General features: G+C 41.9%; 1 pseudogene; it reads right to left on the bottom strand.

Annotated features, from left to right (window-relative positions):
- Window positions 1-24,349: 24,349 nt before the first annotated feature.
- LOC144763289 (deaminated glutathione amidase pseudogene) lies at window positions 24,350-50,346 on the bottom strand (annotated as a pseudogene).
- Between the last annotated feature and the right edge of the window lie 21,743 nt (window positions 50,347-72,089).

Genomic DNA, 72,089 nt, shown 5'->3' with positions numbered 1-72,089 from the left:
CCTGAATGAAACTCCCAAAGTGGGAGTTCGTTTCTATAAAACTAAACAATAATGACTCCCACACCCCAGAGTTTTATCCTTGGCCACGGGGTCTATATTGGGTTTTTGTTTGTCCCTCACCACGAATTGCTTACTGGGAGTGATGGGCAAAAAAAAGGACATTACACCATCCACCCAATATAGGGCAGATGGTGTAGTGCCCCTACTCCATTGGGCTACTGGAGGAATATTTCTGACTTTGGAGCCAATGGGGGCTCCATCGTCCGAAAACGTATGGTCTGCATTTCTCTAAATGAGGCACGTGGGCCTAGGGTTTGGCGGACAAGGAAACTCCATTGCATCTTCAACAAAGTACCTTGTCTGTCATATTCTCGAATCAGGGCCCATGTTTCTTTCCTTGAAGAGGTAATGAACTGGTGGAGAGGTAATACAACATGTTAGTCTTCTCCACACAGGCAGCTCAGAAGAAAGCATCTAGTGGGCCATTGTCCTTTCTACCACGTCTTCCCAGCAATGTCCTGGACCAATGAGCAATCATGTCTCTGCTGAATTGGAGAGGTGCATGTTGTTTCACTCTCAGCAGGGCCTCTGTGGCATTCTTCCCAAGCAGTGTCATAGGAAAAGGTGCCATAAACCCTAATGCTATCAAAGACAATATCCTATCATCCTCCTAGCCTCCCCTTTAAAAAATAAGCCAAAGGATCTGTGACAAATGGGAATCTTTCATTTGTATTAGTTTTCTAAGGAATGTGAACGCTCACACATATTGGGCCCAATTCATGAAGGTAAACTTACTCTGTTGTATAAGTTTACTCTTTTTAGAAATTCACAAGCAAATGATTTAATAGTAAGTTTATGACTTTGGAGACTCCACATTCGGGGCGGAGAACTCCGCACATAAAAATATAGGCCTGACCAATCTTTTTATGCTCCACGTTCTCCTCCTCAACTGCTGAGTCAATTGGTAGTCAGAAGAGAGAGTTTGCCATTTAAAAAATCTTTACAGACACCTTTCTTTTAGGACAATAGGACTCGGATGAAATCGATACACTTTGACGACAGCAAGAAACTTTCAATCGCCTGCGAGAGCAATTGCTTATGCAAGGGTATCTGAAAAGATTCATTAGCCGGTCTACCAAAATTGCTAAATATTATTGCAGAGTGTCCCTTTATCCCCCACCAGAATCTTCTGAATGTGCCTTTACTCTAAAATGTGTGTATCAAGAGCTGAATGGAGGAAGTGGCCCTTAATATTTTTGATAAATTGACTAGTTGTTCCTGAAGCTTTACAACCTGCCCAGACAGAAACGGGGCTGCCAGAAAGATACAACTTAACAGCAGTGCCCAAAAGCATCAGAAGATAAAAACTGCATCGGGATAATACAATCTTCAGATTTCTAGGATTTTTCGAACATCTTGTCAGAACTTTCAGACTTCTACAATCTGGACTGGAGTAGCAGTCTACTCAATTTATCTTCAGGCATGCAAATTCTTGATCGATGAAGCACAGTAGAAGCTTAAACTTCAGGCTTAGAAATGCTACAGTGAAATGACAGAATCAAAGCTAGAAGGTCTAGAGTCACTCAGAATTAACTACTATGAACCAGAACCTGAAGAAGAAACCTAAGCAAAGAGCAAGATGTCCAGGGGGAGCAAGTGGAAGAGTTTAAACACAAGTAACCATAACTTCTAAAATAATTATATAGGTGTTTGGAAGGAACCTCGTGCCAGGAAGAGGCAAGCCAAAATGAATTGCATTTGTCTCATGCAGAAAATGGACAATTTTGCAAGAATAGCAGCAAAACAGGTTCTGGGACAAGAAATGATGCTCCAGAAACCAGGGATGTCCAAATTAGATCCGAAAGTGAAAGATAGGTGTCACATAGGGGGAATATATACAGAGGATACATGACAAATAGCAAATCGAAATTGAACTAATTTATAAAGATAGTAGTTATCATTAATGGTATGGCTCCAACCCTCCAGAATCTATCTTGGTGAGTCCTGCCATCAACAATCACCATTCTGAATACCCACATATGCCCAAAGGTCCCAGCAGGAGACTTGAGCAGGAATGCCTTTAAGATACCACTGACCGGGGAAGTGACTGAGAGATCCAAGGTGGAGGATGCATTCGAGCCAGCTCCTTTAGTCCAACTATAATAATCCTTCAAAATCCTCACCTTATAATACACCAAATTCTCCCAAACTGCTGGCGGGCTATACCATTGCGCCTCCACTGAGGGAGCGGCTCCCGCTAGGGGTCGGAGGGCAGTTGTCTCTTAGTTGTGGAAGCGGCTGGGCTAGGTCCTGGTGTGGCTTGTGGTGGGGAGACACTCCCTCCTTCCAACACCTACTGCTACCCTCCATATCACCATTGGCACACAACAAGAAGAACAGGGCAGTGGGACTTCTAGGAAGAGTGGTGAAACCTCATTGCAGGCCAGCAGAGGCCATCTGCCACCATAATGACAAAAGATAAACTCCCGTCCTCTGCATGCCAGAGCACTATTGATTGATATACTGGCACAGGTAGGGAAGCCCGAGGTCCCACTGATGGAGCGAGATTTGGAAATAATTTTATTTCAACTCGTGAAGTCATACTTCCATAATGGAAAATAACTTTATTAACGTTTAGTGCTGTGTTTGTATTAATTCAACCTAGATTAAAATTACATTACACGCGGGAAATTAACATGTGTGCTCATATACATGCATTTTTGTTGCATCTTTTGTTCGTGCAAATTAATAAATTAATTTTGTCCTCTTGTCATGTTATAACTAATTGCAGCTGTTTTTGAACATATGCATGTGCTTGTTTTGCTTCCCTTGTCTATGTGGCGTCACTCTATTTTCTATAGGTGCATAAAGAATTTCAATGGATTTAAAGAAGACTGGCAGATATAACGCTGCTTTAATTGTTTGCTTTGGCTAGGTAATTTAGACTAATGGGTTAATCATTAGTAAATGCTGGGTGGCAACAGAACAAATAATATTTCTTACATTAATTATTCTTTTGTGTTTGTTTATACAATAGTGGACGTTAAATTGACAGCTTTGGGCCTAGTTTACTCGAGTTTGCAAATAATTTCTGCACGGAGCAAGAGAGAGTCCTTTCAAGGAAAGATTTCCTTTCGGTGGCAACATTTGGAAAGCGTGGTGTGTTTCTAGCAGTCTCCTACTCGGACAAGGCCAAGGCCAGGAACCGGCAGGAGGAACATTTGATAACTTTGCATCCGAGGAAGTGAAATGACGTGATGTAAAATTTTATGCAAGAAAATGTTGCAATCTGAGGAAGCCTCGGAGCTCGAATGCTAGAGACAATGGACTCTAAGAAAGTCACGGAACTGATGTTTTGAAAATGAGGTGACATGTCACTTGTCACTTTTGAACCAATTGGACTCCGACTTTTGCAGAAAAGAATTACTTTTACTTAGATTAGTTAGCGTAGTAAGGTATAAAAACCCATTCCCCGTGGAAGGGTTATGCTTGCTGCTGCTTTTGCTGACCTTTAGATGAGGATGTCGTGCTGACGGACTTTACTTGGAGCACGTAAGAGCCCTCAAAAACTTTACTTTATTTTCATTTATTTAGCATAGTTAGGGACTTAGCTTTTGAAAAAAATGCCAAATTAATAAATACCTTTGCAATAATATAATTTTGAAACTTATAATGTTTTTACATTGCAATGATTCTAATAAAAATGCTTTATTAAAAATTACATTTACGAAATTATAATAAATAGCTAATAAAATCTTACTTTTGAAAACAAGCTGGTCTTGACTTTTCATGGGTTCAGGTTACCATTAGCTAGATTCTATCGCCATAAGTGGCTTAATAAATAGTTAGGTTTATTGAAATGATGATATCCATTTACCGCGGTTGTATATAAATGTATATAAATTGTGAATAGGTTAATTATGCCACTTGGTTCAGTTGGTCATAATATGTCATGTTTGATTAATGGGCCTTTGTGTTTAATTAGTGATTATTAGTATAAGTTGTAGAGTTGGGTAGCGTAATTTATGACATATTTTCTATAGGCCGCTGGATCAATTACCTTGGTAGCAGAATTTAATGGTTGCTATGGTAACCAACATATATGGTAATTACATACGATCGATGTCTAAAATATGTTGAGTCCATTTTCGTGCTATATGTAAGGGTTTTTCCAGCAGCGTGAAAATTCCTTGTTGTACCGGTACAAATTAGTGTGATGAGAAGGTAGTCACACAGCACATTTGATCTGTTTCAGAGTAGTGGTATCGCCGTGTATCACAAGTGTTGTCGCCTTGCAACACAAGTTAGGGCTAGGTGTGAGTGTTGTATAGTGAGGATTATCTAAGAAATTTGAACAGCATGAGTATAGGGACAATGAGCCCGCTCTAAAACTCACTGTGATAAGAGTAATAGTATATATTCGAGCTTGAGTGAAGGGTAAGTTAACGCCGGTGTATGATTATCTATAAACAGGTGAGAGTCCTGTACGGATATCATACTTAATATCTATAAACAGGTGAGAGTCCTGTACGGATTTCATGTGTGTTTGATTAGGGACATTTTTCCGTTTGAAAGTGCGTAATTGTTTTGTAAGAGTGTTCAAGTTGAACTTTGAATTGTCACTTGGATGTGCATTCTGAGGGAAATGAGTTCATTATTACTTGTTTGAAGGGTAGAGTAAAGGATTACTTTATCGGCAAATGTATATTCTGTGAGAATAGCGTCGTCTATTCCACGTATAGAATTCTTATATGATTGAAATTCTATCACTTTATTAGAGAAACAGACAGATGAGTCTTTCTTGTGGTTGTTAAATTAATTTTTCATTAAAAAAGCGTTCTTAAAATGGCGCTGTGAAAAGTTTTTGTAAAGGAGGGGTGAGCGCTAAGAGTGAGACACAAGAAACCGCAGCAGCTGTGTACGTCACACGGTTCGCGCAGTGATTGGATAGCATACGTCACAAGCTGTGTTCTGATTGGCTCTCGTAACTCTGACGTGCTGTAAGCTGATTGGTTCTTTAAAAAAGAACAATTTCTATTCGTTGAGCAAGATAGTGACGTAGCTCAACTCTGATTGGCTTGTTGGTGTGTTTCGCGCACGGATTGGCTAGTGTTACGGAACATTCAGGAAATATTTTACGATCATTTCCTTCAATTTGATTTGATTCGAAAAATGAGTTATTATTTTAAACATGTTGAGAAAAAGCCTTCAATGCTTCAAAGGTTTAAAATTTTTATTTCACCTGACAAGAAAATAAAAACGCGAGGTGGTAAATTGCTTCATAAATACAAAACACCTGCAGCGTATATGGAAGGTGAATATGGATATCATACTGTCTTGTGGTTTGATGTCTGGAAGCATTACACAAAAGATGACGGTGTTTTGACTTGGCCAGAAGATGGTTCATTTAATATAAAAATTTTAAGAAATTTGAGAGAAAAGATGAATGCTCTTATACCGAAACCGAGACCTACACAATTTGAAGCTTTAGTTGAGTGGGAAGATGAAATGTTTCAACTTCAAAGAGAAGCGAGTGGTATTAAAAGACCTCCGAAAATACCAAGCTATAGACGAGAGACACATGAAGATAGAATGCAAATGTGGAGACAGGGAGACATGTGTGATGGTCTCTATTTAATTAGAGAAATGGTTTTAGGATCTCCTGGTGAAAAGAGATCTGAAAAGAAAAATAATGTAGTTATAGAAAGTGAATCTGAAGATGCAGTTTTAGAAGAAATTTTTACTTCTAATAAAAGAAATGAACCTTTGAGATCTCTTCGATCATGGTCTACTCCAATAGTTTCTACTGAAACCACACCAAGTGCACCTCCTATTAATGAATCTCCAAAATTGTACCCTAATAATTCAGAATCTTTTGAATCTCCAGAAAATTCAGAAACTGGGAAAGATGCTGATGTTTACATTGGGGGTAAACATTTTTCGTTAATTCCAAAAGAAAGGGAAGCCCCTAATATTTTAATGAGAGAAATAAGAGATGAAGAAATTGTAAATACTTCAGAATATTTACGATCAAAAGAAGAATTAATTCGACAAATAACTAAAGGCATGGAAGCTGTAACTGTTCCAGTAACTATTGGTCCTGTTCAGCCTGTTTTTGAACAAAGAGAAAATAAAAAGACAAGTTTAACGATTCCTTTAAATGCAGAAGTTCAAAGGATTGCTGAAAAACTTTATTCAGATTTATCTGAAATTAATCATGAGAAAACAAAAATGCCTGATTTAACTTTCAATGAAGGTTCTTTTAATAACTCACCAATGGGTGCAGAATCTGATGCTGAGTCTTCTGAAAGAAGAGGGTCAAATTCAAAACTTGATGTTCCAAAATTGAAAGCAAATTGAGAAGAATTAATAATTGGCACAATTGGTTCTGACAGTCTAAAAGTTTGTCGTGATGATGAACTACTGTTCATCTGCAAAAGTATTCAATGGAAAACGAAGAATAAATATGATCAGTTAGAAGAATTAGCAGCTGAACTTGAGATTGATTTAAGTAGACAAAAGAATTTTGGAAAACATTATAGATTAGATTTTACAGAAAAGGACATTGAGAATTTAAATTCAATTGGAAGAATAATGCACATAAAAGACATGATTGTTTATATCAAAAAGCTTAGTGAATTGAGCAAATGGAGAGTGAAGTGGACTAGAAAGAAGGAGGATGAAAAATTAGAGAAATTATCAAAACAATTTCCAATGAGAGAAATTGCTGGTGGAGGTTATGTTCATGTTCCTTGGTCTAGACAGGATATTTTACTTTTCACTAACGATTTTCCAAGACTGAGAGAAAAGCCTGTTGAATGGTATCGACAAGTAGACAGGTTTATAAAAGTTTCAAAAGTTCTGTGGATTGATCTGGACGGATTTTTTGACATAGTTGTTCCATCAGATCTTTGGACAGAATGTAAAATTGCTATAAGTTGGCCAAAAGAGGAACCGGAGCGAATTAAAGAAACAGGTGCTCCAGCTCCAATAGTAATGGATTTTTACGGAAAGGTGATTTATTGGTTAAAACAAAAGATTGCTCCAAAGGAAGTAGACTGGGTTAAAATAGATCGAACTAATCAGGAACCTAAAGAATCAGTTCATTCATTTTATGAAAGGTTATTACTGGTTTTCAAACAATACAGTGGTTATGAAAAATTAGACGAAAAGGATATGAGCCATTTTATTTATAGATTTGTTTATGGTCTTAGACCTGAAGTTGGAGAAATGATTAGAAATAGTATTGTCGGATGGCAATCACTCTCAGTTGACGACATTTTGAGAAAAGCAAAATACTGTAGTGATGAGTTAGAAGTCAAACAAAAGAAGTTAAAGGAGAAAGCAATGTGGGCACAGGTGAAAGTGGCTGAACAACAAATTGCCAGTCTTGAAAATAAAAATGGAAATTTTATTCAAAATCAGAACATGAATCGGGGTCAAGGAAAATTTAAATTTAATAATAATAAAAGATATAATGCAAAAATGGATGATTTAAAACAGAAATTGCCTTGTTTTAATTGCGGCAAAATTGGACACTGGATGAGTGAGTGTAAAAACCCACCCAGAAGTTTTAAAAATCCATTGTTAAACCCGCAGATGCAGAACGATGTTGATCTGCAGCAACAGCTACGTTTGCAACGTAAACTGAATGACCTGAGTCTTCAGCGACAGCTACAAAATCAATTGGTTCAACAGCAGAATCAAATTCCACAACCTCCCTTTCCTAATTCTGGGGGAAGTCAAAAATATAATCCAGGTGTGGGATTTGAAGGAGGTGATCAGGTAATAGGAACTCAAAGACAAATTGTACAAAATGCTTCAGGACAGTTTTTGTTAACAGAGAATCAAGGAAGTGATTCTGATGATTACTTCTGACGGTGCCCGAGAGAGGGGGAAGAGTATGTAATTGGAGCCACTCTTGAGGTTGACCAGTCTGGTCCATTTGTAAATGGGAAAGTTAATGATGTAGATATCACTTTTCTAGTGGACACTGGTGCTACCCGTTCTACTGTTAGATCAGTGGAAATCGAAAACCTACCTCTTTCTGGGGAAACCATCCAAGTAGTCGGAGTTAGTAATCAACAGATTAGAACTGATTTAACTGATCCAGTGCAAGTTGAAATTGGAAATTTTAAAGACAAACATAGATTTGTGGTTTGTAATAGCAGTCCAGTGAATTTACTAGGGAGAGATATATTGTGCAAAATGAATTGCAGAATATATTGTTCTCCTGATGGAGTAGAGTTACAAACAATGGAGGAAGATGGTTTGTATAGAATGACAATGATGTTGGTAGAAACAGAAGGATCAAAATTGTTTCCTGCTTTTGAAAAGGAAAACCTTCCTGTAGAACTAAAAGAGACAGTCAAAAATGAGATTTGGGATTTTACTGGAAATGAAATGGGTTTGATGAAACATATCGATCCAGTCAAAATTGCATTGAAGCAAGGAATAGAATTTCCAAACATTCCTCAGTATAAAATGAAAGCAGAAACTATGGAGGGTGTTATTCCAGTGATTGAAAAATTCATTAAACAAGGTGTTTTAAAGGAAATTGAGAGTAGCCCTTGTAATTCACCGATTATGGGAATTAAAAAATCAAATGGAACATATAGAATCGTTCAAGATTTAAGAAAGATTAATCAAATTGTAATTTCATGTTGTCCTGTTGTTCCAAATCCAGCAGTCATTTTATATCAGATTCCACATGATGCTGAGTGGTATACTGTCATTGATCTTTGCAATGCATTCTTTACTGTCCCTTTACATCCAGAGAGTCAGGAAATTTTTGCTTTCGGTTCCAAAATAGGACCCCCGCATGGTGCAGAATTCCTCAAGGGTATACAGAGAGTCCTTCTATCTTTAAGGAGTTGTTGAAGAGATCTTTAGAAGATCTAAATCTACCTGGCAGATCGACATTAGTGCAATATATTGACGATCTACTAATCGCAGGAAAATCGAGAGAAAATTGTGTGACAGACACAATTGTACTTTTAAATCATCTAGCAGATGAGGGACATAAAGTGTCTCCTGAAAAGTTGCAGTTTTGTAAACAAGAAGTGAAATATCTTGGACATAGAATTGCAAAAGGAATAAGACAGGTGACAATTGAAAGAATTAAAATGATTCAAGCAATGCAACCTCCAAGAACTCAAAGACAGGTTAGAATGTTTCTAGGAATGGTTGGTTACTGTCGACAATGGATAAGTGGATTTTCAGTAATTGCGAAACCACTACAGAAATTGACTAAATCAGATGTAAAAGATCCGATTGTTCTTAATGAATTTGAATTGGAAGCTTTTGAGAATCTAAAAAGAAGCCTATGTGAAGCTCCAGCTCTAGGCATGCCAAATTATGAAAAGGATTTTGAACTATATTGCAGTGAAAGAGAAGGATGTGCATTGTCTGTACTAATTCAAAGACATGGGAATCTGAGAAAACCCATTGCATACTTTTCAGCAGTTCTTGATCCTGTCGCAAAAGCCTTACCAGGTTGCTTAAAAGCAGTTGCAGCAACTAGTGTCAGTTTGGAACAAAGTGAAGGGATCATTATGGGGTTTCCTGTAAAAGTCTATGTTCCCCATTCGGTTGAGATACTCCTGACAAGGAGTAAGACACAACATCTAACTAGTAACAGATTGACAAAATATGAAAAAGTTATTTTAGGAGCAGATAATGTTTCTATTGCAAGATGTGTGAATTTGAATCCTTCTACTTTATTGCCTGATTCTGAAATAGTTGATGAAATTGATGTGGAGCATGAATGCTTGGATGTTATGGAATACTGTACCAAGCCAAGGCAAGATATTAAAGATGAACCTTTGCCTGAATCAGATTTTGTCTACTTTGTAGATGGCTCCTGTTTAAGATCAGAGGGAGGTGTTTTAAAGGCAGCATATTCAGTCTGTACAGTTGCAGATGTTGAAGAAGCATCATGTCTTGAAGGAATTCGTTCAGCACAGGTGGCTGAATTGATTGCTTTAATTCGTGCTTGTGAAATATCAAAAGATTTGAGAGTTACCATAATAACTGACAGCCAGTATGGATACGGAGTTGTGCATGATTATGGACAGCTCTGGTCTCAGAGAGGCTATTTAACTTTAGCAGGATCTCCAATCAAAAATGCCGTATTCATTAGGAGATTAATAGATGGCATTCAATTACCAAAAGAAATTGCTGTTGTAAAATGCGCAGCTCACAAAAAGGGTGAGGATTTTATCACCAAAGGTAATGCTTATGCAGATGAGACTGCTAAGTATTGTGCAAGAAATGGTTGTGCATATAATCGGGAAAGGAGTAAAGAGAGTGATTCGAATTCATTGATGCTAACAACAGTAGTTGAGACATGGCAGGAAATTAGAGATTTACAAAATGAAGCTGATGATGATGAGAAAAACACATGGTTGAAGGCAGAATGTAGACCACGAGATGAAGATGGAGTTTGGACTTACAAAGATGGTAGAGTAGTTTTACCTAATTGTATGATTGCTGACATGGCCAGATTATATCATGGCCCTGGTCATATAGGAAGGGATTCTATGATCAGACTTTTTAAAGAGACATGGTTTAATACCAAGTTCAGAACAATTGCTGAATCTCTTTGTCAGAGGTGTTTAACTTGCCAACAAATGAACCCAAACAGAAAATCAATTGTAGGTACAGGAATCATAGGTCGGGAGGGTGGTCCTTTTACCAGATTACAAATGGATTTTATTGAAATGCCTTTACACAATTGTTTAAAATATGTTTTAGTGATTGTGTGTTTGTTTTCAAGATGGGTGGAAGCATTCCCAACACGTCATTGTGATTCGATTACAGTGGCAAAATTGCTTCTTCGAGAAATTATCCCAAGATACGGTTTCCCTGTCACTATTGAGAGTGATGGAGGAGGACATTTTGATAATAAACTTTTGAAACTGATTTGTGAAGCTTTGCATATTGAGCAGAAAATACACTGTGCATACAGACCAGAGGCATCTGGGGTAGTTGAGCAGATTAATGCCATCGCTGAGAGCAAAGTCACCTACTACTGCTCCACCATAGTCAATGCTGCAAATAGTCCCAAAAGCATCTTCCAGATTCTCAACAACCTTATTCACCCCGACTGTGCCAAAAAACCCATCCTTCCTACACAGATACTCTGCGATAACCTCGCACTGTCTTTTAAGGACAAAATTGAGACCATCATTAACAAACTAAATATCACTTCTTCGCAAGATAATCTCCACGCCCCCGGGTGTCCGTTGAGCCCAGGACACGTACCCAGGGAATGTCTGCAAGTTTTCCCTCTTATCTTGGAAGCAGACTTCGAGAGATTGGCACACGGAATCACCTCGACCCGCTGCCCCCAAAAACATGGAAAATGTGCGGAACTGAACTCCTCGGCACCCTCCGCAGGATTTGCAACCAATCTTTGCGTTGCGGATTTGTTCCAACCCCCTGGAAGCAAGCACTTATCACCCCACTGCTAAAGAAGCCCTCACTGAACCCTGAGTGCCTGTCCAACTTTCGGCCTATATCGCTCCTACCCTTCCCGGTGAAAGTTGTGGAACGATGGGTTAGCTCCTGTCTATCAACTCATCTGGAGCACAATCACATTCTGGACGACTTCCAGTTTGGATTCCACCCAGCCCATGGCACCGAAACAGCGGTACTTACAGCCATGGAAGAACTTCGTATGCGTGCAGACAGGGGCCATGCAGTGGCCTTGATCTTATTGGACCTGTCTGCCGCATTCGATACGGTCAACCATGCGATCCTGCTAAGAAGACTCAAAGAGGCAGGGGTCGTTGGCACTGCCTTGCTTTGGTTCCACTCAAACCTGCGAGATAGGAAACAGGCTGTGTCCCTCCCCCCTTTTCAATCTGCCTTTTCCCCAGTACCTCACGGGGTGCCCCAGGGCTCGTCCATCAGCCCAATCCTTTTTAATGTTTATCTGAAACCATTAGTGGCTTTGATTAAATCCCACAGACTGAAAACTATAAACTATGCGGACGACACCCAGCTTATTCTTTCCTGGGAGGGGGAAGAATCAATTCCCATGGAATCATTCCACGACTGCCTGAGAGACACAGCTGGCTGGCTGCACAAAAACTCTCTGCAATTTAATTCCTCTAAAACAGAGGTATTGTTCTGTGATGGAAGCCGGATTCCTCGCCTATTTCCCACGGAATTCTGGCCCCTGGAAACTCTGGAAAAACCACAGCCGGTCACTAGTGTCCGCAATCTGGGTGTCATGCTAAACAACAAGCTCAGCATGGAAACGCAGGTAATCAAAACAGTCTCCACCTGCTCAGCCCTACTGCGCTCTTTACGCAAAATTATGCCACTACTTCCCGCACAGGCACGAGCATTAATAGTCAGGTGCACTATCCTTAGTCGCCTTGACTATTGCAATGCACTTTTGCTCGAGTCCCCAGCTGTTCTACTAGACAGACTCCAAAGAGTCCAGTCGGCCGCAGCCAAACTTGCCCTTGGATGGACCAGGAGATCCTCGGCCACAGCAGCTTTAGCCGAGCTCCACTGGCTCCACCTGAATGTAAATGTAAATGTAAATGTATAGGAATTTATATAGCGCAAATCACCAAGCGGTTTCTAAGCGCTTGCTTAGGGAACCCGTCCTGGTATTCCCCTGTGAGATAACCCCGGCAGCGTATCCACAAGGTGAAAGCCAGGCATCCCGCCGCGAGGGGCCGTTGTGGAGATTAAGCAAGCTATTGCCCAGAGTCGCAGAGTGTGAACCCGTGAATCAAGTAGGCACCGGAGCGAGAATTGTCGAGTCCATGGACATTTTAGGACTCAAGACCCCGCCAAGCCGGGAATTGAACCCTGGTCCAGGGCTGACCTCTGCTTCCAGGTCTGCCTCCTCTAACTAGTGAGCTACACTTCTCCACAGCGAATAGCTTTTAAAGCACTCTGCCTGGTTTTTAAAGCACTACACGGAACGGGCCCTAGACCCCTACAACAAATGTTTTCCTGGTACACCCCCACCAGAACTCTCCGATCCGCCTCAGCCTGCCTTGTCAGGGTACCCAGATTCAATAAGGTAAGGACGGGAGGAAGATCCTTCAGAGTGGCCGCTGCTAAACTCTGGAACAGTTTGCCGGTCGATATCCGCCAAATCTCACAACTCCTTCCTTTTAGAAAGCGGATTAAAACTTGGCTCTTCCCCAAATCTCTCACGGTTACCCGTCCCTAGTCTCCCGCTCTTCTTTTAATCTTAGGAGTATTCTCTCAGCGCCAGGATACCTGCCAGGTGACAGACGCGCTATACAAATGTTTTAAATAAATTAAATAAATAAATAAATAATGGAACGATCAAAAACAGAGTTGGAAAAATGTGTCTTGATACAGGTATGAAGTGGACAGATGCTCTTCCACTTGTTTTAATGTCACTAAGAAGCATACCTGATAAAAAGACAGGTCTGAGTCCTCATGAAATTCTTATGGGCAGAGTCATGAGACAAGCTTTTGTACCAGTAGGGAAATTGTTGAGCATTAATGACAGTGCTATTTTGGAATATTGCAAGAGACTATCTGACGTAGTTACTTCTGTGTCTAATCAGGTGGGAACTGAAGTACAATCAGATGAAAAAGTACAGACACATGATCTGAGACCTGGAGATTGGGTTAGAACTAAAGTACATCGAAGAAGAAATTGTCTAGTTCCAAGGTGGCAAAAAGCTAGACAAATAATTCTAGTAACTACGAATGCAGTGAAATGTAAAGGATTGAAGAGGTGGATACATCCAAGCCATACGATTCCAATTCCTACTCCTGCAAACTCTGATGAAGAGAGTGATTCTACAGATGATTCTGATTCTGAAGTAGAAGGTGAAAGAAATCCAGATTCTGAAGATCGACAGAGAGGTCGACATCTGGAAAATCTGCAAGTGAATAAAGACTTGAACAGAAAAGATTTGGAAATCATTGAGATAGACTCTGAAAGTGATGAAGAACTGTTGAAAAGAAATACAGCAGAAGAGTCTGTCAAGAAAGTGAATGGAGTAGAGACTATTGAAAATTTTGAAGACAGAGAAGCTGAATCAATTGAAATTTCTGACCAGGAGAGTATCGAAAAGCAGAAAATAAGCTCTGGAAGGTGGAACAAGAAACCAGAAACTGGGAAGCTGAAGGTAATTGAAGAGGAGGAGGAAGTCGAATTACCGAGTACCAGTGATGGAAGACAGAGTATAGTTCCTAACAGAGTGAGACTGCCGATTAGAAAAGTTCCTGAGTCAAGAATAGAAATTTCTGGTAGTGATTCTGTTGAAAGTGATGTTGATGATCAAGAAGGAAAAGTGAGAAAAAGATCTTGGAAGACTGAAACAAATATAACAGAACCGAAAAGAAATATCTTGAGAAAAGGAGAATCATGACCAAGTGAAAATGGAGGATTGAGAGTCAGGTTAATTAAAAAGTCTAAGGAGCAGGTGAATGAAATCACTAGTCAAAAAGAACCTGAAAAGAAAGTTGAAAAAGGGAGGAAAATAGAAGTAGTGACTAGAAAAACAAAGAGAATTTTGAGACCTAATCAGAAATATAAATCTCCTGAGTGGACTTATCTGATTATTCCTCCTGTTATTGAAATTAACAGCAGTAGTCAGGAAGAAATTGAAGAAATTAGTGACAATGATTGAAGTACTAATATAAATACATTTTGGGTTTTGTTTTGGCAAAAGGCTGAAGAAATTGTGTTAGGTGACACAAGGTCGAAGAAAAGCGTTTAGTTGGAAATTAACTTGTGACATTAGGTCGAAGAAAAGTTGTTAGAGGATTATAAAAAAAAAAAAAGATTTTAAAAAGGGGGTATATATTTAGTCTGAATTTTAGATAATTTCTGAATTTTAGATAATTTTAAAATTTTGTTTTCTTTTTATTACCTTTTTGAGATAAGATTTTTCAAAGATGCCTTATGTTATGGAGAGGAGTACTTCAAGGTGTTCCATTTTCAAGAAATGTTGCAAGATGACTCTGGTGTGTGTGCTCATTTTAATTCTGCTCTGGTTAGTATTGACTGTTGTCATTCCTTTTGAAATTAGTAAAGATTTATATAAAGCTAACATGACAAGCAAAGCTTCAGTTAGTCAAAACAAACATAGTGCAACGGATATAGCTAACAAAGTAATTGATCACAAACCTGAAATTCATCAGGATAAATCTGTTAGTGATTTTTCAAGCAATTCATTCTCAAGGCTTTTAGGAGAATATGTTAAGGTAATGAATGTTAAAGATTGTTACGTCTGTGTAAAATTACCTGCTTCTGTTTCTGAGGGAGTAACATACAATATGCTTCCTCTCACATATGGGATAACTTGTAGTGTGTTAGCTAGCTTATTTTATCAAACTGGTCGCCTAGAATATTATTATTCAAACTTTGATGAGATTTTTGCGAATTTAAAAATTGAGAGTGCTTTGAATAAACATAAAAGAGCTTAACAGATGAGGGAATTCTTTTTAGTCACTAACGACCTTAATTATGAGTATGCTTACAAGAATAATTTAACCTGCAAATTAAGAGCTGAAGAAAAGTCTTTCCTGAATCCTGTCGAGGAGAGGAGAGCAATTTATAAGAGAAATGAAATAGTCAAACAGACTAAATCAAAATTCTGGCAAAAAGAGGATGAGAAGCTTAATGGCAAGACTTTTGATAATGTAGCAATACACATAGACAAACCAATTAGTGGTAAGCTTTGCATTAGAAGGGATAATACACTTTTTGATAATTATTTTGTAGGTGCTAGTAATTGTGAGGACACTTATCAAATCATGGGAGGTTGGGGATTTAAAGGTGGCAAAGATCCCATTTTTCCAGGGATTTACTTTATTTGTGGTGATAAGGCTTATTATAACCTTCCAGATCATTGGTATGGGACATGTTTTGTTGGGCTTGTTTTTCCAAAGATATTTCATGTTGATAGAAATGAAGAAGGAGCGTTTAAAATTAATAATCATATAAATAGATATAAAAGAGAAAGTTTTACAGAAATTTTGGGAGATATTTTTGAAGCAGTAATACCTTTAGTAGGTATAACCTTGAATGCAGGAAGGATCAGAAAATTATCCACAATTGTTGACAGATTGTCAACTGACACAGCAGATGGTTTCCAATTGGTAAATGTTGAGGTCATTGCAATTAGATCTATGGTGATGCAAGATCGCCTTGCCTTAGACATACTCCTCGCAAAAGAGGGAGGAGTCTGTGGTATTTTACATGTTTAGCACTTCTGTACTTATATCCCTGATGAAAGTAAGAATATTGAGATGTATATCCAAAATATTACAGAAATGCATTTAGAAATAGTTCCTTTAGAAGAAGATGATTTTTCAGAGCGACTTACAAAGAGATTCCAGGCTATTAAAACTTGGTTTCAAGATATTGGTGGTTCAGTTCTTGGCAAGATTTTAACACCTATGTTTGTAATATTATTTATAGTAGTTTTGACAAAAATTAGTTGCATGTTACACAAGAGAAAGAAACACATGAAAGAAAAGAAACTAATTTATAAGATCAAAAAGGAACAAGAGAAGGAAATTGAGTTACAAGAGTTACGTAGGGCTCAATATGATAGTTGCAAAGATTTTGCAGAGACAAATTTTTAGAAAATACTAATACAAATGAATTCGAACCATTTTCGGCTAGTTAAAATTTTACTAAATTTTGGGTGTGGTGTGGTGATTTGTTAATCACCAGATGAGGGAGTTGATGGAGCGAGATTTGGAAATAATTGTATTTCAACTCGTGAAGTCATACTTCCATAATGGAAAATAACTTTATTAACGTTTAGTGCTGTGTTTGTATTAATTCAACCTAGATTAAAATTACATTACACGCAGGAAATTAACATGTGTGCTCATATACGTGCATTTTTGTTGTATCTTTTGTTCGTGCAAATTAATAAATTAATTTTGTCCTCTTGTCATGTTATAACTAATTGCAGCTGTTTTTGAACATATGCATGTGCTTGTTTTGCTTCCCTTGTCTATGTGGCGTCACTCTATTTTCTATAGGTGCATAAAGAATTTCAATGGATTTAAAGAAGACTGGTAGATATAACGCTGCTTTAATTGTTTGCTTTGGCTAGGTAATTTAGACTAATGGGTTAATCATTAGCAAATGCTGGGTGGCAACAGAACAAATAATATTTCTTACATTAATTATTCTTTTGTGTTTGTTTATATAATAGTGGACGTTAAATTGACAGCTTTGGGCCTAGTTTACTCGAGTTTGCAAATAATTTCTGCACGGAGCAAGAGAGAGTCCTTTCAAGGAAAGATTTCCTTTCGGTGGCAACATTTGGAAAGCGTGGTGTGTTTCTAGCAGTCTCCTACTCGGACAAGGCCAAGGCCAGGAACCGGCAGGAGGAACATTTGATAACTTTGCATCCGAGGAAGTGAAATGACGTGATGTAAAATTTTATGCAAGAAAATGTTGCAATCTGAGGAAGCCTCGGAGCTCAAATGCTAGAGACAATGGACTCTAAGAAAGTCACGGAACTGATGTTTTGAAAATGAGGTGACATGTCACTTGTCACTTTTGAACCAATGGGACTCCGACTTTCGCAGAAAAGAATTACTTTTACTTAGATTAGTTAGCGTAGTAAGGTATAAAAACCCATTCCCCGTGGAAGGGTTATGCTTGCTGCTGCTTTTGCTGACCTTTAGATGAGGATGTCGTGCTGACGGACTTTACTTGGAGCACGTAAGAGCCCTCAAAAACTTTACTTTATTTTCATTTATTTAGCATAGTTAGGGACTTAACTTTTGAAAAAAATGCCAAATTAATAAATACCTTTGCAATAATATAATTTTGAAACTTATAACGTTTTTACATTGCAATGATTCTAATAAAAATGCTTTAATAAAAATTACATTTACGAAATTATAATAAATAGCTAATAAAATCTTACTTTTGAAAACAAGCTGATCTTGACTTTTCATGGGTTCAGGTTACCATTAGCTAGATTCTATCGCCATAAGTGGCTTAATAAATAGTTAGGTTTATTGAAATGATGATATCCATTTACCGCGGTTGTATATAAATGTATATAAATTGTGAATAGGTTAATTATGCCACTTGGTTCAGTTGGTCATAATATGTCATGTTTGATTAATGGGCCTTTGTGTTTAATTAGTGATTATTAGTATAAGTTGTAGAGTTGGGTAGCGTAATTTATGACATATTTTCTATAGGCTGCTGGATCACCACTTGGCAATGCCGCCATCCTCGCTTCGATCACCCAATCTAGAGCAGTGCTGGGAGCCCAAATTGGCGCTGTGTGGGCTTATGTGACACTCCTACGAAAAGACCTCCGAGGTGTGGTTGAACGACTAACAAAGGCTGAAGCCACCTCGCCTCCGTGACCTTAAGATCACATACACACTGCAATTTCCAGCTCAACTGCTGGTGTTGTACAATTCTTGCACAATCTTCTTTGATACACCAGAAGAAGTCTTTCAGTGGACAGATGAACTGCGACATCTTAAACCACACATACCCCCATGCCAGTCCCAGAATCATCCTCAGGAGAACAATGAAGTGATCAAAAATCACCTAAAGGAAAAAGACAACATGTCTCTTGCTCGACATGGCGCTCCAAAGTCACTGAACCTAACCGGGAGGGGACATCCAATGACCTTCCAGACCAATCGCCCTAAATGAGTCTGGACACTGACCGGTAACACATTGGGGACTCTCCCATTTCTACATAAAGACAATGGTGCACAGGTGTTTCACACTGGGCTAAATCATATACTGCTTGGTATTCTTTAACATGAAACAGTTAGGGTGTTCGGGAATTCATTGGATGGACGCAGAGCTGAACCCCCGTTGGAGGCTGAATTACGAACCATCCTCGACAGATGCTTCATTTGTTATGCGGTATGGGGGGGAGGGGGAAGGGAAGGTCTACCCAGTTTAAATTGTATTGTTATATTAACCCAGTGCCATACATTCACCAACCCTATGAGTAGCTACTGTAGGAATCCCCGACAAAAAAACATACACTTCAACATGTAAATGGCAGAATGCACAGGTGAAGCACAGATCGGCCAATTGCAGATTGTAAGATGGAATGTGTGTGGTATCCTAGATAAGTTCAAGAGAGGTGCAGTCCTACTGCAAGCCAATCAGCTGAAAGTAGACATTCTGCTTCTACAGGAGACGTATCTAATGGGTACCAGTGCTCCCTGTCTAGCTAGGTTTGGCTATGCACAAATATCTCACCCAGGCTTCACTTTAGGATCCCGGGGGGTGGAAATCTTAAAACACCAGAGGATACCCTTCATACACTCCCGCACATGAGTTTAACCACATGGGTGATATATCTTCATTCATGGGACCATCTCTAGAGAGAAAGTAGTCATTGGTAGTATATGTGCACCCCCATCCCTTATACACAGTTTCATTACCAAATTACTAGACCTATGGAAAGCGCTACCTGAGGGCCTAGCGGTCATGGAAGGTGACTGGAATGATATTATGGGTTCCTCTAACGACCAGAAACGATTCTCTGGGATCTCTGACTACCCAAAGAAATCCAAATTAAACATTTTCTCTACAACGGTGGGATGGATCGATACTTGGAGAGTCCACCACCCATATGATACAGGGCACACATACTACGCCGCAACATTCCCTCTCTAGACTAGATTATATTTTTATTCCTCACAAATACATACAGAGATTAACAGTTGCAACGATTATTCCGTGAGTACTATCAGATCATTCCCCGATTGCGATCCAGCTCTCCATGGATCCCCTCCAGCGTCTTTTCCGAAAGCTACTTTCCCCCTGGCATCTACAAAAACTCAGATTAGAGAGCACACATACACACTGTGTTAACAGAATTCTTTAACATAAACACTGATACTGCCATATCAACAGAGAATTTGGGGTAAGCCATGAAATCAATGTTCCGTGGGGTAGATATTAGCTATTGCGCAACAGAACAGAAGCGTCGGAGGCATAACCTTGCGCAGCTGGAAGACTGTCTCACAGCGCTCGAGAGGCAAGGTCAGGATACCTGAGCATATGATGAGGCACGTCGACAATTATGTCTCACTCAACTACAATACCAGAGTGAGCTAATAGAAGAGGCGCATTGTCATGGCTGCCATCCAAAAGCAGAATCTACTAGTGGGGGGATACGTCAGAGAAACTCATATATCACTTGTGTCAGCAGACTAGAACTGTCACCCTGCCCCCAGCTATCTACAACATTGCAGGGATGTCCTTATGGATCCCGCCTAGATCGCACAAAGTTTTGCAACCTTTTATCAAACACTATATTCCCCTCAAGAAGCTATCAGCCCATACTTAATTGAGAAGTTCCTCAATGATATTCCCCTCAAAACCTGAGAGTTTAGATGCACCCATAACATTAGAAGAATTAATAAAAGCCGTCACGGAGCTACGCACCAGCGAAGCAGCAGGTTCTAATGTCTATGCCAGCGAATTCTTTAAATCTTATTTAACACAACTGGGGCCTCATCTCCTGAATACCATTCTAGATGCAGCTGAAGCCGGCCGCCTACCAGCAGATTGGAGCCATGCTGAGATAGTGGTTTTCCCTAAACCCGGTAGACCCCAGAACTGCACGCCTCTTATATATCTCTCTTGTAAATACGGAGGCAAAGCTACTCGCCACAAGTCTTGCAGATAGACTACTACCACACATATCAGACCTGGTCCACATATTTATGTTTTTATTTTTATTTATTTAAAGAGTTTTATATAGGGCTGGCTAGACCCATAGGTATCAGAACTCTTTACATTAAGATCGTTGAGTTACAAGTTATAAATTTCGTCTGTTACCAGAGCATAGTAAAACACATGCAAAAAAACAATGTTTTGGAATTTGTCTGAGGAAGGGGGAGGAAGGAGACACAGCGGGTGACAGGGAGAACTGTGCCCAGTGTCCGGCTGGGTAGGTGACGGCAGAGGGGGTGAACCAGGACCGATCTCCTCGGTAGCTGTCTAGCAGCTCCACCCGGCATAAGCCATGATGTTCAGGTCTCAACAGTCAATAACAAGATTAACAGATTTTTCATGGTTACATTAGTTACAGTTGCATAGTCAAACACAGAAGAACAAGTCCTTAAAAGAGGAATAGAGGGAATGGGGGAGGGGAGTGTAAACAGGGGGCTGGGAAGCAGATCAGTTCTGGAAGACCAGGAGTGGGAGAAAAGTACCTCGTGGTGGCCCAAACAGTTAGAGTAAGCGGGTCCATAACCCAGATGATGTCACATAGTCACTAAGTCCAGCGCCAAATTCAATCACAGTGTTAGGTTATCTCGGCAATGTGGGGGGACCACAAGGAGAGGGTGAAAGAAAAAGGAGACTCATCACTCATCCCACCACAACTATTGAAGGCAGCCCAAACAAGGCCGCAGCCATTCCGGAGTTTGCTCCCCGGGCTCTACACTGGGAAACACCAGGAAGGGTGCAGCAGCCATGGGTTGGAAGGGTAGGGGACGGAGAAGAGAACCCTGCACCCACCAGGAGATTCACAAAGGAGACAAGGCTATGTCCACTAGCGACAGTTAGTCCAGATAAGGCGGTGAGTGCAGTGACGGTCTAAGAAAATCCTCTCGGGTGTGGAGTATTTCCTGGCCAGCTGTCCACGGGTCCCAGGAGGAGTAGGGGTCGGAAAGATGGGTAAATTCCCAGGATTTAGGTCTAAAGGAATTCCCTAGCCAAGAAGCTCCCGGACGGAGCTCCTACCCAGCAGCCATCTTCGTTCTACAATGTAGAAATGCCTGACGCTTCGCCGCGGAGGTTGCACGAGTGTTCGGGAGGGGGCTCTGCTCCTCGAATCTTCTTCCATGGCATAATGCCTCTCTCGGTGTCACTTCCCTGGTTTTGCAGGACCTTGGGCCTACTGCAGATCAAGGCTGCAGGCCCACCAGTTGGGGATTGCTAGCTGCCGCTGTTTGCTCAGCTACCGCCTATGGGGTGTACCTGATCCGTCTCCTCGAGGCTCCCCAGGCGGCCTTGTTTACTCCGCTGGTCAGCCCCTGCAACTGCGCGGGTTTCTGTATAGTGTAAGGGAGGCGTCCACTCACCGCCTCTTGGTCTTATCCCCACTGCGGGCATTAAGAAGCCACTTCTTGTCTTTCACTCCGTTTTCCAGCAGGGTCGTCAGTTGTATGCGCCTCCGTTCTTCCTTGTCTTCTTTCAGCGGCCCGGCATGGGATCTCCTCAGCTCAAAACTGCGGCGTCCGACGAGTTTTCCAGATGGCGAGGCGCTTAGTGTTTTCACACCGCAATCCTTTGCTGTAGAGCTGTCTCATTAAGTGTAAAGGGGTAACCCTGTAACCCTCAGAACCTGGGCGGGTAATTAAACAAACAATAAAGGTTCTGTCGGGAAAAACATTTCAATTGCACATATTAATCAATACATTGATGTACTTATATATCCCATGAAGGATACATACAAAATAAACAAATAAACACTGACCCCAATGAAGAGAAAGTAAATCTTTAGTATTCAACTTTCTCATGGATCTTAATTCTACAGAACATTAGGTATGCTGTCCATTATACAAAAAAACACATACACTGTGAATACACAAGGGGTATAGATCGTGACTTGTGACTGGGTGTTACAACATATATACATAAAAATGAAACTTTTTCAAAATATCCACTGTAAATTACATTGGTCGCAGGGGATTAAATTGTTTCTTTTGTTCGTTGCGACTTTGTGCAGACGGATATATAGCAAAGTACGTCGATGTTTCGACCCTAGTGGTGATGCGCTGATTTATGTGCATCTAGAGCGGGTCTTCATCAGGATTGGAAAAAGGGTTGGACAGCCTTATTTTTGATTCTTCTACACCAGCCAGTGGGAAGATTTATGGGTCTGGGCCGCCTTGGCGATTGCTTGGGCGTATCGGCAAGAATGTCTGTCTCCGTCGGGTCCTCGCGGTGAATGCATTCGCCAAGGCGGCCCAGACCCATAAATCTTCCCACCGGCTGGTGTAGAAGAATTAACATGAAGTAAAAGAACCAGTGATCCAACAGCACCACCAGTGTTTGTTGGCTGACAAGCACCATCAGCAGTAGAGGACCAGACGAATCATAAAGCTAACAATAAGGCTGTCCAACCCTTTTTCCAGTGGATATTTTGAAAAAGTTTCATTGTTATGTGTATATGTTGTATCACCTGTAACACCCAGTCACAAGTCACGATCTATACCCCTTGTGTATTCAGTGTATGTGTTTTTTTGTATATTGGACAGCATACCTAATGCTCTGTAGAATTAAGATCCATGAGAAAGTTGTATGTATCCTTCATGGGATATATAAGTACATCGATGTATAAAGTACTATGTTCAATTGAAATGTTTTTCCCGACAGAACCATTATTGTTTCTAGAGCTGTCCCGCTCACCTATTTGGCTCAGTTCGCATTCCTGAGTCAGATGCAGCTCTTTACGAGGGTAGATGGAGTGGGTATATGGTAATTTTCCGGATAAATGAGGGTAAGAATGTGGAGCATTAGGAGCTCGCGTTCACCATGTTAGCTGGATAGCCACGCCATACAGTAACTGTTGTGTGTTTGCTAGACAGTCTTGGAAAGCTGCAGGCTGTGCTTGTTCAGTGCTTTTGAGGGAATATTGTACCGCTGTTGCTACTGATGGCTTTTCTCTGCCTGCCAGGGGAGCTTGCAAAGCTTGCACTGCCGCTGTTGCCTGTGCCAAACGTATTAAGTGTCTAGGGTTGCTTGTACTGCTGATGCCAGTCTTGTACTTGTCTGAGGAAAGATGGCACTCCTGCTGCCTGTGCATACCCAGGCTGAGCTCATGGTACCTCATAGTGGAAACAAAGCTGGATTTGCTCCTAAAGTAGGCACTTCCATTTAAAATGATGTACAAATACTCCCAATGGCCATTAGTACGAAGCGGAGAACAGTATGATGGTCAGAATATTAGGTCAGAAGCTTATTTAATTTCAAGTACACACAGCACCACACTATCCAGGGACCAACATTATTGTTACTTTTCCGAAAAAGGGTACACAACAAGCTTAGCATTGGAGTTTAGCATGCATCAGTCTTTGTCTATGTGGATATTACAGCTGGAATGTTTTGTCACTGGATTTAAGAAGGACAGTGAGGAGTGCTGAACAAATCAATCATTTACCAACAGGTTTTGCTGTGCGAAAAGTACTTATGATGCTGGCAGAAGCACTTCTCTTGTTGCAATGGTTTCCTTCTGTTCAATCTATTTTCTGAAATCAGTGACTCAAAAATTGCAAGATAGCACTACTGGTCATATAGGTTGATTTATGTAGTACAAGGGCAGCAGGACACACAGGGAGATTGCTAAGGCACTGTAATCTCCTATACTTTGGTGACTTTACCATATAAGTCAGGTCTCTGATGGCTGCATGCAGGCATTTCTTGGTGGATGCGGTTGAGTTAGTCAAGATTTATCTCGGCGCAGCAAAGGCCAGTCCCTTTTTGGCACTGTGTGATGATACTGCCCCATGGATCCACTATCATGGCATGGCCATATGAGGCAAGGAGGTCATTGAATGAGCCAGTCTGCGCAGTGGCCACCACGTACTACTAAGTCTCTATGCCACAAGCTCGCAGAAGTACCTCCCAGTGTGCCAGCCCAGTAGTGAACATAAAGGCTGATGGGAATGTCAGAAGCTCTGCTTCTTCCTGGGTCGGAGTTGAGGACATTTCTGGGAAACGCAGGTCATAATAAACTGCTGGTCAATCTTCCCAACAGGTGAACTCACAGGAGGTAGAATTTCAGAGTCAGGTATGATGAATTTGCTCTCTCTCAGTGAAACTCTTCCAGATATCTGAACATCAAAGAGGTGTGCCTTGTGGTGTACAGACACAATCGATCCCTTGTTGTCCATAATCACGTGAGTTGTGTATTCTCTGACGCTTCTCCCAGTCAATCTTTTTTTCATGTAAACCTACAAATGATAACCACATTCCAGACTCCCTGGCTAGGTTGGAGTATCTCTGCATGAGGTCACCTTCTGAGGTTTCAGCCTGGTTCAGGGTCTCTTCAGTGCTTCTTCCAATGTAATCAAAGTTCTTTGGCAGAAAAACCATACTGGCACTTCAACGAGCAGCTTCGAGGATCAGCTGTGAGCAGGTAGCAAAATTCTACTCCTTGTCAGAGGTGGATGTCATGTGACACACAGCTATGATGGGTTTGGCTGGACTGGCTGTGCTGGACATGCTGCTGATCCTGTAGGGAGGTATGTCAAAGACAAAGTTTGTCAATGGTCCTCGTGTGGCATGCAGAACAATCTTGTACAAAATCTGAGATGGCTTCTGTATAAATAATCCTGTGATTTGATTTATGGTGCAGTGAGAAGGTTCGAAAGTCAGTAGAAGCTTCTAGTGCCCATTGCTGTGAGGTTAAAGCCCTACCTCAGGAAAGATGGGCATTGAACTCTTATAATCAGATTTCGCAAGTGGGTCTCCTGCCCGACCTCTCCACCCACCATAACATCAGAAGGGCCCACAATACTATAGCGGCGGAGGATTGGCTTGATAGAACAGCCGCACTTTGATTGGCTGGTATGGACAAGGCCTTTGACGCAGCCAGTTGAACTAACCTATTCTCATTACTTAAGGAACATAAATTTGGTCTGCGCTTCATCTCCTTTATCTGCCTCCTATATACAGATCTGACCGCTACGGTTCAGATTGTGGACTGTACATCAGCCCCTTTCCTATCCAACACGGCACAAGGCAGGGATGCCCCCCTTTCCCCCTTACTATTTGCGCTTGTGATTCAACCTCTAGCGATATGGGTCCAGAAAGATGCACTGATCTGTGATTTTGAATGGACGCCTGACATCTCAGATCATATTGCGTTATACGCGGATTGACATCCTATTTTTCCTCATAGATCGGAACCCAGAATCTTACAGAAAATATGGGTGTTTGGGGAATTGCCTGGCTTAATTATGAATGTAAATAAATCAAGCATATGGCCCCTACGTGGTACAATTGGGAAGGGCACCTGGCCCACAAACCTGACATCTACCTCAACAGGGCTGCAGTACCTCAGTGTCTATCTTACAGAGGACCCTAAATTATCATGGGATTGCAACATCGGTGTCGCAACCGATAAAGTGTGATCAGATATTAGAGCGTGGTCCGGGCTACTTCTGTCACTATATGGGTGGTCAGCGATCTTTAAAATGATCTCGCTCCCACGGCTCCTATAATATATACAAAATCACCCCTTTCCTGTCCCCCCATCCTGGTTTCGTCAAATCAACACTCTGCTCGGACAGTCCTTATGGGGTGGAGGCGCCTCCCTAGTTGCACTCTGTACTGAGGTTCTTTAATTTTGACTCCATCTAACATTTGTCATCAATTTGCGTTGCCTTTACACAGGCTGCTCTATTCATGAAGTGTCTCTGCCCTTTGGACTGCAACGTGTAGAAAACCCCCCTCTGTCCTTGCTTTGAAATCAATCTCAGACACCAGCTGGCCTAACTGCATCCAGACATGTTCTGCCATTACTGCCATTACTGATTGACCTATAAGTGCTGTAATTGATTGACTTATGGGTTGGGCAGAAATATGACGTAAGGGGGACATTCTGGTTACATGATGTTTTTCTATTGGCTAATATTTTGCAGATCTTGTATGTCCATATTAGGTATTTTGTATGCTTGAGAAGCTAGGACTGCCCCTTTCTTTTATGCTGAGTTTGTAATCCTAAGTATATAAAAGACCTCTGTTTTCTGTATTCTTTAGACTGCCTCATTCAGTTGCTAAAGGCTTCTGTGTGACGTAGTCTCACTTAATTACGTTTAATAAAGATGTCTGTTCATATTTCAGCTTCTTTGCCAGGTTCTTTTGTATTAGTGAGACCCCTGAGAATGAAGATCACAGTTCTTCAGATGGTGCGGCCAACGCGGGCTTCATCAAAGAAGTGACTTTCTGTGGGAGTGATCTTGTCAGAAGACTGAAATCTACTGAGGAGGACAGAACAGAATTCTACTAAGAAGGTACTCTGTGCACAGGGATTCTGGAGATTCTTCGTCTCTGCAGCCCAGTATATTTCTGCTCTTCCTGATTTTGATCCTCCACATGATGTCACTCCTGACTGAGAACCTTTTTGGCGTGAGTATTAAAAAAAAAAAACAAAGAGACCGTTAGGTCATTTAGAACTTGACAGTTAGAATTTGGATAACCTTTTGATTGGTAAGAGTAAGGTAGTTTAGTAACGCTTACTGTAGCCTTGAGAACTTTGGAATTTGTGTTGGCCAACTTTGGATTTGTATAGGTTTGTATATGCGAATTGCAATTTGTGTAGAACAGGTAATGAGGAGATTTTTCTCTATTTGGTTTAGTTGAACGGTGCATGTACGAAAAGTACATTAAGCACTACTTTGATTATAATATTGTGTATTTTGCAATATTTTTGGCTTGCCTGTTTCAAAGCTCACATAAGAAGAATGTGTTGCTTTATTTGAAAGGTACCATGTTGTGATGTGAAATTAATTAGCCGGCTCTCCTAGAAGGAATACCTAAATAGGTAGGTATACAAATATATATCTTCCTTGGTGATTCTGTGATCCCCAGGGAATTAAAATATGACAAAATACAAACAAGGATCCTTTGTTCTGTGCATTTTTTTATTTTTTATATGTAGAGCGATTTTTGGTGTTCTGCGAGTCAAAGCTAGTGAATTGAGTGTATTTTCGCTTCTTGGACATACATCAGTCTGTTGTGCTGTTTTCGCAGTCTTTTGGAACACAATTGAGAAGCGTTTCTTGTAAATATTACTTACAAATAGTATTTACAAATGGTTTGGTTTAAGTACAGTCTGTGGGCTGTCATTTGATTCTGTTCTGAGTATTGGTTTGTGGGTTAAATGTGTGTTTAAATGTTTATGTGGTTTTCCCATTAGTGCAATTTCTGTAAGTGAATAGCGTTGGCGCTATTTATGAAATGCATGGCTAAAGCACGCCGTATTGTGCGTCCTGAGTGTTTGACCCCTTTCTGTTTATGTCTGAAATGAGCTCAAATGTGTGTTTGTGTTTCTTTTTGATGTTTTCAGTCTATTAAGCAAAAATGTCTAAATGCTTAAAAACTAAAATGTAAATTCACATTCACTAGGAATAAAAAAGGCCCCAGAAACGAAATTGGGTGTCTTGCAAAAAATAACTAAACTTACAGCATTTTTCTTAAATATATTGTATTAGATATTAACAGGCAAACACATTATCTGAATACATTGGACCTTGCTGTATTGCACACGCATTTTGAAACTTGAAATTTCTTAGTTTTAGTTTTAAATAGACAGCCACCGTGCTCATGTTACAAACACTTAGAGACAAGCTAAATAAACAGGAATATTTATTCAGCGAGGACTTTGCCCTCAGTTGCACGGGTGAAACTTTGCATTTCAGAATGTTGTTTTAAAAAGGTTTCAAAACTAAGGTTCAATATTTAGTATTATAGGAAGACATTTTAATTAAGGGTTTTCCTCTCTTTAAGCATTCCTGTAAGTATATTCTTGGCTCAGTTGCTAAATAATAATTAACCCATGTAATGAATAAACATTTAACAAGAAAGAAACAGAAACAGATGCTAAAACAAGATAAGGCAAGTCCAAGGAAACTAAAAAGTTAACAATGTCTCGAACATTGATTGGCAATCTCAGATAAAGATCAATCAGGGAAATTGGTTTTGCGAGGTCAGTTTCGGGTGAAGAAGTTAGTTTCTTACAGTTTAAAACTGGTTAATGTGTACATGACCTGGGGAGGCCAGGCCACTTTGTTCGTCGGCCTACGTGGCACAGAGCAAAAAAAAAGAAAAAAAAGAAAATGAAGTCAAATTCGAGGAATTACAGAGCCTTAATATGTGGAATTATCAAAAATGATTGGGTTATAAAAATAAGTGCTACAAAATTCGTTTTTTACTATTCATGAAGCCTAATACTTATACTGTGACCTCCTAGCATTATAATTTAATTTAAGTTATGTTATACTGCATAATGAGGACATTAGCATATAGAATTTCACTTGACGCAGGCGTGAAAAACTCATTTTTCTCAGGATTTGCATGAGATATGTCTAATGTCCAATCTCTGCAATTTGTAAAAAACATTCTGAGGATGATTAATAAGTAATGCAATTGTAGGATCTTTATTTTTAAGTGCCCCAAATATCAAAGTCGAATTTGGGTAAAATTTGGGCATTTGTGCCATTTACAATAGCTTTAAAGTGCTTTGGGCTTCAGTAAATGCATGCATTTAGGTATAATACAAATTTGCAGGTTGTTCCCATTTGGGTTTGCTTTTAAATGGCTCAGTGAGCCAATGTGCCTGGTGCAGAGGTTTGAGTTTAATAACAGGGTGGAAGGTTTTAACTTTTGCTGGACCTTACTGAGACCTTCATCCATTTAAGGTTGATGAAATGAGTACCATTGCAAACAAGCATTTGTTCTAAAAACTGGTATGTGTGTTGTTATGTTTTGCGAATTAGTCACAGTAACTGTTTTAATAATCTAAGTATAGAAATAAATTGTAGCCCCTAACAGAAGTAATATCTATATCATGTGTTTTTAAATAGGGTTGGTTATTGCAGGTTAGAAAGAATTGGGAAGGTTTTTTGTCTTTTTTCAGCCATAAGAGTGAGGAAGAGATAGAGGGCTGAGGAGCCCGCAAGGCAGATTTTGACCTTAAGGTCAGTGAGGTAGGATAGGAGTAAGTGTAACAGATGGAGAAATGATTGCTTGGAAAAGCAGGGCCTCAAAGGGTGTTGGCGCACGGGACACGCAGAGTGTCTGTGAAAGAGTTTTTGGGACGTCGAAATTGGGGTGGTTTAGCATGTTTTCAAAAGATGGTTGGTAACAGTTGATATTTTGTGTATGTGCAGTGTTTTTCATATTTTTGTAATTTATCCTTTTATGAATTGTTCCTGCTGGTCCTGTGTGTCAGCAGCGACACAGTTAGTTGTATTTGACAGCCACGTCTCCACTAACTGGTGATCTGCTGTCAAAAGGAGGGTGAGGATTTTAAGCCTGACAAATTAAGCAGGCCTGAATATTCTGTTTTGGGTTGTGGCTCTTGCTAAAGGTGACTTAAACTTTTCATTTTTTTCCCCTGAAAAAGGAATTGGAACATTAGCTGAGATTACCGTATATGGTGTAGCGGCCAGCGGTAGAGTTTAAATTTGTGTACTATTTTGACTTTTTGTGTATCACCCATACTCTTGGTATTGTGTCACAAACTTGACTATCACCTGAGTAATTTCTTGTTCTTCCTATAGATTTTTCTTTTGCCATTTCTCCCCTGATTGATGTCACATTGTGCCTAGTTATTGGGGATTGTAGCTGTGTCCTAGTTCCATTTCCCTTTTCCATATTCCTTTCACCAGTTAGCCCATTTTTTTATTGTTGGTGTATTATTCAGGTTCACACTTCCAGATTGCAGTAATGTACCATGGACCCCCATATTATGTATAATTCCCTTTTGTATAACCAGACTTTTTTTAAAAGAATTTTCCTTCGGCCTACTTTGATGTTTTCCAGTCTGACTGTCAGGGTAGTGATGGACTGGTTAACTGACTTGATACTATAGTAAGACAAGTTTTCCACCTCAATAGGAGACACCTTACGTTTTTTTGAATATGACAAATTCAATGCCTATTCTAAATTGGTTTTTAGTTCCTTTTTTCTGCTGCTTTAATTTTTGATGGACCAGATGTGTTTTAATAATGGAAATACCAGGACTCTCTAGTTCTTGTCTTTTGTTTCCACATTTGATCATTAGCCTTTGTATTGTATAGTGCACCTGATGCACAGTTATTAAAAAGGAGGTATTTACATGTCTTTGATAATATGTATTATGCGATTTCTCTTTTGAGGTGTTGTAGATAAAGAATTAGAGAACACCTATATGTAATCATTGAGAGAAAAAAATGTGTTTGCCCCTTTAGACAATGCCACCATATGTGAGGATATCCATTCAGATAGAATTCCCATGTCGCTATAGATGGTAGAGGATATGCTCTCACACGGAAACCCAATTGAAGAGGCTAGAGACACTGTTTTTTCTTCTGCCTTTGTCTTTGTATTACCTTTGAGAATGACAGTGTGTTCTAGACCAGAATTGTCCCATGGCGTATGGCCACTCCCTCGCAGATTGCAGGCCACCTGCTTGCAATCCCCTTGTTAAAACACTGAACTGTTTTTGTACTTAATTGAAGGAAACTGTTTCACATTTCCTACGTCACTAGGTTCTTCCAGGATTAAGTCATAATAACCTGCGGAACTCATCCACAATCTCATCAGTGACTGCTAACAGATGAAAAGTCCCAGCACCCAGACAGCGATCGCCAGCGTGTCATCAGTGGTATCTCCAACGTATTGTACTTGCTTCATCAGAAGGCGTGGAACATCAGAAAAGAAGGAGGAGCTGCTTTTGCCACAGAACCAGAGTTTCAGTGCAAAAGAGCGACCTGTCATGTGCTGGTAACCTCTGACAGTAGGCAGTCCATTGAGCCCCTTGGCCTGAGTTTTGGCCACACACACCCTTTTCTTTGCTCCAACAGAAAGGCAGTGCACCGGACGATCCAGGATTGGAAAAAGGCACTACATTGTGGTACCTATGATTAAGTGAAAGAGCAGCTTGTGCGTTCTCTGACACTGAATAGAGAGTGACAGTCTGTTGCTCTTTCCCGATTAATAGTACTTGGGTCTGCATGAGATGATCTGTGCCCATGATCAATGAAGAGCACACTATCTGTAGTTCCTGCAGCACAGGAAATATTGGTGCACTGCATTGAGACATTGAGACTTTCAAGTGAGCTGTGAGTGTTTGCCAAGAAGGCACTCCAATGGATACTGGGAAACATCATTTTCATGAAAGGCCTGAATGAAGAGGCCCATGCGGAAGAAAACAACAGAAACAGATTTTGATGGACAATAGAAGTCTGCCAGAGAGGCTTAGACGGACTCTGTGTATTTCCCATGCGATTGCATAGAATGGGTGTTTGGAGACTGATTCTTATTGTTTTATTGGCATTGTCAATAGTTACTGAAATACATAATGTTTGCAAAATAATTTTAGGATTTGCCTGTGTAATGGCAAAAGGAGGGACTGAAGTAATTTAATTTTGACTCCATCTTACATTTGTCATCATATTGCGTTGCCTTTACACAGGCTGCTCTATTCATGAAGTGTCTCTGCCCTTTGGACTGCAACGTGTAGAAAACCCCCCTCTGTCCTTGCTTTGAAATCAATCTCAGACACCAGCTGGCCTAACTGCATCCAGACATGTTCTGCCATTACTGATTGACCTATAAGTGCTGTAATTGATTGACTTATGGGTTGGGCAGAAATATGACGTAAGGGGGACATTCTGGTTACATGATGTTTTTCTATTGGCTAATATTTTGCAGATCTTGTATGTCCATATTAGGTATTTTGTATGCTTGCAGAAGCTAGGACTGCCCCTTTCTTTTATGCTGAGTTTGTAATCCTAAGCATATAAAAGACCTCTGTGTTCTGTATTCTTTAGACTGCCTCATTCAGTTGCTAAAGGCTTCTGTGTGACGTAGTCTCACTTAATTACGTTTAATAAAGATGTCTGTTCATATTTCAGCTTCTGTGCCAGGTTCTTTTGTATTAGTGAGACCCCTGAGAATGACGATTACAGTTCTTCAGTACCTGCTTCCAGTCAACATACTGCGGCAGAATAGCTGCCGCTGATATGCAGGCCTATCATGCAGCATCACATCTGCAGGTAGTTAATGATTGGTGGTATGGGCCAAGAGACGACCCGGCTTATGCTGTAGAGAGATGGCTCCTTGATGACCCTACACTTTTGTCACATTTATACAGCTGACTGGATGTCCAGACCCTACCACCTGCTACCAGAGTGGTAATACTCACATGGCGACAAGCTCTTAGGTGGATGGGTTGGTGGGGCCACCTTACATGGGTAACACCCATATGGGGCAATCAACTGTTATCCACTTAGATGATCTGCAGGCCTTTCGGGGCTGGGACCAGATTGGATTCTCCACCATAGGAGATGTAATGCACAGCCTAAATCTTAAATCATTCCAAGAACTTAGCCGCGAATACTCTATGTCAAACACCCAGGTCTACAAATACCTGCAATTCCAACATGCTAACACAACACATCTCCCGAACTTCAACCCACTAGAGGGTAAACTCCAAACTTGAGATCTAGGTGACCACAAAATCCCTAAAATATATCAATCTCTTATCACAAATAGAATCACTACTTTAGAAAAATTGAAAACCTCCTGGAAGATAGATATCGGTCCCCTAGATACCCATGAGGAGCTGCCATCTCCACGAGATTGCGATGAATTCAATTCAGGATCCTTCACAGAGCCTATTATACTCGCTATAGACTGTGGCAGGCTGGCCTGATAGAATCATCTATATGGTTGAGATGTCGGAAAAATAAAGGCACATTAATACACACAATATGGTCATGTCCACTGCTTGAGAAATTTTGTCTGGCGTTATAGCATGCTTGTCTGATATTTTGGGGTAGATGCTTCCCAAATCTCCAAGGCTTACCCTGCTCCGAATGTATGATGTTACAACGCATACATTTACAATGCATGCCCTTACAACGCAGTTTTTACATCGCAACGTCCACTACAACACATTCCATTACATCACATGACATTACATCGCAAATTAAAAAATGTACTTTACACCGCATTCCATCACATCGCATACTACCTTTACAACGCAAACCATTACATTGCATTTAAGGTAAGTATTGGATAGTATAGGGGTACAAATTACTATTCTAACTTCAGGGGGTGCAACAGTAGGGTAAGTGTTGAATAGTGTAGGGGTAAAAATGACTAGTCTATCTCCAGGGGGTGCAACAGTAGGGTAAGTGTTGGATAGTGTAGGGGTTAAAATTACTATTCTGACTCCAGGGGGTGCAACAGTAGGGTAAGTGTTGGATAGTGTAGGGGTACTATGCGTTGTAATGGTATGGGTAGTAATGCCTGCATTGTAGTGATGTGTTTTAAGGGACGTTGCGATTTAATGACTGCGCTGTAAGTGTAGTGCGATGTAATGACTGCGTTGTAAAGGTTGTTTCTCCCTTGCTCCACATAACAGATGCGGTAGGGGCAATAGATACAAATGTCACTTACTGTGGGTGGGTCTCATTCTAGGCAAAAGGGACATTGCAAGATTATGGAAATCAGATAAACCCCCGGGAATCAGGGCATGGAAAAAAGGTATGGACTTCTATATGGGGTTAGAACTACTGTTATTTCGAGCCTGGGGATGCCTGCAGAAGCATTCTAAAATTTGGAAAAGATGTGCTAAATACCGTGGACTAATACATGCAGATCATCCTTCGATTTCAGAAATCATAGACTCTATGCCCAAAGCAAGACATCCGACAACATGACTTGTGCATGGTCGCTCTTGATGGACTTCAGCACTACCAGAGGACTGACTTATTCAAATACAATGAATCTGGCATTGGGTTTAAATGTTTTGTTTGACCAGTTAATATGTGACATGATAAATGTATATGGCCTATCGGCCATTGTGTATTTAAATGTAATAAAATGTGTTATGAAAAAAATGATATTACTGACCAACAAAGGGGAGAAGAGTGACATCGGTGAGCTACAGATCAGCATGAGTGCCCTCTTTGTGTGCATACATGCTTTTATCAGTGCATGTGATACATATGTGCACAGCATGACCAAGCAAAGAAGATGCAATAATGGTCAGAGTGACACAATTTAGAAACAGGAATGGGAAAATGCAAGAAGTAGCCCTCTCTCAGGGAGTCTAAATGGGTCAACAACCTAACAGGATGAGACCTAGGGAAAATCATAACAGTGTATTGAATTTGAGCAGTGTTGCGAAAAACTAGGTAATGAAACTCTGCAACATATTTTGTTTTTTAAATAGAAAGGATCATCAGGCACACCATGGTCAACATACATATCCTCTCAAAATCTCAAGGACTCTATCACTCACAGAGAGGTAGAGACGTATTTCTGAAAGGTAATTCAGAGTGCGTAAAGTACTACTGCTTTACATACTCCAAAACACAATGCATAAACCTACGACGAAGATCTCAGGCTCTGCTTTGCGTATTCTTTCCTGTATGGAGCTCTGTGCCACGCACATGTAGGTAGAGGATTTTATAGTAAATGCGGGTGAGACAAGAGGGGGAGGGGGGAAAACAAGAAGTGATTACTGCAAAATGGGTTGGATTAGGGAAATTAAAGGGGGGGTGTAGGATGAGACATGCTTATACAAAAACACATTCACAAAAGAGTAAGACAATTGCTATTCGCAAAATAGACTTCTATTTTTACTACATCTCTACCACAGTCAAAATAGACTCAAATGTTCTCCAGCCAGGCCTAGGGTAAATAAAGCACCATGCATGGTCTGTCGCTGGTTCTGCATTACACTCTCATAGAAATCAATAGAGCATAAGAATAACACGGACAACACATAGGAAAATAAAGAGAAAAAAAGTACCGTATTTTTCGTCGTATAAGACGACCCCCTACTTTTCTTGATAAAATGTAGGTTTCGTGCTATACTCGCCGTATAAGACTACCCCCACTTCCAACGCAGTCCAACGCTTTGCCTCTTACTTTTCGTTTGCTTTCGATACTTGCCACCATTGCCTGCGTAACGTTCTTTCTTGTGTTTGAGTGCCCTCCATTTATTGCCAATCAGTCACCCTCTTTAGAGCAATCTTGCAGTATTGGCCGCACTGTTGCCTCTGGCTGGCGAGGGGCTGATATCATGTTGTTCTGTTTCCTACCTCTTACGGTACTTTTTGTTTGCTTTTGATACTTGCACAGTGCCACCATCGCCTACGTAACGTTCGTTCTTGTGTTTGAGTGCCCTCCATTTATTGCAATACTATACCGTACCTCTACTTGCACACATGTCACTTTTTCCTCCTGTAATGCACCATTTCCTAATGAGAAGCGGTCTGACACCTTCGGATGAAGTCCGCGCTATGTAAAAACGCATGAATACTTTCCGTAAATTTTGGCACCCGGCGTATAAGATGACCCCCGACTTTCCAGAACATTTTAAGGGGTTAAAAAGTCGTCTTATACGCCGGAAAATACGGTAAATGTTTTTCCCACTTCTTCGATATGTTGAAACTAATTACAACAACAACCAGTAGCATACAGGTTGACTGCATTAGAAAGGAATGCATACAACAAAAACTTTTTGGGTTCACTGTGTCAGTGAGTGTATTTGTAGATTAGCTCTTTATTTTGAGGAACAACTATTTGAGGAAGAAATAGGGGGTTTACAGGCAAATGATCAACATTTTGAACATGTCCAGTGAAGTGGACATTGCCAGATACCACTTCTCATGTGATGTGATCCTTGGCATGGTTGCAGATTGGGAGCAGGAGCTTGATTCACCTACAGCCTCCTCCAATACTGTCCCTGCCCATGTAAAAATACTAATTTAATTCCAATTCCTGGCTACTGGGCCTTTCCAGGTTGTTACAGGAGACACTGAGTGCATCTTGCAGCAAGTCATTCTCAGTGCTTGCAACTGACAGAAATTCAATGGGTGGCAAGGGAATTCCACGGCATTGCCCATTTGCCTCGAGTATTAGGTGTCAACGATTGCACCCAGATGGCATTTCAGCCACCATGTTACAGAGAACAGCATTTCTGCAACAGACATGTTGGTACTCCATCAATGTGCAAGCTGTCTGCGATGCCAGGAGATGTTTCACTGATGTGTGCTCTGCACTTCCTGGGAGCAAACAATACAGATACATGTTCCGACAGTCATCTCTTGCACATCAGTTGGTTGCTGGGGATTTCATTGACATGAGATAAATTGTTAAGTTATAATAACATATATTGAGTCTGCTTGTTCACATATGGGATTTCATCTCAAACATAGTAACTGATTATGTCACTACATCATATTAAACTCCCATATCTGCATGTATGTATACATGATGTAAGATATTTAAGATTAGTTCCATATTCTAACCATTACTGCTCCTTTGTTACAGGTGATGATAGGTATCACCTCTCTTGTCATCTTCTCACATGCTTCTGAAGTCCTACATACAGCTTCAACTGAGGTACAATAGTATATACAACAAAAGAAGGTAATGGTGTATACAAGGGTCGCACCTCAAAGTTACTATATGTATGGGCTTACATAGTGAATATAAGTGGTAACCTCACATAGAAAAGTAGGATTGGTGCCACTCAGGGTAAAACACCCCACTACCTAAGGTGTAAAAAACACAAGAACAGCAGTAACTTGTGAAATGTTTACAAACAAAGAAACCCTGGCACTCACAATGTTTCAGATTAAATTACTGACAGTAATCTGTCAGCCTAACCCAAAGAAAGAAGAAGAAGGGAGATTCCTCATAACACAGGAACAGGGGAAGTGCATTCATCTGAACAATCATTGATTTATTTCAGAATTACAAAGTACCAAACTTAATATAAAAAGTTGCAAGGACTAAAACATTACAATCTTGTTAACACAATCATGAAATCTCTTCAATGATGTGGATGGTAGTCCAGTCCTTGTTGTAAAGAACACGGGAGCCAACACGCGTTTTGTCACCACCTTGACTTTCTCAAGGCTCAAAATTGTACAATTTGTACGGCGAAGTTGGACGGCTCAAAGGACGTAATTGAAATAATTCTGTAAAAACAGCATTCAAAGTTTAATAATAGTATTTTGGTCATCTTCGGTCTCCGTTACCGTAGATGATACATTAAATCGTTACCTGAAAGTATTGTATTCATGAACTTTGTATAGACAGTATTCCTAGTAGCGTTGAAGATAAACAATACGGCATCTGGGGCGCTATGATAAGTCCCTCATTTCTTCGCCGATCTCTATTTGAGAAAACCATCTCCTCCCGCCTCTGCCATCGCAATGTGTACACATGCATATAAAAGCTATTATTGTATGCTCTTTTACCATTCTTAAGTCATGTTTCAGATGTCTTGTCAATACGGGGCAGGGGAGCTCCTGTAATAACCAAGGCTACGGTGCAATACAGGTGGAGCCTGCTGCATGTTGCAAAACACCGCCATACATTGGCACTAACATACAGATATAACCCCTAATCCATGGCTATGTCCAGGTTCCCAGGGTGGGGAAAGAATAGGAGTCAGGCTGTGCTGATGCATCTTTTGCTAGTTGTAGGGAACTAGGTTTTTGTTGCAGTACCCCCCTCCCCCACACTTTTTGCCTGGTATCTGGTGAAACATTGACTGAAAGTGTCCTGGGTTCCCCAGCTCCATGATGGATCACGGTACCCCACGATGTTTGGTACCAAACATCTCATCTTAACAAAACCACATGGATGCCAGTGTCAGATTCATTAATACATTCACCCACAGGGCACCTTAGAGGGGCCCCTGAAAACCTGCTGACTACTAGTGTGGTTACCAAGCAGTCTCAGCCAGCCTTTCACCACTAGCATGTTTCTGGCCTCTTGGGGTAAGAGCCTTCGCTTACTTAGGCCGGGGACAAGAGTCTGCTCTGGGCAATGGTGTTCACACCTCATCCAAGCAGGAACTGCCTTTCAGCGTGGGAAGCTTCAAAGGCCTGGCCACCTTTGAAATGCACCAAGGCCTTTCAAACTTCCTGCTCATGCAGTGGCACCCTCTCAATTAGAACCAAGCACCCTGCCTTCAGGTTTGCAAAGGCCTGCTATAGGGGTGACTTATAGCTTTTAAGTGCAGTGACCCAAGATATAGTAAAAAGGCATCTTTAGTAAATGGGGCATGCACCAGCTTACTCAAGCTGCAATGGCCGGCCTGTAGTTCCATTTTGCATGATCTCCCATGGATGGCATGGGGACCTCTTGGGTACCTATGCCCTGGGTACCTTAGAACCATATACTAGGGACTGATAAGGGTACTCCAGTACCCAATCTGGAGTGTACCTAGGTACTGAACAATCCAATTTAGGGAGAAAGCAGATAGACTGGGGTCCTGATTAGCAGAATCCCAGTCAAACTAGTCAAAAACAGTATCACATCAAGCAAAAATTGGGGGTAACCAGAGAAGTAGATCCCACGTTCCTACAAATACCTTTACCTGTCCTGGGATTCTGACCTTGGTTGGGCCCACTAACAAATTCAACTGTTCAGAATCAAGGGCGTACAAACACGCCAACAACTTTAAACCACGATGTCATCAAAACACAATCCATTCACTGTTTCTACATAATACTACAAGCTTGACATAACAGTTGCGACACACAACGCTATTGATACTCACTTCTCAGCTACCGCAAACTACTTCAGAACCGCCTAATCACTGCCGATCCTCTGAACTGGGCCACCGGTTTAGGGACATTGACTGGACTTGAACAACTCCACATTGTTTCCAGAGTATTCTGTCTCCCTACACTTCAGTGACTAACCATCCTCTTATTGCTACCATTTGATGGAGCGGGGTTTTTAAAATTCAATCTCTTGGCATAGTCAACAAACAGAATCCCCCATTTGTCATATGGACCTTTGGTACTCTACTTGAAGCATTAAGAGAGAGCTAGCATTCAGAATTAATCTTCCTTTCAATGAAACCAATCATGTTCCAAAATAATAACTGAGAGGATGGTCCGCAAACATAAAGGTTTATATTTGAATTAACAATTACGATTATAGGAGTCTTCTGTACTTCGTGTATTGGGAAGATGCAACACTCAAGGATGAGCAGATGTGTATCTAATTTTGTTGGATTGGGAATTTAGGGGTTTGCCGACTCCTGGCAAGAGTTGCCATGGGAATGGCTCTGTCGATGGGAGTGAGGTATGAAATCTTGCAATGACTTTCGATTCCGTTTTTAATTGGTGTTACATAACAGTTAGGAGGAAGAACATTTTCTGACTTGGAAGAGAGCAGAACTCTCTATCATTCTGAGACCCTGGAGCGTGAAGGTTCATGCTAAGTAGGCCTAGGCAGTAAATTCCTTTCCGCTTGCGGAATTTGTGGAATTTGGGTAATTTTGCCTTCCGGAGAGGATGCGGAATTGCAAAAAATTCTGCGATCCGTGGCTTTGCGGAATTTTTCGCTTGTAGGCGCTTTCAAAATGCGTGTTCGCAAGATATTTTCCTCTGAGCACACAAACAGCATTCGCGGACTGGAAAAAAGCATTGCGAACGGGTGGAACAAGCAATTCCGCATGTTAGCACAACTTTTGCCTGCTCGTGGAGTTTTTTTACCGTTTCGCAGAGCTTTGCGTAGCACGACTACGCAAATTCCATCCACCCCTAAATTGCTAAACACTTTTCCAGTTTCCTCTGAACCTCTTCTGAGGTTGATGCTGACACCTTCCTCATTTATTCTTTAGAAATCACCTGAGTATTTTCATTCCTAAATTTGTTAGTGATAGGTTCTTAATGGAACACTCAGTTTGGATTATTTGCATTCTTTCCACACTGATTATTTGCATTCTGTACTTCTTAAAACTCAAATTCAGAGCTTTTGGGCACCATACTAATTTTCCTGTAATAATACAATTCATTAATATTTTTCAATTTTGCTGATTGCTATGAATTTCACCGCATCTGCTGCCAACCTTTCAGTCTTCATGCCACACTATTAATTTAGTACAAAATAATGAGCCTTTCTCTAACTAGCAAGCAAAGGATAAAATAAACAGCATACGAAGAGTCTGAAAATGTCTCAAACTCAGCTAAGGCCCAATGTCAAGCTAGAGTAACTCAGGAATCAAAATGGAAGCACATTATAACATTATTGACTATAAAAAACAAGCTTTCATCATTGTGAGATGAATATTCAATAAATGTAAATACATGGGTTATTTATTCACTCCAAAACAACTGCGTGTGTTTTTCTAAATGCGCACATCAATGTTATCTACAATAAAGCATAAAGGTGTAACACACTAGTTAATGAATTAAGGCACACGTTGAATATATGGCGCCTCATTTATGAAAAGTGATGCATGGCTGCGTGAAGACAGCAATACGTCACTTTTCACTGCGCCCTGCTTGCGAGACCAATGATGCATCATATTTACAGTATGACGTATCATGTCGCAAGGAGTTACAGATACGTCAGTATTTCTGACGTATCTGTAGGCGCAAAAGTGATGCATTGCTGGAGTGTGTCACAAAAGTGACGCAACTCCAGCAATGTGTCCTTTCACAGTGGGGCAAGCCCCACTGTGAAAGGGCCTGCGTCAGTCTTACGCCTGCTCTGAGGCAGGCGTAAGAAATTGACGCATTTGTGTCCTAGAAGTGGCGCAGTGAAATCTTATAGATTTCACTGCGTCACTTCTATGACCCTGTCTTGCGTCAGAACGCCCCCCCTGCATACATTATAACTGGCATAGGTATAATGTGGCGCAGGGGTTTACAAAGTGACGCATCTACATAGATTCGTCACTTTGTAAATATGGTGCAACAAGGCACATTTTTTACGCTGCTGGTGCGTCACAAAAAGTGACGCACCGGCGGCGTAAAAGTGAGGCACTGACTCATAAATGAGGCCCATGGATTATATATTGTAGCACATGAATAGAGTATATGTAGAGAGTGACGTCTAAACTACTCGGCGCTACAGCACATGACAATATAAAAATAAAAAATAAAGACTACATTATCGCTCATTCACCTTCTGTACTAGAGCATGGTTATTATGAGGGGGTCCTGCAGCACCCACAGTCCTCGTACTTCCAGCACCTATGCTATTGACCTGCCATGTTGTAGATAAATGGTTCTGTCATATTCAAAGTACAGTATTTCCGACTCTGAACCTGAATCAATGGGGCAACCAGGTGGGTGACCTGTTTCATTTTGTATCTTTGGCAGATTATAGAAATAGGCGGTCATTGGGTTCTCTGCTATTTGGAAATCTGCGATCTTGTGCAACATGTAACATGTTTCCACTTGCTTGCACAGTGCCTCCGGGGAATACAGGGGCACTCATGTCCCTGTGTGGTCAAGACAGCTGAAATGAGACGCAAGGATGCCTAAAGAATGTTCTATGGTGGCCGCTTTTATACTTATGTGTGCCCTTTTGTATCCCTGTTGAGGCTGTGTGGCTGGTCATTGGAAGGGATTGAGAAGATGCAAAGAGATGTCATACACAACATGATTCCTTTGTGCCAACATAAAATTACTTTTACGTCTTTTTTTATTTTTACGTTACAAACAAATTTACAAATTCAATTAATTTTATTGGTAGGACAACATATAGAGCGGACAAAAATGGCATGATGTAAGTCAGTGATTTGGGAACATGAAAGGTCAACACCTCCAAATTTATAAACACACTTTTATTATATTATTTCATATGTTTTAGACTTATCAGCTATCTGGTTCTCACATGTTCCAATTGAGCATGGAGCATCTGCCATGCCGTTCTACAGAGCCTCCTGTGCCATGGTGTCAATTAGAATAATCCGCAAATGTAGCTGGTAGGATATCCCCAGTAATCCTATCCAAGATCTGACGGTCCTTCCAGCACTTAAGGCATTCTATTCCTGTTTGGGTGTGTACATCAACTGCATTGCAATGTGTGGCAATGTCCTTACAATCGGGACACATGCTGTATTGCTCATCTGGGTGCTGTTGTGATGAAAGGATAGAACAGGTAGCAGAGAACATGTTCAAAATCCTGTTCTTATTTGTAATTTCCCATTTCCTGTTTGTAGTGGTAGGTGGAGGTCTCCACCCAGAGAACTGTGTTCTCAGTGTTGCATACAGAGGTCTAAGTGTTGCACACATAGCTCGCTCCCATGCATATGGAGATGTCAATAAACATATGGAAGGAGGTTACATGGTGAAGGAACTTAGTTGCTCTTCTTTATTAGCAACAACACTTTAAAGATAACAAAGTATGCATATATAGTTATGCAAAGTAATAGAATTCTTAGTTTTGTAATAAAAAATGAGAGAAATTTAAGTGTATGCGTATTAATAAATTGAGAAGAGCATGTTTGATTGAGGTATCATAATAGTGAATCAGTATTGTCTTAAGATGGTATATGTAGACAGTGTAATCCACCATTCATCATTGACAAAACAATGTGCTTCTTTGATTCCTGCGTGGCTTGACTTTGCAAAGGCTTGTTTGTGCTCCCGCCGGACACCAACCCCTCAGCACTCGACATCCTTCGTGGGACAGCTCGTATTCAGGTCCTGGTCTTCCTCAGCATCACCTGGTCCTCACAGCTGCAGAGTCAAGGTCATCATCATCTTACCTGAAGCACCCGATATCAGAGGGCATTCATCTTCCAAGTCACCTGGTCACCCCTGAATGACGTAGACTCTGTCCCCTCTTCTTTCAGGTACTCCTCTTCAAGAATCCATGGACACTTTCTCCTCTTCCAGCAGTGGCACTTTCCTGAAGTCCACCATTGGGTTCGACAGCCGTTTCTGGCACAACATCACACATATGCACCCGGCTTCCCTGGTGTAGGTAACGTGGGTACTAGGGTATCCACGGGTGGGGTGGCGCTTCATCCTTCTGTCTTCCACGGCGTTTCTTCAGGGTCCACTGGGAAGGGTCTTTAATCTTTAAAAATCCAACTGTGACTTGCACATAGACTTGTATGGAGCATGTATCCATGTTTCCACACTGCACACGCTCTCCGTGGGGTCCATATCTACTTACCTTGGGTGGTTCTGTGGGTCCCCTGCAATTCTACGTCCTATTGACACTGTCTTGATCCAAGTCATGGTTCTTATACCACTTTCTTAGTATATGGTTTGGTCCCCCACAGGGGCCACTGTGTATTTCGTGCTATTTACTGTGTTTCTTTGCTAAAGTATTGTGTGCATTTTGATAATCTCCGTGTTGGAGATACTTGAACATTCTAGAGAGTATTATATAATAAATACATACTTGTATAAGTACTTGGTGTGGTTCTTTTCACTTAGTCTGTACTATAAGATTGCATTCTGGTAAAACACGCTGCTTTACACTCCTTCTGGACTAAGCCTGAAGGCTGCACTCCACAGCTACCACTTAGAGAGCTTTCTAAGGTTGTCTAAGACCTCTTAAATCACCATAAGTGTTGTCTGGACTGGTGCAAAGTACCCACTTACATTAGTGAACATCATATACCAGGCCAGCCTCTCACAGTATTGTTGTTAGATTTGTCTGCTAAAGCTTTGTGGTGTTGGTTGAGGGCGACAATCGACCGCACAATTGAGATACGGACGGTGGCCAATTGTTGTGAGTGTACTAATAGTGACTGATGTAAGAAAATCCCTGTTGGCAGGTGTGAACATACATTGGTCAGGGTGATTTTCCACTGGTCGAAATCTCATTGGTGTGTGTGTGGATGTTGGAAAGTTTTTCTGGTTAATTCTTGTATGAGTGATTACTTTGAATTTCTTTAATGGAGCAGACAAAATATATTTGCTAATTGTACTTACTTTGTGGTTTGAAAGTTGAACGTATGGGAATATTGTAAAGGAGGGTGAACCACTGCATGGAGTGAGGATTGCATTAGACAATATTGAGCTGGGATAGTCTGGTTGGTGTAGATGTCGCGCTGGGAGTGGTTGAGACATCACTATGCACCACACTGGGATAGATCTACGCAGACAGAAGTTGCACTGTGATTGGACACAAGTGCCAACTTTAATTATATTGTTATTTTGGCTGAATTGATGACCTTTTGAATTTTTCTGTTTTCCAATTTCTTTGTATTTTTTTTACATGCTATTAATGTGATCATGACATTTTTCAAGGCATTTAGAGAACTGATGAGAGGTGATGTGAGATTTCATGTCCATGAGGGTGAGGAAGCTCCCCCAAAATATACGCCAGGTCATTTTATGGTGACAAATGTAGGGCTCATACATGTATGTGACTTTGTCAATGGTGCATGATTACAGAGAATGAAGGTACATTGAGATTTCCATAATATGGCACATTTAATTTGAGAGTTATTGAGAATTGCATGATTTGAAACCTCCCCCTAGACCAGCACAATACATTATCACTGAGAACAACTTATTTCAGCGTCTACTGTGTCTGTATTATGGAACCCCAATGGATGCGCTGCGAGCATTTCTGAAGATAGAAAAAGTGAGAAATGCATTGCATTAGTACCTATAAAATATTAGATCCAAATTTGGACCAAAGAGAAGCTTGGCTCCTATAAACACACTTTACTTGATCTTATGAAATATCTATATTATAGTTCTTTACCATGGTTCACTCATATATCAAACATTCTCCATAATATTGGTCTGGAAGATCCTTAATAAAACTGGAAAACATTACTAAGGTTAGTCTTTTTTTTTTATATTGAAATTTTTGGTAACAATTTAATCAAAACATAAAGAACATATTTAGGAAAAAAGATACAAACAGGCTTTCACATTCTTATCAAAAGAAGAAAAAGAAAAAAGAAAAAGCACTGATTAGTCAAAATACAATCCCCAGATTTTTTCAAACTTTTTTATCCCCCCAATTCTCTGAGCATAAAGTTGTTCGCTTTTTCTAACTTTCTTCATTTTTTGCAACCATTCCGGGTACAAGGGAACCTGAGTTGAGCGCCAATTCTGCAGCAATAATGACCTAGCCACTGCCATTATAATGTATATCAATTCTACAGGATACTCTAAAGATTTAAGATCCGGATCAAAGCTATACAACATTAGTTTAACATTCCAGAAAATCTTAATTTTATAATATAATTGAAGAAAGGCAAAAATTTCATCCCAAAATAGCTTAATTTTATGGCAATGAACCATTGTATGAGACCAGTTGGCTGAATCAAAATGTAGGCATCTAAAGCAATTGGAGGAAGCATTTATATACATTTTGGCAATGGTCGCCGGAGTACGATATAAAAGCCATTTGCTAAAGAAAAGCATTCTGCGCCAATTGGCTCCCCTCAATAAACTAAAATTAAATGTATTAATGGTCTTCCAGGTATTAAGGGATAACCCGTGGTTTTCCTGTTTCTGCCATTTTTTAATTGCTTTAGAGCTCAAATCTCCTTCCTTACTCTGTGCTAAACAGCGTTTCCATTCCCCCGTTTTTTTTTTATCCGTCTATCCAAAAAAAGATCTTTAGTCAATTGTGTAGGATTGCTAATGTGTAATGGGTCCATTTGTGCCAGACTTTTATAAATCAGATTATAGGAACCTATCAGCAAGAAATTCCCCTCAATTAACCATACCATTTCTGCTAGGGATATCCAGGATCCATTCCTAATAAAATCTGACAGTATGGTAAACCCAGCACGCTTCCAATTTGCAACTATTCCTAAACCGATTTTAGCCCCTATAAATGCAAAAACACTCATCAAGGGGGATTTTTAATTAAAAAAGGGAAGAGAGTATCTTTTGAGCATAGCGTCACGTCTTTTAAAAAACCAATTCAAAATCTTGTAGCGAACAAATTTGGGTGATTTGGGGACCTGAAGAGGAGAGGGGATTTGGATCTCAAGGCAAATTAAATCATAAAAAAAGTTAAAAAATAAAATCTGATCGTGAGTTTCGTTTTGAAATCTGGCCAAATACTGTGCAAAATAAGCATTGTAATAGTCTTTAAGATTGGGTAAGGAAAGACCTACGTGTTCTGTGTCCTCATAGAGTGTCGCTATTGCGATTCGAGGTGTTTTTTTAGCCCACACAAAGCCTAAGAACATGGATTCTACTTTTGAAAAAAAAGTACCAGGCAGAAAAGAGATGGTAGAAAATAAAAAAATAAATAGGGGAAGTACGGACATTTTTATAAGTGCGACCTGACCAATGATTGATAATGTCAGCGGGTTCCAGCGTGCAAACATTAAGCGCACCTTCTGAAGAAGAGGGACAAAATTAAGAATATATAAATCTTGAACTGAAGCGGAGAAAAAAAAACAGATATCTTTCAGGTCTTTGATTAATACAGCCACCTATATCAGGATGTAATTTTGGGTCTGCCCCCCCACAAATCAGAATTTCCGTCTTTTTTTTATTAATCCGATAGCCCCCTAAGGCCTCAAATTTTTCAAAAATCTGTAAGACCTGCATTTGTCACTGCATGTCGGGTTTAATTAGTAGCATAATATCGTCAGCATATAATTTAATTTTGGCCAGGAGGGAATAGGGGGGAAATACTCAAACAATTCCGAATTGCGGCTGCTAATGGCTCGAAGAAAAAAGCGAAAAGAGTAGGTGACAAAGGACAGCCTTGCCTTGTACCCCGTTTGACTGAAACTGATCCTACCATGGCTGCATTGATTACTACGTTGGCTTTAGCACCGGTATAAAGATTCTGAATTAAATTAATAATTTACTGTGGGATCCCAAAATACTGCAAAATAATAAAAAGTGTTGCCCAAACCACCAAATCAAAAGCTTTTTCCGCATCAAATAATAAAATTAAAGCCGGAACTCCCCGTGTCTCAAAGAAATCCAAGGCCTCCGTCAAATAATGTGTATTTGTAACTAATTGTCGACCTGCAATAAAACCATTTTGATCAGGATGAATCAAATCTGCGGCAATAGTAATAAAACGTATCGATAATAATTTTGTGGTAATTTTATAATCGGAGTTTAATAATGTAATGGGTCTGTATAAATTGGGGTCCTTACATTCTTTCCCTCTCTTCAAAAAGCATAATACGGTGCCTTCCTGAAAAGACTCTGGAATTTTGCCGCCGTCCAATAAAGAATTTAATAATAACAACAAAAAATCAGAAAAAGAGCTGAAAAAACCTTTAAAAACTCGGCAGGAAGCCCATCCGGGCCACAGGCCTTGCCATTTGGGAGACCCATTACCACCAACTCCAATTCTTCCTTAGAAAATGGGCTTGCCATTGTTACTTAATCTACTTGTGTAAGAGTGGGTAATGCGTGTCTGCCTAAAAAATCGAATAACTTTTGGTGATCAATAATATGATGCTTATCATAGTTCGTTTGATAGTGAGAGAGCATTATTGAACCAATTTCTGCAGACTCTAATGTCTCTCTATGTGTTATTGGGCATTTTAATGAGCGTATCAAATTTGCCGCGGTTTGCTCTTTAGCCTGCCAGGCTAAAAATGTACCTGTAAAGTTACTTTCTTCATAGATTTTTTGTGTTTGTCTATGAAAAATTTCTTCGCTTTGGGCAAAGAAATTGGCACTGAGTTCCCTCTTAGCTTCATTTAATTGCTTTTGGACGCTACTTGAGGGATTACATTGTCGTTGCGCTTTTAAAACCTGAATTTTTTGTTGTAATAAATTTCTTTTCTCTCTAACAGAAGACCAGTCCGCTGCGTCTTTCCCCATAATTACCCCCTGAATAAAGGCTTTCATAGAATCCCTGATAATATGAAGCGGAGCCGTGCCAGTGTTGCGAGCAATGAAGTCTATAATCTCTGATTTTAATAAAGCAACCCTGGTTTCATCATGTAAATGTGACTTATTAAATACCCATCGTTTAGGGACTCTAATATTTTACCCCAGATCAAACTCGATAGCTAGCATCGCGTGGTCAGAAAAACCAGTATGAAAAAAGTTTTGATATGAAAAATTAAGTTGCCTGGAAGCAAGAAAAAAGTCAATGCGGGAAGAAGACTTAAGCCTCCCAGACCAACAAGTAAAGTCTTTTTTTTGTGGATTTCGTATTCGCCAGGGGTCACACAGGTCAAGTATTGTCATATTATTGGACATAGATTTAAACGATTTAGGTTTAAGCTGTTTTTTTGAAAGAGTAGTGGAATCTAATTTAGTGCTCATAAGAATATTAAAATCCCCTCCAATAATAATATCTCCACCCACCATTAGCAAAGACTGAAACAGATCATCATAGATCGCGGGGTTATCATCCACTGGGGCATAAAAACTAACAAAGGTAATCGTCCTTTGTCTATTTTTCACCTTACATGTGGCCCAGCACCAATGACCAGAGCCACAGACTCCTGTCTGTAAAATTTCAGCACCCATGTTTTTATTTAAAAAAAGAGCAACTCCCTGTTGGGCTGTTATAAATGAAGAAAAACCCCTATATGAGGCCCATGTTTTAAACATAGAGAAATCGTCTATTTTGGCAACTGAAATGTGAGTCTCCTGTAGCAATATTACAGCAGGATTTTCGGTTTTCATCCTGTCTCTATTGCTCGCATTTTTTTCTTATTATTTACTCCATTGACATTAAAGGAAATTATTTTAAGACCCCTAGTAGTAGACAATCAAGATTATAAGAATAAACATTTCCTCAGAAATAATGCACATTTTCTATTCTATCTCTTTTCCTTATCGTTATATTGCATATATCTGGCCAACAAAAACCATAACACAAAAAAACTAAACAGCGAAGAGCACCAAAAACTTCAAACTTTTTTCAACCCCATCACCCGTGTTCCCCGACCCCATCTTACCCTCATCCCGTGGCCCATCTCCTACTCCTATTTTACTACCCCACGCCGGCCACAGAGCCTTAACCCCTAACATTGAGGTGTCTTGTTATTACACCCCTTAACCCCCGAACACCCTTCCCCCATCCCCAGCCTCCCCAAAAATAGAAAGAAAAAGAAAAAGAAAGTAGGCCTATTCAGAAGTAAACCCAGCATTTTTGGAGGTAAGTAAAGTAAAGTCAAATCAAGTCCTTCTAATCACACGACATCTTATTGAGCAACTCCTGTGCTTCATCGACATCTGTCAGCATATAGAATTTGCCTTTGACTAGAACTTTTAATTTTGACTGCTAAGCAATCGTAGCTTGGGCGCCCTTGGCTCTGAACAGCTGAAGGATTTTTACGAATTCCTTCCTTCTCCGTGCCGCAGCAGCGGACATGTCTGAAAAAATTTGACACATTGTAGTGGCATTAGCGGGGAACTGTCTCTGTTTAATGGCCCTAGATAGAATTGTCTCTTTCACTCAGACATCCGCAAAGTTCATCAAAATAGTGCTGGGGGCATAGAATTAGGAAAGCACTGGGCCGGAACCCGATGAGCCCGGGTGATCGTTAAGTCTCCCTTATATTCAGGGATTACTTCATGCGTGAGAAAAGAGGTAACCCATTGAACCATTATCGACCCCTCTATTCCTTCAGGAACTCCTACTATTCTTAGATTGGATCTTTGGTTATAATTCTCCAAATCATCCAGTTTGGTTTTTAAAGCCTTAGAGGTTTGGAACACGATTTTAACATCCCTCTTAATCTCCGTCATTTGGTCCTCCAGACCAGAAATTCTGCCCTCAGCCTCTGGTAAACGAGCTGGAAAGGTGGACACCAAGTCCTCGATTTTGTCCAGTCTTAGGTGTATCACAGTCAGCTCAGCTTTTTGAGACTGTTTCAATTCCCTCACCTCGTCCAGAATCAGGTTCAGCATGTCTTTGACTGTCATCTGAGTCTCAGTATCCATCTCTAAGATTGGACTAAATGGATCCACAGCACCTGCAGATTTAAGGTCAAGTTGCGTTACTGCGGAATTTACCAAAGTATTCTCTCCTTTACCTTCAGAGAATGAGCTTTTTTTCAGCAGAAGGTAAGAAATTGAATGATATTGCATCAGCTGGCTTGGATGTTAAGCCCACTAATCCAGAAGGAGCGATAGCTGCAGATGTTGTAGGCACTTCTAATATATGGCTTGAGCCTGTAAAAACTATAGGTTGAAGCGGGCTGCTGGGTGCCACCATGCTGGGCTTCTTTTCGAATAGAGGGAATTGCTTTGGGATTTTAAGTCCCACAGGCGTCTGAACTTTTCTATCTTCTTTCAGGACGTTTTGAATGGATAGCCCAATCTGAACCACCTCTGAAGCGGTATGATTGTCCATTACCTCTGCAGGCTCCCCTGAAATCATGTCGCCTGGGCTGGTAGGAGCCGGTAAGAGTATAGATTTGGGAGGTTCGTCCAATTCACCTGAGCTCTCAGAGGAATGATCGGAAACCTCGTCTTTATCTGTCTGTTTCGCTACTTCGGCTTCAGCTGCTTCTCTAGCTTGTTGTCGACGAGCTCTTGCTTTAGTGCGTGCATTTAAAAGTTTGCCCATAATGCATCTTCTTTCAGGACGTTTTGAATGGATAGCCCAATCTGAACCACCTCAGAAGCGGTATGATTGTCCATTACCTCTGCAGGCTCCCCTGAAATCATGTCGCCTGAGCTGGTAGGAGCCGGTAAGAGTATAGATTTGGGAGGTTCATCCAATTCACCTGAGCTCTCAGAGGAATGAGCGGAAACCTCGTCTTTATCCGCGTCTTTATCTGTCTGTTTCGCTACTTCGGCTTCAGCTGCTTCTCTAGCTTGTTGTCGACGAGCTCTTGCTTTAGTGCGTGCATTTAAAAGTTTGCCCATAATGCATTAAGTTCTCTAATAGTACTCTCTAGCAATGTCTCTGGAAAAAAAAGCTCATCCAAAGGCGTTGAATGTTTTTAGAAGCAAAGAACAGAAAAAAGGAAGCCTCAAATCTGCAATCAGCAATTATACATCAACAAGTCAGCAAATCCTAAAAATCCCGAATGCTGTGGCTGATACTTGATTACTTGAGTGTTTATATGCTCCCCAAACTTTCATGAAGCACCCGAGAGTGCACCAGACGTCTCGTTGATGCTGGATGCTGAGCGCGTAGAGACCGGTTACTTCAACCCACAGGCCGCACCAGATGTCAAGGGGCTTGCGGCGGCGGAGGAGAAATCGGTTCTACACAAAAAATAAGGGGTAGCAGCAACTTTTCAGGTAAAGTTTAGATGAGCTTTTTCTGCAAAAAAAAGAGGAACCAGTTCCTGATTTAACTTCATCAGTTTTCAACTGTCGTCGTTAATGGTCTTTCATCAGTGTCTCTCCGTGGGTAGACCAACGGTACTCACCGCAGGGCACATCAGGATTGTTGTATAAAAAAAGTGAGAAATGCATTGCATTAGTACCTATAAAATATTAGATCCAAATTTGGACCAAAGAGAAGCTTGGCTCTTATAAACACACTTTCCTTGATCTTATGAAAAATCTATAATATAGTTCTTACCATGGTTCACTCATATATCAAACATTCTCCATAATATTGGTCTGGAAGATCCTTAATAAAACCGGAAAACATTACTAAGGTTAGTCTTGAACTGGTAACAAAAAACTACCAGTCTTATGTATGTCAATCAAAGCATGCTGTGCAGGTCCCCTATTAAAAAGCTTTATGGAGTATAAACAAGATCAATGCTTTGAGTCATACTTGGATGAAATCTTTAGGAAAATTAACTTTTGTTTGTTTGTTTGTAAGTCAACAGGGGGTTGAATGAAGCCCAGATGCAGAATATGGGTTTTAAACAGCCACGGAGTACTAATCCTGCACAATTACCAGATGTACAGATGCAGATAATGCAAAGTTGTAGCATGTCTCAGATGTCAGTGATGCAGGTTTCTCATTATCCAAACAATGGCCCTCATTAGCATAGCGGTTTTTCCGCATCCTCCGGGCCGGCGGAAGAGTCCGCCGGCCCGGAGGATGCGGAAAAACCGCTGCGGAGCCTTCACAGACCCCCCGCCAGATTAGGATGGCTGGGGGGTCAGGAAGACCGTCCGCAGCTTTTCCGCCGCGGTCGGTTTCTGACCGCGGCGGAAAAGCTCTAACATGTCTGGCGGTGTCTATCAGACACCGCCAGGCATATTAGGATGTCAGCATTTCTATGCCTTTCCACGGCGGCATTTCCGCCGTGACAAGGCATACGGACTTTTGTTTGGGGCCCGTTGCGGGCCCCCAGGGGTGAAGGGGGGGTGGGGGGTGCACATGGGGGGTACCTATGGTACCCCCCTGCATTTGCGTGCACGAGGTGCCTGCCGCTTTGTGCATGCAAATGCACTGCTTTCATTTTTAACCTTGCGGCGGGTGCTGCTTGAAGCAGCACCCGCCGCAATGTTAAAAATACAGGATGTGACCGCCACCCTGGCGGTCACATCCTAATTGCACAGGAGGGACCGCCGCTGCCCCTGCGGATGGTCCCCAATATGTGGGCAATCCTAGGTTCAATGTGAATCCAGACCCAAAATCGACTCTGAACTCTTTCAAGAATCAGAACCTATTTTATCAGTTTCACATTTTTGATTCTTTGGGGGGTTACATCTCTGACTAGTCACAATAATGGTGCAAAAGGGGGGAGGAAAATTGCAAACTTGGCGCAGTCTTGGAGGTAGACCAGAGTGATCCATTCTTAAAGGGTGAGGTGAATGGCCAGCCTGTGTTATTTCTTATTGACACAAGTGCTACCCATTCCACTGTTAGAACAGCAGAAGTTCCAAACCTACTCCTCTGGGGAAAAAAGATCCAAGTTGTAGGAGTTGCCATGAACCAATTACTAACCATGTAACGAAAAAGGTTCCAGTCAAAATAGAATTGTTTGAGGAAGATCATCAATTTGTGGTGCGTGATTCCAATTGGGATGTGATTCATTCTGAAAGTTAAAATACAATAACTATTATGCTCCGAATGGTGTTAAATTTAAAACCCATGATGAAGATTTGCATTTTAAATTGGCTAGGCAAGGGACAGCCGTTGGATTGTATCTCTTAATGTCCACTGAAGATCTATCACTAGATCTTAAAGATACAATGAAACCCAAAGTATCAGACTTTTTGTGTAAAGATATTGGTCTCATAAAGGGAGTTGGGCCTGTTTGAATAATGGTTGAACCAAACACTGCATATCCTAGAACACAATGATCTAGCAACACATCTTGAAGGAAATAATGGGGAGTCCATGCAACTCAACTGTCAAGGGCCTGCAGAAACAGAATGGTAAATATAGAAGAATCTTGCAGGACTGTAGAAAGATTAATAATATTGTTGTTCCTTGTTGTCCTATGGTACCAAATCCAGCAGTGATATTGTTCCAAATTCCATGTGAGACTGAGTGACTCACTGTGGATGATTTGTGTGAGTCCTTTTTCTCTATCCCCTTTCAAGAGGAAAGTCAGTTCCTCCCCTCCTTTTGCTTTCGAAATACAGTTTTAGCATGGTGCTGAGTTTCACAAGTGTATAGGGAGAGGCTTGTAATGTTTAATCAAATTAGCAGGAAGAATCTTGAGTCATCATTAACAATAATCTTTATTCGGATTAATATAAATCCATAAAAGAATAAAACAGCCATTCAGGCAAAACACAATACATTTATTATCTTCTATATATATAAAAACAAATGTATGTCTGTCTGTCTGTCTGTCTGTCTGTCTGTCTGTCTGTTGGTCTGTTTGTCTGTTTGTCCTTTATGCATTATTACACCATTCATCCGATCCCCATGAAACTTTGGGAAGTTGTTGAGTACACTCCCGCGAAGGTTTCTGGCATATGCATTACTACACCATTCATCCGATTGCCATGAAACTTTGGTAAGTTGTTGAGTACACTCCCGCGAAGGTTTCTGGCATATACATTACTACACCATTCATCCGATCGCCATGAAACTTTGGGAAGTTGTTGAGTACACTCCCGCAAAGGTTTCTGGCATACATTTTTTTAAAATATCGGCCCCCCAGGGCCCTCATAATCTTTCGAATACAACAACAAATCGTGTATCCACAAGCACTCCAATAAATAAATAGAATCAAAACACTATTCATCCGATCGCCATGAAACTCTGGGAAGGTGTTGAGTACACTCCCGCGAAGGTTTCTGCCATACATTTTTTTTTAAATATCGGCCGCCAGGGCCCTCATAATCTTTCGAATACTGATGTATGCACCAGACGGAAAAACAACAAATCGTGTATCCACAAGCACTCCAATAAATAAATAGAATTAAAACACCATTCATCCGATCGTCATGAAACTTTGGGAAGTTATTAAAGTACACTCCCACGAAGGTTTCTGCCATAAACAATTTTTAAATATCGGCCCCCAGGGCCCTCATAATCTTTCGAATACTGATGTACGCACAAGACGGAAAATCAAAAAATCGTGTATCCACAAGCGCTCGAATAAATAAATAGAATTAAAACACCATTCATCCGATCGCCAGGAAACTTTGGGAAGTTGTTGAGTACACTCCCGCGAAAGTTTCTGGCATAATTTTTTTTTAAATATCGCCCCCCCAGGGCCCTCATATTCTTTCGAATACTGATGTATGCACCAGACGGAAAAACAAAAAATTACGTATCCACAAGCACTCGAATAAATAAATAGAATTAAAACGACATTTTGAAATGTTTTCCATATTAAAATGGATAGGTTTCAATAAAAATGACACAATGTAAATTGAATGTTATCATGACGAGTTTCCTTGAATTTACTTTGTTCGAAGATCGCAGCAACGGCTAAGCTAGTACTATAATACAGAATAAAAGCATGAAGTGATTTATTAAAAAATTTGTACATAGGCACAGTGGAAATTTACCAATTTAGTGAATATTAGCAACAATAGTAAAAAAACAAACACAAATCTTATCAGAATCATGTCATGGTCTACATCATATTGTATTTGTAAAACTGGCATTAGTGCAAAATCTCGGGGGTATTTCTTAGTATAACAAAGTGTATTTAGGCTATTTAAAAACAGCGCCTATTATTAGTGATATCAGGTGGATAGAACAAGTCAACATCTGATGTAGTTAGTTAGAAGTATATTCCATCCTAGTTTTCATGCCTATAAAGCATATTAAACAGACAACATAGGAACATGCTCAGTACAAAATTGGGAACCAATTGTGGACAATATTTAACGGGGTCCAGAGTAAGTGTCCAGTCAACTATGATGCAAAAGAATACAAAGTTCCCCAGGGAAAGTAAAAGAAGTATGTGTGAAAGTATGGAGTAGAACAAAAGCAGGGAACAGGATGTTCCCTTATTGGAACTAGAAGACCTCACACACCCAGAAACCTAGGTGTCATGCTTCATCATTGGTCTCCTGCTCCTCATCAGACTGGCGCTGCAATGTCTGACGGGCGCCCGTAGGCGCTCTTTGATGGAGATCTTTTGTTCCAGCCAATGGTTTGAGTGCGTGTAAGGGGTCTGGTGGGGGTGTAGTCGTGAGGGAGTGGTGTGATTTAAAAGAAGGTGAGTCAGTCCACAAGGGACTTTATTCACGTGGCTGACTCCCTTAATTAATATGGTGGGAGGGGAGATAAGGACTGCTTGGTCTACAGTGGGCTAACTCAACCCTCTATAAAGGTCAACATGTTTCTTGCCTGTCTGGATCAATGTCACACATTCACCCCAGTCCAAAGATCTGGGCCCAAATCCATCGTTTTTCCACTCCACACAACAGTCCAGTCCGAACTACAAAAGCCATGTCCTTCCCAGAACGAAAACAAGCATCCGAGGACCGGCCCGGTTTCGAGGTAACACCCCAGTCAAAAGATCTGGGCCCAAATCCATCGTTTTTCCACTCCACACCACCCTGGGTTAGACAATAGCGATATGCAAATCAGCGCTGACCCTGTGCCCCATAGTGTGGAGTGGAAAAACGATGGATTTGGGCCCAGATCTTTGGACTGGGGTGAATGTGTGACATTGATCCACATTCTGTCCATCATTGTTGTGTTTGCAGTTACCGCTCTAAGTGTACTGGGGATGCTCAGACGTGAGTCCCAGGCACTCCACACCACTGGAATCAAGCTAGCCGGGCTGAAGAGAGGTGTTACCTCGAAACCGGGCCGGTCCTCGGATGCTTGTTTTCGTTCTGGGAAGGACATGGCTTTTGTAGTTCGGACTGGACTGTTCCCATGGGGCACAGGGTCAGCGCTGAATTGCATATCGCCATTGTCTAACCCAGGGTGGTGTGGAGTGGAAAAACGATGGATTTGGGCCCAGATCTTTGGACTGGGGTGAATGTGTGACATTGATCCACATTCTGTCCATCATTGTTGTGTTTGCAGTTACCGCTCTAAGTGTACTGGGGATGCTCAGACGTGAGTCCCAGGCACTCCACACCACTGGAATCAAGCTAGCCGGGCTGAAGAGAGGTGTTACCTCGAAACCGGGCCGGTCCTCGGATGCTTGTTTTCGTTCTGGGAAGGACATGGCTTTTGTAGTTCGGACTGGACTGTTCCCATGGGGCACAGGGTCAGCGCTGATTTGCATATCGCCATTGTCTAACCCAGGGTGGTGTGGAGTGGAAAAACGATGGATTTGGGCCCAGATCTTTGGACTGGGGTGAATGTGTGACATTGATCCACATTCTGTCCATCATTGTTGTGTTTGCAGTTACCGCTCTAAGTGTACTGGGGATGCTCAGACGTGAGTCCCAGGCACTCCACACCACTGGAATCAAGCTAGCCGGGCTGAAGAGAGGTGTTACCTCGAAACCGGGCCGGTCCTCGGATGCTTGTTTTCGTTCTGGGAAGGACATGGCTTTTGTAGTTCGGACTGGACTGTTCCCATGGGGCACAGGGTCAGCGCTGAATTGCATATCGCCATTGTCTAACCCAGGGTGGTGTGGAGTGGAAAAACGATGGATTTGGGCCCAGATCTTGGGACTGGGGTGAATGTGTGACATTGATCCACATTCTGTCCATCATTGTTGTGTTTGCAGTTACCGCTCTAAGTGTACTGGGGATGCTCAAACGTGAGTCCCAGGCACTCCACACCACTGGAATCAAGCTAGCCGGGCTGAAGAGAGGTGTTATCTCGAAACCGGGCCGGTCCTCGGATGCTTGTTTTCGTTCTGGGAAGGACATGGCTTTTGTAGTTCGGACTGGACTGTTCCCATGGGGCACAGGGTCAGCGCTGATTTGCATATCGCCATTGTCTAACCCAGGGTGGTGTGGAGTGGAAAAACAATGGATTTGGGCCCAGATCTTTGGACTGGGGTGAATGTGTGACATTGATCCAAATTCTGTCCATCATTGTTGTGTTTGCAGTTACCGCTCTAAGTGTACTGGGGATGCTCAGACGTGAGTCCCAGGCACTCCACACCACTGGAATCAAGCTAGCCGGGCTGAAGAGAGGTGTTACCTCAAAACCGGGCCGGTCCTCGGATGCTTGTTTTCGTTCTGGGAAGGACATGGCTTTTGTAGTTCGGACTGGACTGTTCCCATGGGGCACAGGGTCAGCGCTGATTTGCATATCGCCATTGTCTAACCCAGGGTGGTGTGGAGTGGAAAAACGATGGATTTGGGCCCAGATCTTTGGTCTGGGGTGAATGTGTGACATTGATCCACATTCTGTCCATCATTGTTGTGTTTGCAGTTACCGCTCTAAGTGTACTGGGGATGCTCAGACGTGAGTCCCAGGCACTCCACACCACTGGAATCAAGCTAGCCGGGCTGAAGAGAGGTGTTACCTCGAAACCGGGCCGGTCCTCGGATGCTTGTTTTCGTTCTGGGAAGGACATGGCTTTTGTAGTTCGGACTGGACTGTTCCCATGGGGCACAGGGTCAGCGCTGATTTGCATATCGCCATTGTCTAACCCAGGGTGGTGTGGAGTGGAAAAACGATGGATTTGGGCCCAGATCTTTGGACTGGGGTGAATGTGTGACATTGATCCACATTCTGTCCATCATTGTTGTGTTTGCAGTTACCGCTCTAAGTGTACTGGGGATGCTCAGACGTGAGTCCCAGGCACTCCACACCACTGGAATCAAGCTAGCCGGGCTGAAGAGAGGTGTTACCTCGAAACCGGGCCGGTCCTCGGATGCTTGTTTTCGTTCTGGGAAGGACATGGCTTTTGTAGTTCGGACTGGACTGTTCCCATGGAGCACAGGGACAGCGCTGATTTGCATATCACCATTGTCTAACCCAGGGTGGTGTGGAGTGGAAAAACGATGGATTTGGGCCCAGATCTTTGGACTGGGGTGAATGTGTGACATTGATCCACATTCTGTCCATCATTGTTGTGTTTGCAGTTACCGCTCTAAGTGTACTGGGGATGCTCAGACGTGAGTCCCAGGCACTCCACACCACTGGAATCAAGCTAGCCGGGCTGAAGAGAGGTGTTACCTCGAAACCGGGCCGGTCCTCGGATGCTTGTTTTCGTTCTGGGAAGGACATGGCTTTTATAGTTCGGACTGGACTGTTCCCATGGGGCACAGGGTCAGCGCTGATTTGCATATCGCCATTGTCTAACCCAGGGTGGTGTGGAGTGGAAAAACGATGGATTTGGGCCCAGATCTTTGGTCTGGGGTGAATGTGTGACATTGATCCACATTCTGTCCATCATTGTTGTGTTTGCAGTTACCGCTCTAAGTGTACTGGGGATGCTCAGACGAGAGTCCCAGGCACTCCACACCACTGGAATCAAGCTAGCCGGGCTGAAGAGAGGTGTTACCTCGAAACCGGTCCGGTCCTCGGATGCTTGTTTTCGTTCTGGGAAGGACATGGCTTTTGTAGTTCGGACTGGACTGTTCCCATGGGGCACAGGGACAGCGCTGATTTGCATATCGCCATTGTCTAACCCAGGGTGGTGTGGAGTGGAAAAACAATGGATTTGGGCCCAGATCTTTGGACTGGGGTGAATGTGTGACATTGATCCACATTCTGTCCATCATTGTTGTGTTTGCAGTTACCGCTCTAAGTGTACTGGGGATGCTCAGACGTGAGTCCCAGGCACTCCACACCACTGGAATCAAGCTAGCCGGGCTGAAGAGAGGTGTCACCTCGAAACCGGGCCGGTCCTCGGATGCTTGTTTTCGTTCTGGGAAGGACATGGCTTTTGTAGTTCGGACTGGACTGTTCCCATGGGGCACAGGGTCAGCGCTGATTTGAATATCGCCATTGTCTAACCCAGGGTGGTGTGGAGTGGAAAAACGATGGATTTGGGCCCAGATCTTTGGACTGGGGTGAATGTGTGACATTGATCCACATTCTGTCCATCATTGTTGTGTTTGCAGTTACCGCTCTAAGTGTACTGGGGATGCTCAGACGTGAGTCCCAGGCACTCCACACCACTGGAATCAAGCTAGCCGGGCTGAAGAGAGGTGTTACCTCGAAACCGGGCCGGTCCTCGGATGCTTGTTTTCATTCTGGGAAGGACATGGCTTTTGTAGTTCGGACTGGACTGTTCCCATGGGGCACAGGGTCAGCGCTGATTTGCATATCGCCATTGTCTAACCCAGGGTGGTGTGGAGTGGAAAAACGATGGATTTGGGCCCAGATCTTTGGACTGGGGTGAATGTGTGACATTGATCCACATTCTGTCCATCATTGTTGTGTTTGCAGTTACCGCTCTAAGTGTACTGGGGATGCTCAGACGTGAGTCCCAGGCACTCCACACCACTGGAATCAAGCTAGCCGGGCTGAAGAGAGGTGTTACCTCGAAACCGGGCCGGTCCTCGGATGCTTGTTTTCGTTCTGGGAAGGACATGGCTTTTGTAGTTCGGACTGGACTGTTCCCATGGGGCACAGGGTCAGCGCTGATTTGCATATCGCCATTGTCTAACCCAGGGTGGTGTGGAGTGGAAAAACGATGGATTTGGGCCCAGATCTTTGGACTGGGGTGAATGTGTGACATTGATCCACATTCTGTCCATCATTGTTGTGTTTGCAGTTACCGCTCTAAGTGTACTGGGGATGCTCAGACGTGAGTCCCAGGCACTCCACACCACTGGAATCAAGCTAGCCGGGCTGAAGAGAGGTGTTACCTCGAAACCGGGCCGGTCCTCGGATGCTTGTTTTCGTTCTGGGAAGGACATGGCTTTTGTAGTTCGGACTGGACTGTTCCCATGGGGCACAGGGTCAGCGCTGATTTGCATATCGCCATTGTCTAACCCAGGGTGGTGTGGAGTGGAAAAACGATGGATTTGGGCCCAGATCTTTGGACTGGGGTGAATGTGTGACATTGATCCACATTCTGTCCATCATTGTTGTGTTTGCAGTTACCGCTCTAAGTGTACTGGGGATGCTCAGACGTGAGTCCCAGGCACTCCACACCACTGGAATCAAGCTAGCCGGGCTGAAGAGAGGTGTTACCTCGAAACCGGGCCGGTCCTCGGATGCTTGTTTTCGTTCTGGGAAGGACATGGCTTTTGTAGTTCGGACTGGACTGTTCCCATGGGGCACAGGGTCAGCGCTGAATTGCATATCGCCATTGTCTAACCCAGGGTGGTGTGGAGTGGAAAAACGATGGATTTGGGCCCAGATCTTTGGACTGGGGTGAATGTGTGACATTGATCCACATTCTGTCCATCATTGTTGTGTTTGCAGTTACCGCTCTAAGTGTACTGGGGATGCTCAAACGTGAGTCCCAGGCACTCCACACCACTGGAATCAAGCTAGCCGGGCTGAAGAGAGGTGTTATCTCGAAACCGGGCCGGTCCTCGGATGCTTGTTTTCGTTCTGGGAAGGACATGGCTTTTGTAGTTCGGACTGGACTGTTCCCATGGGGCACAGGGTCAGCGCTGATTTGCATATCGCCATTGTCTAACCCAGGGTGGTGTGGAGTGGAAAAACAATGGATTTGGGCCCAGATCTTTGGACTGGGGTGAATGTGTGACATTGATCCACATTCTGTCCATCATTGTTGTGTTTGCAGTTACCGCTCTAAGTGTACTGGGGATGCTCAGACGTGAGTCCCAGGCACTCCACACCACTGGAATCAAGCTAGCCGGGCTGAAGAGAGGTGTTACCTCAAAACCGGGCCGGTCCTCGGATGCTTGTTTTCGTTCTGGGAAGGACATGGCTTTTGTAGTTCGGACTGGACTGTTCCCATGGGGCACAGGGTCAGCGCTGATTTGCATATCGCCATTGTCTAACCCAGGGTGGTGTGGAGTGGAAAAACGATGGATTTGGGCCCAGATCTTTGGTCTGGGGTGAATGTGTGACATTGATCCACATTCTGTCCATCATTGTTGTGTTTGCAGTTACCGCTCTAAGTGTACTGGGGATGCTCAGACGTGAGTCCCAGGCACTCCACACCACTGGAATCAAGCTAGCCGGGCTGAAGAGAGGTGTTACCTCGAAACCGGGCCGGTCCTCGGATGCTTGTTTTCGTTCTGGGAAGGACATGGCTTTTGTAGTTCGGACTGGACTGTTCCCATGGGGCACAGGGTCAGCGCTGATTTGCATATCGCCATTGTCTAACCCAGGGTGGTGTGGAGTGGAAAAACGATGGATTTGGGCCCAGATCTTTGGACTGGGGTGAATGTGTGACATTGATCCACATTCTGTCCATCATTGTTGTGTTTGCAGTTACCGCTCTAAGTGTACTGGGGATGCTCAGACGTGAGTCCCAGGCACTCCACACCACTGGAATCAAGCTAGCCGGGCTGAAGAGAGGTGTTACCTCGAAACCGGGCCGGTCCTCGGATGCTTGTTTTCGTTCTGGGAAGGACATGGCTTTTGTAGTTCGGACTGGACTGTTCCCATGGAGCACAGGGTCAGCGCTGATTTGCATATCACCATTGTCTAACCCAGGGTGGTGTGGAGTGGAAAAACGATGGATTTGGGCCCAGATCTTTGGACTGGGGTGAATGTGTGACATTGATCCACATTCTGTCCATCATTGTTGTGTTTGCAGTTACCGCTCTAAGTGTACTGGGGATGCTCAGACGTGAGTCCCAGGCACTCCACACCACTGGAATCAAGCTAGCCGGGCTGAAGAGAGGTGTTACCTCGAAACCGGGCCGGTCCTCGGATGCTTGTTTTCGTTCTGGGAAGGACATGGCTTTTATAGTTCGGACTGGACTGTTCCCATGGGGCACAGGGTCAGCGCTGATTTGCATATCGCCATTGTCTAACCCAGGGTGGTGTGGAGTGGAAAAACAATGGATTTGGGCCCAGATCTTTGGTCTGGGGTGAATGTGTGACATTGATCCACATTCTGTCCATCATTGTTGTGTTTGCAGTTACCGCTCTAAGTGTACTGGGGATGCTCAGACGTGAGTCCCAGGCACTCCACACCACTGGAATCAAGCTAGCCGGGCTGAAGAGAGGTGTTACCTCGAAACCGGGCCGGTCCTCGGATGCTTGTTTTCGTTCTGGGAAGGACATGGCTTTTGTAGTTCGGACTGGACTGTTCCCATGGGGCACAGGGTCAGCGCTGATTTGCATATCGCCATTGTCTAACCCAGGGTGGTGTGGAGTGGAAAAACAATGGATTTGGGCCCAGATCTTTGGACTGGGGTGAATGTGTGACATTGATCCACATTCTGTCCATCATTGTTGTGTTTGCAGTTACCGCTCTAAGTGTACTGGGGATGCTCAGACGTGAGTCCCAGGCACTCCACACCACTGGAATCAAGCTAGCCGGGCTGAAGAGAGGTGTTACCTCGAAACCGGGCCGGTCCTCGGATGCTTGTTTTCGTTCTGGGAAGGACATGGCTTTTGTAGTTCGGACTGGACTGTTCCCATGGGGCACAGGGTCAGCGCTGATTTGAATATCGCCATTGTCTAACCCAGGGTGGTGTGGAGTGGAAAAACGATGGATTTGGGCCCAGATCTTTGGACTGGGGTGAATGTGTGACATTGATCCACATTCTGTCCATCATTGTTGTGTTTGCAGTTACCGCTCTAAGTGTACTGGGGATGCTCAGACGTGAGTCCCAGGCACTCCACACCACTGGAATCAAGCTAGCCGGGCTGAAGAGAGGTGTTATCTAGAGGGAGGATCAGCAGTGAGGCTACGTCATACACAGTGATAGGACTCATTACAGTCAAGGAATACATGTCAAATGTAAATCCAAAAGTCTCACATATAACACACTAGTATATTCGTAAAGCCTGTCAACAGAGCGTACAGCAAAAGAAATCTACACATTGCTGTTTACTGTTTGGCTCATGTGATCTAGGATGTGCACTTTGCCCGTGGCTCCTGATACTTCTTAGAGCCATGAATACCCAGGCCGAAAGGGAGCACAATAATGTGCACACACACCCACCAGGGGCATAGTGTAAAACATATTTGTTTTTTGATGGAACGCTTGAGATGCATGGCAATGACACATGGAAGGCTAATGTACAGACCATGAATATTGATCAAGATGATCGTTGCATGTTGTGTGTAGTTTAAGATATGTGAACACAGCAAAAAAACTTTTCAAAAAAGCTCTCTAAGCAGAAGAGGTGTCTCTCATCAAACGCTGTAGAGAGAATGAGTAAAATGGGTGGGGTGGTCCAACTGTTACAATGGGAAATGTTATGAAGCAATCAAATGCTTTTTTTTAAGGTCACATGGCAATCGCGTACTGAGCGCGCAAGGAGGCCGCACCTGACGGGATTTTGACAAAATATATTTATCATAATATAAGTTTATTACAGTTAGAAATATATATATATTTGAAATATTTTAGATTATCGCTTTCTCTCATATAATGTTTAAAGTTATTTAGATATACTTTTAAGACAAAAGAAATCAAGGGAATGGCGTACCTGGTGCGACACCATACGTCTGTGACGTAACACAGGGCCTGGCAGCTCGTACTTGTCGCATACGCAAAGCACAGCAGGCACGACCCCGTACGTACATGATGTAACACGTGGCTTGGTACTGTGTACCCGTCGGATACCAAAGTAGCAGCTGGGGTGACTTCATGCGTTTATGATGTTACGCGGGATGCTGTCCCACAAATTCGTTGGACATGAAATGCGCATCATTTACGAGTTTAGCAATATAGCGGATAGGATTCGCGTGGTGATGGAGCTTAGTATGCTACCGGTATAGGAGTGCAGTTTTCTCCCCCCCAAAAAATATATACATATGTTTTTTGGGGACGCACATACAAAATAATTCCTTAAGGCACTTGCAAATGCATTCATTCTTCAGTTCAGCTTGGCATTTATATGTATATATATATATATATATAAAACATATTTAACCTTTACAGAAACACACATTCACTGGATGATGTCATGAGTGATGTCATCAGTGATGTCATTTGAGATGTCATCAGTGATGTCACTGACCATGTCATGAGTGATGTAATATGTGACATCATCAGCAGTGCATTGCTGGCGCGCAAGTTATAGTTAGCTCAACTAACTATAACAGACGAATTTCTTTGGTTTTATATGAGTCAAATGTTCAACTAACTATAACGTCCCTGAAACATATGTTATTTTAGTCAATAGATATATGTATGTATGTGTATATATATATTGATATATATATACACACACACACACACACACACACACACATTACCTACTGGCGATAGCCAATAGGTATATACAGTTAGGATTGTTTTCCATAGAGAAATCGCAACATTCTATTGGGAATAACTTTGGCGCCGGTTGAGGAATCTCCCTGAAATTTTCCTTAACGGTACCTCGCGGCGCTCTGCTCCTTCCCTTAAAGTTTGGGGGGGATTCATCAAGCGGGGGCCGAGATAAAAGGGGGTCCCAAAACGTGTTTTCCCCATGTTAATTTCCATAGGGCGGTTGGACTCACTTTTAGCCCGAACGGCTGAATGGTTTTCCACCAAACTTGGCAAAATTGTAGGGACTGGTACCCCGTTGTGCCATTGCTATGTCTCAAGATATGTGCTCCAGTGGTTTTTACGAAAATTAACTTTGAAAAAATATATATTGGGCTACATTGGGCTATATATATGTTAGAGCCCAAATGTAGCCCAATGTAGCCCAATGTAGCCCAATGTAGCCCAATGTAGCCCAAAGATGGCCACCAGAGACAAAAAAAACAAATGTAGCCCAAATATCAGCCAGATGTAGCCCAACTATAGCCCAATGACAGAATGTCCCAGAGTGTTCTAAAGAACAACTAGAGCGCTAGCAGTCTTACTTATGACAAAAGTATGGCACACCTGAAGTCATCTTGATTGGAAAAAAGTGTTAACACTTAAAACATTTAATTTGCAAAGGAACAAAATGAGGGTGTTCATTTTGCCATAGAAATTATGATTAGTGCTGAAGAAAGAAAAATTAGGGCACATTTTGAGTGACTTCTCAAATCCTCTTATATTTCATTAAAAAAATTCTGACATGCAGTCTCCCAAGATGGCCACCAGAGACAAAAGAGCCCAAATGTAGCCCAAATATCAGCCAGATGTAGCCCAACTATAGCCCAATGACAGAATGTCCCAGAGTGTTCTAAAGAACAACTAGAACGCTAACAGTCTTACTTATGACAAAAGTATGGCACGCCTGAAGTCATCTTGATTGGAATAAAGTGGTAACACTTAATACATTTAATTTGAAAAGGAACAAAATGAGGGGTTTAATTTTGCCATAGAAATTTCATATATATATATATTCACTGAAAAAACCATAGGTTACACACCAGTTATAGTTAGGAATTAGCATTTAAAAAACCTTTGAAATTCACTGAAAAAACCATAGATTCCACACCAATGAAATTGCTCCTATATAGTTAGTTGTACTAACTATATTTCGCGCACCCGCAATCCACTGCTGATGATGTCACATATTAGATCATTCATGACATGGTCAGTGACATCACTGATGACATCTCAATGGCAAATAGTACAACTAACTATATAGGAGCAATTTCATTGGTTTTGTATAAGTAAAATGTCCAGCTAACTATAACACCACTAAAACTTATAGTTTTTTGAGTGAATTTCAAAGGTTTTTTAAAAACTAATTCCTAACTATATAACTTCTGAAACCTATGTTTTTTTCAGTGAATTTCAAAGGTTTTTTTAAATGCTAATTCCTAACTATATAAGGCCTGAAACCTATGGTTTTTTCAGTGAATTTCAAAGGTTTTTTAAATGCTGATTCCTAACAATATAAGGCCTGAAACCTATGGTTTTTTCAGTGAATTTCAAAGGTTTTTTAAATGCTGATTCCTAACTATATAAGGCCTGAAACCTATGTTTTTTTTAGTGAATTTCAAAGGTTTTTTAATTGCTAATTCCTAACTATATAAGGCCTGAAACCTATGGTTTTTTCAGTGAATATATATATATATGTTTTACCTACTGGCAGTCCCCAGTAGGTAGTTACAATTAGGACCTAGTTTCCATAGACAAAACGTGTTTTGTTTTGCTTATAACTTTAATGCTGCTTGACAAATCTTCACAAACTTTTCAAAAGTAGTGTACTGGGCACCTCAGCTGCTGTCTGGAAAGGTTTGGGGTGATCCGTGAAGCGGGGGGCTGAGAAAATGGCAGGGTCCAAAAATGAGTTTTCCCTCATGCAATTTCCCTTAGGGATTTTGAACGTGACTGCAGCCCGAACCACTGAACAGAATTACACCAAATTTGGCAGAAACCTAGCTCTTGAAAAATTTGCTTTTTGTTATTTGATATAAACCTGTTCTGTAGTTTTATAGGTATGAACTGAAAATCAAATTAGTATATCTAGGGACGTGGACCTGCCCCCCCCCCCCTCACCCCCCCCAGTGGATCCACCCATGGTGAATCCGTGGCTCTATTCGCAAAAGCAGGCTTCTGATTGGCTGGCAGCATCTTGACTGATAAGTTGCAGCCGCCATTTCAAATCTTGAGAAATGGTTTCCGGCACTGAAAAGTTGCTTGCATGCTAATTGAAGGGGTCAGGTGAGAGATGTTCTGACCCTTTGTGTATGTTATAAATGCAGTGAAAGCGTGTTTAATGGGGAGTAAAGTGCCGTAAAACTTTTTTTTTGGTTACCTGCAAGATCCTCGGAGCCATTACAGGGCCCAGCGAGGCCACCCATGTAAATCAGTGAATTTCGCAGCGAAGTTACACGGGGTTCACGCTGAGCATCGTAGTGAATCTACGGATTCATGAAAAAACCCAACCATTGGGCTTCTTCACAGGGAACATGTAAAGAATTAAATAAATACTGACAATTTAGGAGTGGTATAACAAAAAGAGAGATGAAAGGAAGCCTGTGATTTGGTAACTAGAGCAGCATATGGTAGAGCATATGGTGAGGGGTAGCCATTTTAGTTGCTTTACTACAGAGAGAGGAGGTGGTTTCCAGGAATTGAATGAAAACAGTTGTTAACAGACATAGAAATAAAGCTGAGTGAACAGCAAAGAGCTTTTACAGGCATGTTAATTAGACTGTAGTATATAAACGTATGCTGAGTGCATGCAATCTGAAAGAAAATGTGCAGCTACTAGACACAATACTAGAAGGGAAAATAGAAGGGTGCTTAGATGAGAATATTACTAAAAATACAGTGAGCAGGAAAGGAGAAAGAGGAATTGTTAAACTGAATGTATATTCATTTTTTTATGCTAATGTGAATGAATGCATTTGAAATCAGAGGTGGGTGTTTGGTTATAGTATGTAATTTATTAATATGTAACATGCACACACTCACACAGTCAGGGAGGCATTTACAGACCCAGTTACACTCTCACAAAAGCAGTTATGTACCCATCACTCATATAGCCAGGCAGTGGCCACCAAATTCACTCAAACACACATAAGAACATTCTAACACCCATTTACTCATGTGTGCATCCAAGTTTGAGTACAAGTTTGCCCTTAGAGCCTGGGGGGATACCCACAGAATGTAACCTGCACCACAAGAAGAGTTTGAAGAGGACTACTTCCACACTCTTGAGAATGGAGAGCCCTGATTGTAGTTGATCTCAGAATCATGGCCCCAAAGGGTAGTGTGTTTCAGAAAAAGGGAGAGAAGTGGTGAAATGAGTGGGTAAAGTCTCCAGAGGAGAAAGGGGATCCACCAAAGAGAGACCTCTTTATTGGACATGGCGCAGGAAGTGCTGGAAGTACTGTCTCCTCCAAAACCCAGCCCACTGAGGACCTCTAGAACAGACAGGCTGAATGGGACCTGAGGCTGCAGTTGGCCCAGTTATGTGCAGAGTAGAGAAAAGCTGAGGCTAAGAGAGCCCGGGAAGAGAAAAGAGTATTGCTCTCTAGAGTGTCAAGGAGGTGCATTTCAAGGCCAAATAACTTTCAGAATCTGGGAGCACCATTCCTGTTTCCAGTGCAAAAGAACGAGTTTATACATTCAGAGACTTGGTGCCTGACTTGATATAGACAGGTTATTGCTGGCATAAGAAGTAGTTGTAGAGGTACAGAGGATCTCTGATGAAGATTGTAGAGGTGCATTTGGAGTCATATTAGTGGTGCTGGGATGGACAATGTACTGGCTCAAGAGAAGGGGAAGCGGTTGAGGTATCTCACTCTAAAGGAGGCCCTTGTCAGTAAGTATGATTAAACCCCAGAGGAGTGCAGTTTGAAATTCAGGGTTAGTCAGAAACTATCAGGCACTTGCATCAACCCTTAAAAAAATCACAAAATTTGCGATTTGCAAAAACAGCCCATTTGCGATCGCAAACTACCCTGCAGCAATGCATGAACGAAAATATAGCGAAAAACACATGTTTTCGCTAAGATAAGGAATCGCAAATAATTCTGAGAATTGGATTGTGTCTCCCAATTAGCAATTCCCAATTACATTTTCGCAATTCTATGCATGAAAAATCGCTAATTGCGTTTTTCTTGAAAATTGCAATTTAGTAAGTGCAAAATAAGAAGGATCACAATCAAGTGGTAATCATGAGTGCAAATTACATACAGCTGAAATTCAACAGAAACTTACTTAAACACACCCAGAATGCCCCTGATCATTTCACAATGGCAGCACTTTACCTGATGGCGAGGAGGATGAGGCCCCCGGCTGCAGCACACAGAAGGAGGGGAATACAGGAGCACATCTTAAGAGTCCACATTACATTGCTAGGACAAACAGAAGAGGAGATATATGACAAGTATAGGTACAATGCTGCAATGATCATTGATTTAATCAATTAATTGAATCCCATTTTGCAGTGTCAGACACGTAGGATCAATGCAATACCCACACATGTGCAGGTCCTATGTGTCCTGCACCTATTGGCGTCAGGCAGTTTTCAGGGGGCCATAGCAGTAGCTGGAGGTGTGTCTCAGAGCGCACTTTCACGTTTCTTTAAAGTATTCCTTAATGTCATGATGTCCCGGATCAACTCCCACATTAGCTTCCCCACAACCGCACATGACCTGACCAAGACCAAACAGGAATTTTATCAGATAGCCCGCTTCCCACAAGTCTTAGGTTGCATTGATTGCACCCATGTAGCAATATGCCCCCCTGCAGGTTATGAATACATTTATAGGAATAGGAAATGTTTTCATTCCCTAAACATACAGGTAATATGCAATGCAAAACACATAATAACTGCATTGTGGGTCAATACCCAGGAAGGGCCCATGATTCCTATATATTCCGCCAGAGTGGCATACACACTCCTCTTATCAGGGGTGAATGTGGAGAGGGACATCTGTTTGGTAAACATGTGTTATTAATTCTCACTGACGTTGTATGTATGCCAATGCATTACCGCCACTGACCCTTTGCTTACTTCCATTTAGGTAACAGCGCATATGCCTTGCGGAATTACATCATGACGCCGTACTTAAATCCTTCAACTCCCAATGAGCAGAGGTACAATGCTGCACATATCTCCACCGGTAACATAATTAAGCTCACGTTTGGGCTGTTGAAGAGCCGCTTCAGATGCCTACACAAAACAGGTGGAGCATTACAATACAAACCAGAACAATGCTGCAGGATAGTGTCTGTATGTGTCACATTACACAACATTGCCACAAGGGGAGGCATTCCTATAGAGGTGTATGACAGCGAGTCAGATGACGACAACCAGCAAGGGCCACACCGACGTGCAGCAGATGGGGCAGGCGCAGCAGAAAGGCGCAGGAGACGCACAGAAATTACAAAAAATTATTTCTGAGGTGAGTAGTGATGAGACAATACACAGCTATTTCAATCAAAGTCTGTTTATCTCAAATTAAATGGATTTTAGTGTTGAAGCACACATATCAGGTGCCCAGTAGCACAGGAATAGCATTAATGAACAAATATAAATATCAATATTATCATGACTTGAAAGTCAGTCACAAGTGTTGTCTTTGCCAATGGTTACCTCACCATGTCTGAATGTCTGTAGACATGCCAGTCTATCTCTTCCTCCCACGCCTTTCGGCTGCTGCATCTTCATCCCTCATGTTGGCTACGGAGGGTGTACTGCTGCAATTGGTGTGCCTTCTTGCAGTGGTGACAGGCATTGACAGACTGATGGGGCTTGAGGCCTCCTCACTCCCATCTTCCACCGTCACATTGTGAGACCCAACTGTGGCAGCATGCATTTGTTCCACTGCATTTGTTACCTGGCCCAGTGCAATTCCCCACTCCCATGTTTCTCCCCTAATTCCTGCCTTCATGGCATCCCATACTATTTCTATTAAAGTCCTCCCCCGGTTATCTTCCAGAAACCCTGGAATCCACTGCCTCATGTGTGTGCTGTATCCAATATCTGAAAATAAAGATCTATTGAATGTCCAGGACCTTGTGTTAGGATTGACCGTTTCTATTTCTAGCTCGAGTACCAGCAAGTTATGGTCCGACAAGACCCGTGGTAGTTTTTCTATTTGACATTTTGAATTTAGAGAGTTGGAAATAAACACATAATCTAATCTGGCATGGGACAAGTGTGGATTGGAGAAAAAAGAATATTGCCACCCCTCGGATCCTAGTCTCATGTGTTGTTGCACTTATTAGCCTAAATCCCAATGTTTTCAAAATATGTAGTTGTGCTCCATCTATATGTGTCTCTTGGAGACAGACTAAATTAACCCCCATCGATTGTAACCCATCCGCAACTTTCTGTCTTTTTTTCACATCGTTTAGGCCACAAATATTAATAGATGCAACTCTCAATACCCCATATGATTTTGTGACATATGTCTAACACAGATACCACATTACCATACGAAAATACTTTGCCCACCATACATCTCTGCTCTTTCCATGAGAGATATTACACTAATCATTACCTTTTTGTTATCACCTAAAATGCAATCTGTATTTAGCTTAACCACTCTTGTCACCTGTCTGAGAGCCTCCGTCCCCTCCCTCTAACACCCCCCTCCCCCACCAATGACTAGGCAGCCAGGCTCAACTATGAGCCTGCATGAGCACTTCTGTATCACTCCACCTCTCCCTTCACCTCCCCCCTTCAGTTACAGCACCTTAATGCGTACTCGTATCCTGTGTTATATCTGGTTCCAGCCCTAGATCTCACCCATTTTTATGTTTGATCTATGTTTTACAAACTTTAGCACCCATAGACCCTGTTGCAATATTGTCCAAACATTTCTGAGCTTGGATCTCTGAGGTAAAACTGAAGTTCTGGCCTTTATATATCACTTTTAGCCTGACTGGATTTTGTAGCAATACCAAGGCACCTGCCACTTGAAATGAGCTCATTAGTTACCTAAGCTGCCATCTCCTTTCCACCGTGGCATGCACAAAG

Source organism: Lissotriton helveticus, chromosome 1_1 (genome assembly GCF_964261635.1).
Source record: "Lissotriton helveticus chromosome 1_1, aLisHel1.1, whole genome shotgun sequence".
NCBI classification, from domain to species: Eukaryota; Metazoa; Chordata; class Amphibia; order Caudata; family Salamandridae; genus Lissotriton; species Lissotriton helveticus.
This window is presented reverse-complemented; position numbering and strand designations above follow the sequence as displayed.